General features: G+C 41.8%; 1 protein-coding gene and 1 pseudogene across 1 annotated transcript; one reads left to right on the plus strand and one right to left on the minus strand.

Moving 5' to 3' along the window:
• Positions 1 to 2,879: 2,879 nt before the first annotated feature.
• On the minus strand, positions 2,880 to 8,882 carry CCR2 (C-C motif chemokine receptor 2). The gene is made up of 2 exons (XM_088028686.1): positions 8,567 to 8,882; positions 2,880 to 4,952 (listed from the first exon to the last, which is right to left on the minus strand). The coding sequence occupies exon 2, from the start codon at positions 4,939 to 4,941 to the stop codon at positions 3,823 to 3,825; it is 1,119 nt and encodes a 372-aa protein (XP_087884812.1). The 5' UTR covers positions 4,942 to 4,952; positions 8,567 to 8,882; the 3' UTR covers positions 2,880 to 3,822.
• A 28,134-nt stretch (positions 8,883 to 37,016) lies between these two features.
• On the plus strand, positions 37,017 to 37,880 carry LOC114196495 (AN1-type zinc finger protein 6 pseudogene; annotated as a pseudogene).
• Positions 37,881 to 64,738: the final 26,858 nt, after the last annotated feature.

The following is a 64,738-nucleotide window of genomic DNA, read 5'->3' on the forward strand; positions in this document are numbered from 1 at the left end:
GGAGACAGCAGGGCCTTTGGGCGTCACGCATCATGGAGGACAGCACAGACTGTGCTCTGCCAAGGCCCCAACTCCACCGGAAGTCTTAAGACACCCATCCCTGGAAATGAGGATCTTCCCTGACAACTGCTTGATTCAAACAGCCCACTCAAACGTTTTCCTCGGGATAAAGGAGACAGGGTTTCCCCTTCTAGAACGGAAATAGCCAGCAGCTTTTAAGTAGTGGTTTCTTTGGTGGCCATAAATGCCTACCACAGCTATTACTACCGTGACGTGGGACTGTCAGTGAGTTAGTGACTCTCTCCTCTGGGCTCTCAGAACATTTCACATATGCCTCTACGTCAGTGCTTTGCGTGGTGCCTGGTGATCTACAAATACCCCGTTCTCTACCCATCTCCCCCTCGCCGGTCCCTGCACTTAGAGGGGTCTAGGAACATGGGAATTAACACACCCATCTTTATGTGCCTGACCCAGACTGGCACATGGTATATCCTCAGGGGTGTTGGCCGCATTGAACTCCCTGATGGAATAACAAATGGATACTTTTCCAAATTTTATTTTTGAAGCCACTATGTACCATATGTACCAATTAGCTTTTGTGCTTTTTGGCAAACAGCCCCCACGGTTCAGTGGTTTAAAGCAGCAAGTGTGGACTTCTTGATCCCGTGACGTGTGGCTGCCGTGTGTGGCTGGGGCTCTGGCTCTGTTCTCTGTGTCTTTTTGCTCGCTTGCCACGGCACCTGCTGTGGCCGGGGACGGACCTTCCCGTGGCTGAGCAGAGAAAGCCAGAGTCTCAGCCCAACCACCTCTATCACTCTGTGTGGATGAGGCAGATGGCACTTCTCACTCTTTAGTGGCTTGAGCTTCCTGTGGATAGAAGAGGACACCTGCAGGGCACACTCTAAGTCATAAGTCACACCGCAAGGACAGGCATGTGTCATCACACAGGAGAAGGAGTGAAAAGTGGTTAACAGTAAGACAACCCACCACACCAGAGAATAACAAAATAGGCAGGCTTATTATTATTATTATTATTATTATTATTATTATTATTATGGTTAGAACATTTAACAGGACATCTACCCTCTCAGCAGATTTTTAAATGTACAATACAGTATTGTATCAACAGGTACAATGTTGTAAGCAGACGTGTGGAACTTCTCATCTTGTATAACTGAAATTTTATGCACATTGATAAAGGTATAAAGAAAATGTGGCATATACATGCAATGGAGTACTTTATTTGCCCTTACACAGAAGGACGTCCTGCCATATGCAGCAACATGGGTGAGCCTTGCAACATTAGGCTGGGTGAAATAAACCAGTCATAGAAGGACAAATGCTACATGATTCCACTTACACAAGGTACCTAAAATAGTCCAAATCGTGGATGTAAAGAGTACAATGGTGGTTGCCAGAGGCTGGGTTGGGGGGTGGGTAGGAGAAAATGGGGAGTCGCTAATCAGGTAGTTTTGTAAACAACAGTATAGTTAGAGCCTTAACTCATTTCCCAAATCATAGCTTAAAAAAAAACCCCAATATTTACATCTCATCATCCAAACAAAATTTCATGCATTCCTGAGGATACTACAAATATAGGAAGGCAAAGCCTGCTCTCCCCACCCCAAACACACACACTTCTTTCTGAAACCTTCTCTAGCCATGAAGCAGGACCGGAAATCCATTGTTGCTTACAGCTCTGGAGCTGCCAGGTTCCAGCAGCCCTGTGTTTCCTGCTTGTGTCAGATCAGAAATGCACTGGGTCACCCATGTATACATTCTTAACTTGGCTCACCCAAGGTAAGAGTCTTTGCTGACGTACGTGAGCCAACTCCTCCCCTTTACAAATCGGGTTTAAAAGTTTGATTAGCGGTCAGTGTGATTTAGGAGTTCCCACTCCAAACTGGACAGTTTGAACATGAATGACATTGGCAGAGCACAGAATCATTTGAACACGATCAAACCCATGACCTCCTAGACTTCATGATACAGAAGGATTTGTGGCCACAAGGCTAGGAGAATAAAGACCCGGTCGAGATGCCACCTGTGCAGTGTGGGCTTTGATCCAAATGGTATGAGTTAGACGCCACATCACCATGAGCTAGTAAGCCCGTAGACCAGACCCTGGACTCCCTGATCAACAACTATTCATGTTGAATTGGTAGTCTCCCAAACATACCACAGGCTCCAACTTTCTAAGCTCAAAACCAGAATTCTCTCTGGGACTAATACGGTATTTTCAGGCTTGACATAATAGCAACTCTTAAAAGGATACTCTGCCCCATTTGCAAGTTACAGTTTCAGCTTTACTTTTGTCTTTACTTTACTATTATTATTTTTACGTAAGCAAACTCTATGCCTGGATCCAAAAACGAGGTGCTGGAAGGTAGTTTGGAAAACATTTTACCCCAACCACATCTAGAGCCTTCCTCGTGTAGGTCCGCCCCATCTGGCCCGTTAGACCCCAAGATTCACAGGCTAGGGTATGACTTCCAAGGTGGGGGCCTCTGTCATCTTTGCCGGCTCCTTCTCTGCCCCGGCGACACACCCCAGGGCCCCCACCGGTTTCTCCCCCTCTCCCGGGCCCACGGAGGGGTTCTGGCTGCACCGTTTTCTACTCCCCAAAGCTACTCTCCTGGACCTCCGCGAGCTGGCTCTGGGGCAGGGCAGTCCTTCGGGCAAGAGTGTTGTGATGAAATCTCAGGGGGTGGGGGGGGCAGATGGGGCCAGGGCAGCAGGGACAGGTAACAAGAAGATAAACACAGTCAGATTCAAAGACCTGAGGCCTCTACGGGTTCAGACGCATCCTTCCTGGCCTCTCCTCCTAGCCGATTCTGGAAACATTGCTGCTGGCGGGGGGGGGGGGGGGGGGGGGGGCGGGGATGGCGGGGCGTGTGCTCACACAGCCTCCAGAACTCTTGCTACAGCTCCCGCCTTCCTGATGCAGGAAGTCATCCGCCTTCACAACTTCTCCCCATCACTACCTGCAAACCACCCCTTTCCCTGCACAGCCCAAACTAGAGCTTTTATTTTTCATCTCATTATAGACTACACAGATTTTATAAACAAACACTTTCATACATTTTTACATAGGGGCATGTGGCTTATGACGCATGTGAAAAATGGGGCATGATATTTAATAGATTGCAAAAGTAGGCTGTGTCGTTGTCATAGATAAATGGCAACAAAGCAAAAATGCATCATGTACTCACACAGAAGAGGATGATCGGACCCAAACGAAGCTCTTGGAGGGTTCTTGCGGTTCCCAGGCTCTCCCTGAGCAGGTGGGGCCTTCCAGGTTAATATGGGTGGGAGGCAGGGCCTGGGGGCGGCACTGCTGTCTGGCTGGACCAACGAAGCCCTTCCCATCCTCCTCACCAAGGCTCAGCCATGCCCACACCTCCTGGCACTCAACCCTGCCCCCACGCGCCCTCACGCCATCAACCCACGTCCACTTGCCCCCCTCCCACCTCCAGCTGGGCCCCTGACTAAAGGGATAGCATTGCAGAGCCAGTGAAGAGAAGGTGAAGGCTGGGAGAAGCACATAAGCATTTTCCAGGTGTGGTGTTTTCCAGGAACTGGGAGGACCTCATTGGAGAAGTCACAGTCTCTACCCACAGTTGTTCTAGACTATCCCCTGAGCGCCCCTTGGTCATGCAGGGAGGGACAAAATCTGTCTTGGCGTGCACAACCCTGAGGTTCCTGAGCGTGTTCTTGCCTCAGAGGCTCACAGGCCTCCCTTCTGCAACAGACCCTTGAGGCTTTATTATCACATACAGATTGGTGTCCCCTCTTAAAAGTAAGAAGCAAACTGCTGCTCATTTACAAGCCAACCGAGACCTCCTGCTCCCCTGTGGAAGGTGTGTATGTGGAACTCACTCGGTCCGCGGTCTCCCCATAGAAGACTGGACACTGTTTGCAGAGGTGTTTGGTGATGTGCTTTCGGAAGAATGTGGAGAGATACCTTCTGAACTTCTCCCCGACGAAGGCGTAGATGATGGGGTTGACACAACAGTGCGTCATCCCAAGGGTCTCCGTCACCTGCATGATCTGGTCTAGCTGACTGGTGCTGTGACAGTTGCTCATGTTAAAGGACTCCTGGAAGGTGCTCAGGAGAAGCACGATGTTGTTGGGAGCCCAGAAAAGAAAGTAAACAATGATGATCACGAAAATGAGCCTCACGGCCTTGTGCTTCTTCTTTTCGTTTCGGCACCGGAGCAGGGTCTTGAGGATGGCCGAATAGCAGATGACCATGATGAGCAGGGGCAGGACCAGGCCCAAGATGCTCCTCATTATTGTATGGAAACTCATCCATGTTTTTGGAAAGTGAGAACTGCAGGACGTAAAATCTTCCTTTTCCACTCTCGCGAAGATGATCCCAGGGAGAGAGGGGAACACGGACACCACCCAGGTGACCCCGCTTGTCAACACCCCAAAGGTGACTGTCCTGGCCTTTAACGCAAACACGGCGTGGACGATCGCCAGGTACCTGTCAATGGTCAGGAGGATGGTGAAGAAGTTTCCACCAAAATACCCAATGTGATACAGCCCGGTGAATGACTTACACATCACCTCCCCCAAGAACCACCCATGTATGGCGTAGTGGGCCCAGAACGGGATGGTGAGAAGGAAGAGCAGGTCGGAGATGGCCAAATTGAGCAGGTAGATGTCCGTCATGCTCTTCAGCTTCTTGCAGTTGATGAGGATGAGGATGACCAGCATGTTGCCCACGAAACCGAAGATGAACACCAGCGAGTAGAGTGGAGGCAGGAGCCTGGCTGCGATCTGTCTCACGTTGGTCTTCTGACAGGGCTCGCTGTAATCATAGTCATAAATGGTGGTGGGTTCTTCATCGCTGCCCTGGCTATTGGTTGTAAACAGAGAAAGCGATGTGGACAGCATGTCGTGGCTGACCTGGGGAAACGTGCCATTGGCACCCATCTTTCTCCGTCCTGTAATCAGAGAACGAAATGATAACACGCCACATAACCGCTGCCATCCCCAAGCTTAAAAATATCCTCACTCCATGTCAGCGACGGCCTGGTCTTTGTCTCTGCTTCACGGCCGTGTCCTGGAAAGCTCTCATGTTGGCTGATCACTTCCCTTTATTCCTGGGAGCAGACGCTAGCTGTCTCCCCACCAGCCATTTCTCAACACCCCAGGCCTTCCCGGAGGACCCAACTCGCATGGTATAATTCCCCGCACAGCACACTTGCTGCTCTACCTCCTCTCCGGGGGGCACACGGGCCAGTGACCCATTCCCAGAGGACAATGAGGAAGGGCATTCTGTGAGGGGGGCCTCTGGGAATGCTCTTCTCCTACAGGAGAGATGCAGCAGAAACCCGGGCCTGCCCCGTCTGCTGTCGGAGCTTGTCTTGTGAGGGCTTGGTGTTTGGGACCCTGAACAAAAGACTCAGAGAACGGAGCAAAACGAGGCCGAGTCCCAGCGCCACCAAGTCGTAAGCCCAGCCTTGGACTGCTCATCCTCTGACGTCTTGTGATTGGAAAAAAATAAGCCCTTGTTTTTAAGCTACCGTGAGTTCCACGTTCTGTTACTTGCAGCCGAACGCCTTCTAACTAACTCTCAACTCTCAGCCTCCACCTCCCTGCCAAAGCTTCCTGGGCAAGGTTGCCATGGCAACCCAACTACTAAATGCCCTGGGTCTGCTTCAGCTTCATCCTCGATGAGCATTGGATCCTTCTGCTAAGTTCTTCCATTTAAAACTCATTTGCCTTCTGGGAGGTTAGTGCCTGCCTTGTGCCTCATTCATTTTCTTCGTTGGTGTCTCCTTCCCCTGCCCACCCCGTGAGAACCCCCAGGCACCATCCTTAGCTGCCGCCTCTTTACCTGCTACCTCTTTATTCTCACCCCCAGGTTCTTGCTGAGTCGTGCTGTCTAATCGCAGGGTTCTAGGCACCCTGAATGTCAATACATCTCAAGGCTTTGCCTTCCAGTCTCACCTTTCAACCCCTACATCTCAGAGTTGGATTTCCCATTGCCTCCTGCATAGCTCTCCGTGGGTTTACCCATTTAACCAGCATCCACTGAGCACCTACCGTGAGCCATACTCAGTTCTACTACTGCTGTCATTATCATTGTCATGTGGATTCTACCTCATAAACACCTCCCGGTTCAGCCCCTCTGCACCTCTGTCGGCTGCCACTGTCTTGCCTTAGACCCTCCCCACTTCCATCTTTGCTGTGGTCTTGCCTTGCTCACGGCTTATTCCTGACCATGTTCCTTTTCAACCTGTCTTCCCCAACACTGCAATGGGATCGTGCGCTTCTCAGCTGAAAACCACAGTGGTCCCACACCTTGTATGTGGCAGGACCTCAAAGGCAATGCCCAGACCACTCGTCAGTCTTTTCTACGCTCATGTCTTCCCAGCTTCGTCTCCAGTCACTTCTCAAACCCCAGGTCTTGTGCCCCCACCCCATCCGTCTTCCGTCCATTTTCCTGCAAACTCACCTGCTTCAGTGGTTTTGCATAAGCTTGCCCCTCTGCCTAAAATGCCTGGTGAGCTCCAAGTCATCCGCCAGTACCTCTTGTTCAAATTCCCCTTCTCTGTGAAGCCAAACCTGCCTCCTCTAATCAATCACTCCAATCATCTCATAACACCATGCATGCCTCTAAACAAGCCCTTATCACACGATCTCCAATACACTGTGTGCCCTTTGAAGTCCAATCATGTTTCTGTTTCCAGCTCTTATGATATAGCATCCGGCTAAAGGAGGCACCAATAAATGTTCATTAAGGGAATGCATGAAAAGTCTTTATCCTGAGTATAACATCTAACATCATTAGGCTTGAGTCTCAAGAATATTCTTTTTTTTTTCTTTCCTGGTAGTGACTGTGAATTGGTTTTTATCTTTGTACACACCTTATTCTTCAATTTCTCTTCTGATTGACACATCTCATAGATCTTTCATTTCACTAAGCCAGATTCTTGGAAATCTGCTGCAACTAAGAAAGACTTCTAATCAAGCTCTGGGGGAAAAATGTATCCACCTAAAGAATCACATCTATGATCATTAATTGAGTGCTCCTTAAGTTCCAGGTGCTGTGCTAAATACTTTGCATGCATTAGTTTAATATTTGCAAAAATTTTGTGAGCAAGTATTTATACATTATACAAGTGAAGAAATTCAAAATTTCAGCCTGGACAAGTTAAATGACTTTCCCAAATTTACAAAACAAGTAATAACTGAGCTGGATTTTGAACCTGGGGCTATTCCGTTACAAAAGACCTCAGGAGCTCCTGTCTCCAGGCTGGCAGAGCAGAGATGGATATAGAATAGGTAACAATTTTCTAGGTATGCTTCCATGCCTTGAACTTCTTTGGCATTTAGACTTAAAAGCCACACATTCACCAATATGAAAATGCCCCACCTATGCATGCAGAAGTGGGCACATGTGCGCACGTGCACACACATACACACACACACACACACGAAAATAAGCTCCACAAGGGCCAAGAACTTTGTCTTGCAATGAAGTATCTTGGTGCCCCAGAGCCTGATCTGGCACTTAGAGTCTGTTAAATAAATATCATTTCTGTAAGTGAATGACAGAGAACCAGGAGGCTGCAAGCTGCTGAGAAACACAATGCCCCACTGTGGACTAGCCTCCCAGGCAATCCCGTGGGAGACCGTATAAAAACTAAGATATTGGGGATCCTTGCACACAGCCCATTAAGTGCAGCACACCCTCTGAGCTGTTCTATAACCAACCACAGGGCTGGCCTCCTCATCTGGATGGGAAAGTGTGGACTCGATCCGTGGTTCTCAAATGCTGGGCTTCGGTATCACACAGGAAGTCTGTCAGTCAGACATGCACAGCCCGGACCCTCGGGTGATTCAGATCAAGGGAAAGGGTAGCGCTCGAGGGGGCCAATCGCCCTGACCACTTCCACCGTGTGTTCTCTCCACGTTGTTGTTTACCTGCGCTGGCTTCTCATCTACCAGCCACCTCCTCCTCCACGACTCCTCCCCAGTCACTCCAGCACACCTAGCTCCTGACACAACAGACTGGCAAGGTGTCACTTTCAAGTGTCAGGACGCATCCTGAGTCGATTAAAAGCTGACTCTCAGAAAAACAGGTTCCTCACTTCAGCCCCCATGGGCCTTCTGAATTGAGGAAAGAGACCAATTTTGGTTCAGGGCTTGGACCATCGCATAGATGGACTATGAAGGGGGGAGGGGGAATATTTGGGATGGAAAGTTCCAGCTCTTTAAAGCCCCAGGGGGCTGGGAGGGGCAGAGTGAGAGAAGCAGCAGCTGAGAAGCCTGAATGTCCTCACTTTTGTGGCTGCCCTCTTCAGCGCACTGTCCTCTCACCTGAGCCCCACGGGGTGGTCTCACCCTGCTCTGCACTTGTTCACTGTCATCCGGGCCTCTCCAACATTTCTGGTGCAGACACCACCCTCCAGCCTTTTCTCCCCCAACACCATCCCCCAAGGTCCTGAGCTATGCAACCTTCAGGGTGTTGCCAGTCCCTGCATCTCCAGTGTTGGGATGCTTTGAGCCTGTGATTCATAAAGTAATGGAAAAAGCACCCACAACTCACCAGTGGATGGCTTCTCCCAAGTGGCACTAGAGGGTCTGGCTTCTCAGCAACTGAACCAAAGAGATCTGAAGGTAGAAACTTGGTGTGCAGAAGTAGGAAATAATGTTTCCTGCAGAAGAAGGCGGAGATACAACGGCAAGTAATGGTACAGATTTGAAAAAAAAAAAAAAAAAGAATGATACAGTTCTTCTTTTCCAGCCAGGAACATTGTACACTAGGTTGAGGTCTCCAGAGTAATATTCATTTTGAAATCTTACTTATGCAACCGTGAGTGTGAGTCAGGCGTACCCTGTACATCGGCTCCTCTGTCTAACGACTCTGGGCTTCTTTATCTTGTGGGTCTCTATATCTGGAAATCTTCCTCTCTCTTCTGCCAGTGATAATTTGCATGAAATGAGCACAACAGAACTTAATTTTCCAGAGGCTAAATGCTAACAGTGGGGCTGTTGCTGATGGTGGAGAAAACAGAATGAGTTTTATGTGACCATGCACACCGGTGACATTGTGGATTTGGGATCTGGTTGGAAATTTTTTTTAGGTGGAGATTTTTATTGAAAAGGGAATGTAAAATGGTCTCTTGTATCAGAGATGTCCTTAGCGATAAGGGCCTCAGTTATTTTAGGTCCCACTCCTCAGAAAGAAGTTTTTCTTTTTTTTTTTTCTAAAGATTTTATTTATTTATTTGACAGAGAGAGAGACGGCGAGAGAGGGAACACAAGCAGGGGGAGTGGGAGAGGGAGAAGCAGGCTCCCTGCTGAGCAGGGAGCCCGATGCAGGGCTCGATCCCAGGACCCCGGGATCATGACCTGAGCCAAAGGCAGCTGCTTAAGGACTGAGCCACTCAGGCGCCCCAGAAAGAAGTTTTTCTAAAAGAAAACACCACAGACATTCTGGGAGGATGGTGGCATAGGAAGCACCAGAAGAAATCTCTCTCCCCACCCAGACAACAATTGCACTGACAGAATCTGTCTTATCTAACTATTCTGGAACTCTGGAATCTACTGAAGACCTGCAACTGTCAGGAGGAGGCTTGAATGATCAGTTGCAGTTAACTTTCGTCGATTTTAGCTTTTGGCACTGTAGCAGCTACCCATCCCCCACAGCCTCCTCTTGGCACATGATGTATAGAGGCATTTCTGTGACACCAGCAACCCAAAGGGGAGAGAACAGAGCCATAAAAGAGCAGAGTTTGTGTGTTTTTAAGCTGGGTGACATTAAGCTGGTATAAATTTAAATTAGAATGTTCTAACTATGCTATCACCATGGTAACCACAAAGAAAATAGCTTTAGAACACACACAAAAGGAAATAAAAGGGAATTTAAGCATTTTATTACAAAAAATAATAATAAAACACAAAAGAAGACAGTAGTGCAGGAAATGAGGGACAAAAAAGCCATAAGCATGCACATAGAAAAAAATGACAAAATGACAGAATTAAGTCCCTCCTTATCAGTAATTACTTTAAATGTAAATGCATTAAATATGGAGCACTGGGTGTTATACGAAAACAATGGATCCTGGCTCACCACATCAAAAACTAATGATGTATTGTATGGTGACTAACATAACATAGTAAAATTTAAAAAAATTTAAAAAATAAACAAAAGATAGAGAATGGTAGAACGAATAACAAAACAAAACAAACATGTTCTAATGTGTGTTATCAACAAGAGACTCATTTTTGATCCAAACACACAAATATACTGAAAGTGAAGGATGAAGAAAATATTAACTAAAAGATGTGAAACAAAAGAGAGCAGAGATGACTATACTAATATCAGACAGAATAGACTTTAAATTGAAAAAGATTACAAGAGACACAGACAGATATTATATATTAATAAAGGGTTTAATACAGCCAGAAAATACAATGACTACAAACATTTACACCTAATGACAAGATCATCCAAATATATGAAGCAAAAACTGACAGGAGTGAAGGGGGAAAAAAGACAGCTGCACAATAAGAGTTGGATATTTCAACACCCCGTTCTTGATAAGGGAATGCAAAATGGTGCATTTTGGACAACCAGATGAAAGATAAGTAGGGAAGCGGAGGGCTTGAACAGCACAATAAGCCACCTGGATCTGACAGAGAGATATGAGATACTCTACCCAAGAATAGCACACACATTCTTCTCAAATATATCTAGGACATTTTTCAGAAGATGCCGTATTGAAACTAGATAGATAAATTCGGAAACTCAACAACTAAACAAAACTCAATTCAAAACTAGGCAAAAGACTTGCCTTGAATAGACATTTCTTCAAAGAAGATATAAGCATGGCTAATAAGCACATGTTACGGTCAACACCAGTGATCATTAGGGAAATGAAAATCAACACTACAATGAGATACCACCGCACAGCCATTAAAATGGCTACTATCCAAAAAACAGAGACTAACAAGTGTTGGTAAGGATGTGGAGACACTGAAACTCTTGTGTGCTCTTGTGGAAATGTAAAATGGTACAGCCACTGTGCAAAACAGTATGGTGGTTCCCCAAAAACATAAAAATAGAATTCCTGTGTGATCCAACAATTCTACTCTGGTTGTATACTCGAAAGAACTGAAAGCAGAGTCTTAAAGAGATATTTATACACCCATGTTCATAGCCATCATATTATTCACAATAGCTTAAACATGGAAGAAATCCAGCTGTCCACCCATGGATGAATAGATGAGCAAACTGTGGTATATGCATACAATGGAATATTATTCAGTCTTATGAAGGAGATTCTGACACCTGCTACAACACAGAAGAACCTTGAGGACGTTATGCTGAGTGAAATAAGCCAGTCACAAAAGACTGGATGATTCCACTTACATGTGGAAGAGAAAGAAAATCATCGAGACAGGAAATAGAATGGTGGTTGCCAGGTGCTGGCGTGAGGGATTAATAAGTGCTAATAGGTACAGAGTTTCAGCTTTACAAGATGAAAGGAGTTCTGGAGATGGACGGTGGTAATGGTTGGCAACATTACAAATGCGTTTAACGCCATCGAAGTGTACACTTAAAAATGGTTAAAATGGTAAGATTTTATGTTATATAAACATAATACACATTATGTTTGTTTTACCACAAAAAAAAGAAAAGAAAAACATAAATCATCGTTAACAGCACAAATCCTGCAATTGAGGCAACTACACTTAGGAATATTCCTCAGGTTCCACAGGGAAAATTGAGTCACCTGAGTTGGCTCCAGGCACTTTCTAGAATTCAGCAGGTCTCGGGTCAGGAACCTTATGCTGTGGCCTTGGCAAATGTCTAAGCTTTGATTTCCCCAACTATAACATAGGAATAATAAGGCCTCTGGGGTCTGTGGGGTTTAAATGGATTCAAAGCAGCTAGTACAGCCTCAGGTATGAACTAGGCACTCAACAGATAGCTAATAGTAGCTAACAACAACAACAATAAAACACTCAGTGCAATCCAGGGGTCCTTTCTGGATTTCTATTTGTTGTAGCCAGGTATCCTGCATAAGACCTGGTTTTTGTGTGAAGCAAGAAGGGCCTCAGATTTTTCCTTAGAAGATAGCTTCTTGCTTGATCAGGAACATGAAAAGTTTCCCAGTTGTTTCCCCATGTGGTCTCTGAGTGAGGATCAGAAGGGTCTTTCTGAGATTTCAATAGTAAAACTGGTCTTACCCACCCAGGGATGCTGGGTCTGTGCCCACTTATGGAATGTCTTGACTCTGGCATCATGCTGCTGGTTCCTTTGAGTCAATCTGGGATGGGGAAGGTCAAGACCCTAGAATTTTGCCCTTGTTGATTTCTGTCTTCACACTAGACATCACTGACTCCAGCTCTGTGATTTTATAAACAGAGAGGCACAGAGATAAGGGGTGGCAGAGCCAGGATTTGAATGTTTGGCTTATCTCTGGCACAGGGAACAGATGGCACACCCGGCCATCTGTTTTGAAGACACAGTGTAAGGCTGAGTGTATGTATAGAAGGGTAGGCAGGGTTAAGAGAACCAACAGGTGGGTGAGGTGTCCAGAGACTAGTGGGCTGCTTGAAGGATCAAACCAATAAGTATCACCTGAGCCCTGTTGAGAGCTGAAGGTAGAAGGATACAGCTGCTGCTAGAACTTCTGCAGGGCAGGAGGAGAGCAGGAACAGAAGTCCTCCGACCTTCTGTCAGTGCCTGAACCCAACAGGAAGAGGGAACAGCGGGGGTACAGGGGATGTAGCCAGTAGAAGAATTTATCCTCTGGGATCCTGGAAATCAGAGTGGATCTGGGGGAGCATGACTAATCAGTCACTCAGCTATCAAGTCAAACTTTTTTTTTTGGTCACTATGTTCTCACCTGGTCCATGCAGATAGTCAGAAGAGTGGGAACCAGGGTACGTACACCTTAAGATTCTTTATGCACGTGGAGAGAGTTAGGAATGATGCTTTTCCAGCAATTTGAGAGCCTCATGTTCACCTGTTGGCACTGGGTTCATGGGTTCTGAAATTCTCAGTGGGGGAAGAAAGGTACGGCCTCTTGAGCAGACTTGGGGGAAAGTGTGTCACCAGCCTCCTATCTCAATAGTGGGCATGGCTGCGGTCACCTCAAGGTGACCTGGGGCAGGGATGAGGGGACACTTAGTTCTATAAGCAAATAAAACAAAAACGGATCACACTCCCTGAATGAAGAGGGAAGAACGAGACCAACACTGGCCATGAGAAGGTTAAGATTCTTGTTTATCTGTACTCTGAAGGTCAGCAGTGAGTTGAGGGTTAGATCGTTGATGCTGAAAGTTAGGTTTGTTCTAAGAACCGCTCTCCCCTTGCACGGATGCCAATATTCAGCTAAATGAAAACATGGGGAAACCTGTGGCTGGAAAGAATTTCTGCCAGGGCAAGAAGACAGGAAATGTTTATCAACAGCCTCAGGTTACATTGATGACTCTCCTTGTGACTAACTCCCTTACTTATCTGTGATGGATTTGTTCAGTTGACACCTTCAGAAGATACATTCTTGCCTTTTTTTCAACACAGATGCTTTGGTTGATTGTGGCTTCTATGGTTTGCATGCTTCCTGTGACCTACTAAAATAGATTAGTGAGTTCTAGGATTTTACATCTTCAGTTTTGGTTAAAAACATTGATCTGGACTAATATGGTACCCACAGAAAGAACCCAGTTATACATTCCTACATGCTCTGGTCATGTTTCCGTAATAAAAAGAATACAAATTATTTCCACTATTGTCCCAAGTGACAAAGTAACACAACAGCAAGAAAGCCCAGAAACTGCAAATAGTTTTTGGGAAGGGAAAGTGTCCAGTGACAGAAGATAAGCATGAACTTCTCTCTCCTCCTCCATGTTCACCACCATCTCCAGTGAACCAAGAGCAGACAAAGATATGTGATGAAAAAAATAAATAAATAAAAATGTCATTAAAAAACAGATAATTTAAGTCTCTATTAACTGAGAGTGTAAAGGTAGTAGGTGAGATGTTTCCGTTCTTTGAGACCAAATCAACTTTGGGAGATAAAGGTGAAGTCAAGATCTTTAATACATCCACGCGTTAAAAAACCCTCTCAAGTGACTTAAGAGGATGTTGTTTGAACCCTGTAGTAGGGAGATAATCTCGCGTTCTTCTACAGCCCAGATGTTTTGACCTACTCTGTGACTAGACTCAGACCTTCGCCTCAGAGGTGACCTGCTCTAGGGAGGAAGCCATGGCTGGGGATGGGTCAGGACACAGTACTTGAAAGACATTTTTAGAGACCCCTAAGACATGGCAGAAGTGGGTGGGGGGCTGGTTCTGGGGAATCAGAAGCTAGAATTTGCTGTCAACACTATCACCTGCCCTCCCCCAAGGCGTGGTGAATAGGAGGAGGATGGGGTGACCGCCTACAGGATGAGGTTTCAGACATGGCATTAGGGGCCATAGCTACTCTTCTTCCACCTCTGACATCATTTGAGTGTGGCTTCTGAGGTGTCTCAGGGAGAGGTACAATGCTGTAGCCACCTGAAAAGAACTCAAATAGTGGTCTTTGCAGATTCTGGTGGCATGAGAAGAAACCCACAAATCGGGATGTGGCAGAGATTCTGATTGGAAGGTATGACTGAGGCCTCACCTTGAGTGGGTGGTGGGTGATAGAAGATAGAGAAACCCTTCCCAAGTATGGGTAGTTGAAGATGTGCCCAATTGCTGTTGGCTTTGCAGGAAACATAAATACTTGGTGGTGGGGAAAGGACAAGTTTGGGGAGGACAAATAATTTGTAATGCAACTCAGATATATATACATTTAAAAATATAGTATGTATTATATACATAACATACCATATATATTATATATATATTTTTAAAGTAGTGCATGCTGAAAGCAAAAGTTGGTTCTTTGAAAAGATCAAGAAGGTTGACAAACCTCTATGCTGACTATGAAAAAAAGAAAAGACATAAATAACTAAAATCAGATGTAATTGATTACTAGTGAATTTACAGAAACAAAAAAGATTATAAGAGAATATTATATACAATGTCCACTAACAAATTCAATAACATGGACAAATGGAATGAAATAGACAAATTCCTAGAAACACATAAATTACCAAAAAGTGACTCAATAAGAAACAGAAAATCTTAAAAGTTCTATAAAAAATAAACAGATTAAATCAGAAATAAAAAAATCTCCCAACAGATAAATGCCCAGGACTGGGTGGCTTCACTGGTGACTCCTACCAAACATTAAAAGAAAAATTAACATCAGTCTTTCTCAAACTCTTCCCATAAATAGAAGAGGAGGGGACATTTCCTAACACATTCTATGAAGCAAGAATTGCCATGATAGCAAAGCTAGACAAAGACCAGTATCCTCTATGAAAATAGATGCAAAACTCTCAACAAAATACTAGTAAGCTGAATCCAATAGCACATTAAAAGAATTATACTCCATGGCCATGTAGGATTTATCCAAAGAATGCAAGGGCAGTTCAATACAGGAAAAATCAGCCAATGTCATACACAACAATAACAGAATGAAGAAGAAAAATACAATCATCTCAATTGACACAGAAAAAGCTTTTGACAAAATTCAACACCCTTCCATAATGAAAATGCTCAAAAAAGTAGGAATATGAGAAAATTGCCTCAACATGATAAAAGATTTGTGAAACCCCTCAGCTAGCATCAGACTCAACGGTAAGAGACTAAAAACCTCCCCTCTAAGATCAGGAACAAGACAAGGGTGCCCACTTTCACCACTGCTATTCAGCACTATACTGTAAGTTCTAGTCAAAGCAATCGGGAAAGAAAAGGAAATAAAAGGCACTCAAATTGGAATGGAAGAGGTAAAACTCTCTATTCACAGATGACATGATCCTATACATAGAAAATCCTAAGGGATCCACAAAAAACCTCCTAGAAACAATTAACAAATTCAGCAAAATTGCAGAAAATAAAATCAATGCACAAAAATCTGTTGTGTTTTTATATACCACCAGTGAACAATCTGAAAAGGAAATTAAGAAAACAATTCCATTTACAATAACATCAAAAAGAATAAAATACCTGGAAATAAATTTAACCAAGGAAGTGCAATACTTGTACACTGAAACCATAAAACATTGCAGAAAGAAATTAAAGAAGGCTTAAACAAATAGAAGGACAGTGCATGTTCATGGATTGTAACACTCAACATTGTTGAGATGGCAGTAGGTCCCAAAGCTATCTAAAAGATATAATGCAATTCCTATCAAAATTCCAGTGGCCTTTGCAAAAAGAGAAAAGCCGATCCTCAAATCCGTATGGAATTGCAAGGAGCCCTGAATAGCAAAAAAACAAAAACAAAAACAAAAAACAAAAAACAACTTTGGAGGACTACAGCTTCCCGATTTCAAAACATACTACAAAGCTACATTAACTAAAACAGTGTGGCACTGGCATAAGGATAGACCTATAGATCAGTGGAATACAACTGAGAGTCCAGAAATAAACTCCTACATCTACTGCAAATTAATTCTCAGTAAGGGTGCCAAGACCACTAATTGGAGAAAGAACATTCTCTTCAACCAATGATGTTGGAACAACTAGATATCCACATGCAAAAGACTGAAGTTAGATCCCTTCCTCACATCATATAAAAAAGTGAACTCAAAGTGGATCAACGATGTAAATATAAAAGCTTAAAACAATAAAATTCTTAGAAGACAATGTAGAGGTGAATCTTTATGTCCTCTGATTTTGAATGAATTCTTAGACAGCCAAAGCATGAGTGGCAACAACAAAAAATAGGTAAATTGAACTTCATCAAAATTAAAAATTTTTGTGCATTAAAGATATTACCAGTAAAGCGAAAAAACAACCTGTAAGATGAGAGGAAATATTTGCAAATCATGTATCTGCTAAGCGTCTAGTTTCTGGAAAGTATAAAGAATGCCTATAGCTCAAGAACAAAAAGGCAAACGACCCAATTTAAAAATGGGCAAAGCACTCAAAGACATGTTTTGCCAGAGAAGATGTACAAATGGCCAGTAAGCACATGAAAAGGTGCTCAACATCATTAGTCAGCAGAGAATTGAAAATCAAAACCACAATGAGACACCCGTTAGGTATAGAAGGGTTCCTACCTACTAAGAAGGGTATAGTTGTTTGTTTGTTTGTTTTTAAAAAAAGGAAATAACAAGCGTTGGTGAGGCTGTGGAGAAACTGGAACTCTCTTAAGTTGCTTGGTGGGACTGTATAATGGCGCATCAGATTTGGAAAACTGTGACAGTTCCTAAAAAGTATTAAACATAGAATTATCACATGATCTTGCAATTCTAGTCCTAGATGTATATCCCCCCAAAACTGAAAACCGGTAATCAAATACTGCTACACAAATGTTCAGAGCATTACTTGTTCTGAATAACCAAAAGACAGAAACAACCCAAATGTTCATCAACCGATGAACGGATAAATAAATGCATCTATACATACAGTTATCCATAAAAAGGAATGAAGTATTAATACATGGTATGATATGGATGAGCCTTAAGGACATCATGCTAAGGGAAGGCAACCAGACAGAAAAAGCCACATATGTGTGACTCTATTTAGAAGGAATATCCAGAATAGATATGGGTAAATAGGTAAATCCATAGAAACAGAAAGCAAATTGGTGGTTTTTGGTGCTGGGGAGGGGAGAATGAGGAGTAACAACCCAGTGAGTACAGGGTTTTATTTTGGGACGGTGAAATGTTTTGGAAGTAGATCGAGGTGGTTGTACAACATTGTGAATGTGCACCTCCCTTGTTGTCCCCCAGTGTATAGGTTTGTTTTTGGTGTTATTTATATGGTATTATAGTCACATCTTATATATACTTTTGTACCTTTTCATTTTTCCACTAAGCAAGCCAAAACTTTTTCCATATTGTAAATTCTTTACAAACATAATTTTAATGGCTGCATACTGTTCAAATGATAAAATAGTTCACCCATTCATTCAATAAATAAATACTCAGAATCTATATCATTTTATATTCCTTGTCCACCCTAGACTGGACCATGTACATAAAAAGATGAATCAAACATATCTCAAGAAATTTTGTGTCCATGTGTGGTAAGCAGATGTTAAGTAAATAAAAACATATAAATACAAAATACAGATTTTAATAAGTGTATGGACAAAAACAAACAGGTTCTTATGAAATCTAATTTATAATGGAGAGCCAGGGTAAACTTCTTTGAGAAGTAATATTTTAACTGATCTTTAAAATATGGAGGGTAAATAGGAGTTTACCGACAAAGAGATTTCGTAAAAATGGTGATATTGATGATGATGGTGGTAATGGTAGATTTTTATTAAGTGCTTATAGGCACTGTTCTAGTGCTCTCCACGTAGGGGTCACATTTAATCCTTGTAACAACCCTATGAGCTCAATGCTATTATTATACTCAATTTTCAGAAGAAAAACTGAAGCAATGAGATTAAGGCTATCTTCCTAAGTCAACTTAGCACTGGGACTCCAGCCCGGGCAGTGTGCCTCAACATCCTGCTCCTTTTTTTAATTTATTTTTTTTATTTTATTATGTTATGTTAGTCATCATATACATTACATTATTAGTTTTTGATGTAGCGTTCCATGATTCATTGTTTGCGTATAACACCCAGTGCTCCATTCAATATGTGCCCTCCTTAACACCCTCAAGATCCTGCTCTTAACCACTGCATGAAGAATCCAGGCAGAGGGAGCCATACCTCACCAGGTGAGCCATGTACCTCACCAGCCATACCCTCACCAGGCAGGTGAAGACCAGGAAGCAGAAAAGAGCCAGTTAAAAAATTACATGTGTGTTTTTATTTTTATTTCTTATTTTTTTAAAGAGTTTTTTTTTTACTTATTTATTTAGAGCGCAAGTAGGGGGAGGGGCAGAGAAAGAGGGACAGAGACTCTCAGGCAGACTTGAGGCGGGGCTTGATCTCATGACCCTGAGATCAGGACTTGAGCCAAAAATCAAGAGTCAGATGCTTAACTGACTGAGCCACCTCAGTGCCCCTGTAGTTTTGTTTTTAAAATGGAATATTCAGGGACTGCTGGGTGGCTCAGTTGATTAAGTATCTGCCTTTGGGTCGGGTCATGATCCCAGGGTCCTGGGATCGAATCCTGCATTGGTCTCCTTGCTCAGCGGGGAGCCTGCTTCTCCCTCTGCCTGCTGCTCCCCCTGCTTGTGCTCTCTCTCTCTCTCTGACAAATAAATAAATAAAATCTTTACAAAAAAATGGAATATTCAAATATACAGAAATATTTTTAAAATGAGAGCAGCCATGTACCTACCGCCCCAACTTTAACAAATCTTATTTTGCCATGTTTTATTTTGAAAAAGTAAAAATTTAGAGCTACAACTGAAGTTAACCTTGTATACTTACCTCTAGTCCCCATTTATCTTTCTCTCTCTTTCTCTTCTCAGTATTAACACTACTCTGAATTGGGTGTTTATCATCCTCATGCGTGATTCATTTCATTTTACTATAGACACAGTGTTGCTTTGTGTGTTTTAAAGTTTAAAGAATTTCTATCATCTGCATGTATCATCTGCCTCTTTATGACTTTAAGATTTATCTCACTAGTTATAAATGCCTCTTTTGGGAAAACTAGTAAAAGTGGGAGTCCTAGATCAAAGAATATGTTCACTTTAAATTTTTATGTATACTGGAGAAGCCCAGTAATCAGACCATGGTTGGAATGGTCCTGGTGCAAAAGGCTTCCATCTGGTGAAATGAAACATCTATTACTTCATGTGATATTCCATCAGATGAACAAACCACAATTTAAAAAAACTCCTGCTTGTGAATATATTAATCGATTCCAGGTTTTCACTATTTAAATAATGCAACAGTGAACACTCATTAGATATTTAGCAGTATTTCTGTCTGTGTCAATTTGTCTATTCTGGACACTTCACATGAAAGGAATCATATAATATATGGTCTTCCGTGACTGGCTTCTTTTACTTCGTATCATGTTTTCAAGCTTCATCCGTGTTGTAGCATGGATCAGTACTTTATTCCTTTTATGGTCAAATCATATTTTATAGATATACCACATTTTATTTATTCATTCATTTGTTGCTGAATATTTGGTTTGTTTCCCTTTTTCTGGCTTTTTATTCATTGCTAATATAATACTGCTAATAATAAATATAATGTGTATCATATTGTTTGTACTACATTATATAATATAGTAATTAATATAACATTGTATGTTATATCATTTATGTCAGATTTCTTAGATATATATCTAGAAGTTGAATTGCTCGTTCATATAGTAACCCTATGGCTCCCTTGTTGAGGAACTTCCACACTGTCAAAGATGCTGCTGTACACTTTACATTCCTACCAGCCCTGTATGAGGGTTCCTGTTTCTCCACATCCTTGCCCACAATAGCCGTTATCTGTGTTTTTGATTATAACCATCTGGGTAAGCGTGAGTTGGCATCTCATTGTGGTTTCCATTTGCATTTCCCCAACAATGATGTTGGGCATTTTTTCATGTGTTTATTGGCATTTTTGTATCTTCTTCGGAGAAATGCCTATTCATATCCTTGGCCCATGTTTCAGTTGGGTTACTTATCTTTTTAGTATTTAGTTGTAGGTGTTCTTTATGTATTCTGGATACATCTCTCTCTCTCTCTCTCTCTTTTAAGATTTATTATTTATTTATTTATTATTTGAGAAAGAGAAAGAGAGAGAGAGCAAGGGGAGGGGCAAAAGGAGAGAGAATCTGAAGCAGACTCCACACTGATCATGGAGCCCAAAATGGGGCTCGATCTCAGGACCCATGAGATCATGACCTGAGCTGAAACCAAGAGTCTGACGCTCAACCAACTGCACCACCTAGGCACCCCTGGATACATGTCTCTTATTAGATACATAATGTGCAAGTATTTTCTCCCATTCTGTGGGTTGTCTTTTCACTTTTTTGACGGTGTCCTTTGCAGCACAAAAGTCCTTTTAATTTTGATGTTGCTGTTTTTCATTTTAATTAATTAATTAATTTAATTAATTTAATTTTAATCTTGGTGTTTTTAGTGTCATATTTAAGAAAACATGGCCTGGCCCAAACTTTGTAACTTTGAGTCAGTAAGTGTAAGTCTTCCAAGTTTGTTCATTTTTCTTTTCAAGATTGTTTTGACTGTCCTGGGTCCCTGGCATTTCCATGTCAATTTTTGTGATCAGTGTGTCACTTTCTGCAAGAACATCAGCTGGAATTTCACAGAGGTTGAACTCTCTGAGTTGAATCTGTAGCTCAGTGTGGGGAACACTGCCATCTTAGCAATAGTGAGGTTTATTATCACTTCTCCTTTTTCTGCCCAACTCCCCCATTCTGGCACAAACCTTCTATCCTCAAGGTCACTTGGTGGCCTAAAGTGTGCCCAGCCAGCCACCATGCCCACATTTGAACAGCAGGAAAGAGCAAACGAGGAAGAAATAAACGGCACTCCTCCCTTTATTTTTAAGGAGAATTTGCAGAAGTCCTACATAAGGCTTCTGTTCACTTCTCAACGGCCAGACTTAGTGATTCCTAGTAACATGGGAAGCGAAAAGTCATCTTTTGCTTGGTTATAATTGCGTTGCCCGGAATTTTGTTACTAAGCAAGATGGAGCTCCCAAGGAAGGAGAGTCTTTAGAAGGCATACAGTAGTTTGTGTTAGAGTCAGACATTTGGGTGTGTTTCTATCCCTCAGGAGTCCTAGAACCTAGCCTCTGACTTTAACGATAAGCCTTGGCTGTCTTTATTACCACTTGATTTCTTCATGAATTGTGGGATTTTGACTTGTAATCTCATTTTGAATAAAAGAATATTTGTTCTTCCTCATTATGCTTGTCGTTCCCTGTCCAGCTACTTTGTAGTGGTCTTCCTCTAGTCCCTCAGGCCAGAACCAGGCCCTTTGTGGTGACTCAAAGCATTGGCCCTGAGAGGATATTGGGGGTATAACAGCAGGTGGCCTGGTTCTGTGCCTGGATTCCAGGTGATGTCTGGTCCTCCTGCCTTCTTAAGCCTGCAGCTCTGTACAACTGTAGCCCTAGGAAAGCCTGGGCAATGACTGTGAGCCTTTTGTCAGGAGCTATAGAGTCTCATTCCACCTTTGATTTTAAGACTCAGCCTGGGCTCCAATCCCTATCTCAAGCATACACTTTTAGTACCTATTACCTATTAGAAGCTACACTCCTGGCTGGCATTGCTTATTTCCAGATCTGGGCCCAACAAGCTTGTGGTTTAGCTCTACTCACCACACTGGGCTTGTGCTCCACTTCTGGTTCCCAGAGATGCTTGTTTTAGAGCCTGGATTTGTGTTTTTGGAGGTATATTCTGTATATTATATCTCTATCTATCTATCTGTATATATCTCCTGCCATATTGTTGTAGCAGAAAGGATACAACCAAAGAGTAAAGTGAAGTTTCTAAGCCATTTGGATCAGAAATAACCATTTTCAAGGAATTAAAAGAAGGACAGTGAATGCAGAACACAAAGTATAATGTGAAGATTTATGGGGTTGGAAGGGACTGGACTGTATAATGCCTTGTTCAGGAGTTTAAGTCTAACATAAAATTGTAAAGGCTTTTGAACAGGAGCATGTACAAAAGAGAAACAAGAGATTACATTTCCCAGAATCCTTCTCCTTGTATGGATTTTATGTGGCTTCCCTTTTCCATATGGTTAGAGGCAGCCAATTTGACTGTGATTTGGGAAGCAGAAGAGAAGAAAGACCATTGCTCTCAAAAGGTGTGGCAGCCAGATGCAAGGGCTCTGCAGACTTCTCTCTCAGCTCTTGCTTCGCTGTCAAGAAAACCAGGAATTTTAGTGTTCAAAAGTATTCTCATAGGGTCTTATTTATTATCCGGTTCTCAAGAGGATGCGGGGCTAGCTGGGCACTTTTCATTATATTTTACTGTCTTTTCCTTTTTTACTCATTAACATGGCCAATATTTAGCTGACTTTAAGGTCAGGTGGATGGACATTACAATATGTAATGATCAGCCTGTAGAATTTTTCAATAAATCATCCTTTACATTTGTTAATGATTTGCACTGGTCTTCATTATTTATTCTTTAGGTCCCTATCAGAAGAAATTAATGGTTCACTTGAAATATATGCAAATATGACTGGAAATAGAATCTATGCCTTCATTCATCAAATACTAGCTGAGCACCTAAAGTGTGTTGGATGCTGTGCTAATGAAATCCAAAGATGCATAAGTCATGATAAGGTGCTGTCCTTAAGGGGATGAAAATGTGGCGAGCTGGGGAAATTTTAATACAAGGCAACATAGGATAATGGCCACAAATGTAGATGATCTCCATGTTTTGCAGAGTTCAGAGGAGGGACAACCTCCTGATGGGGGTTTTCATGAAAGAAAGCGGGTCTGACATGAGTTCCGAAGAATTTAAATCTGGGGAGATGGTGAGGGAGGACGTTTCAGGTGGAGTAAATGGCATGAACAAAGTTATGGGTAGAGAAAGCGTGATAGCATGAAGTATGTGATGAAGACCTTGGGGATGAAACTAAAATGTTAAATTGACTCATGGAAGTTACGGAAGACTTTGAATGAAAAGTTCAGGAGTTTTAGGCAATGAGGAGGAAGAGATTTGTTCTCCCAAACCTGCCTTAAATGAATTGGAGTTTTGACAAGGTAAATTCTGAGAGAGGTGGGCAGTAGGGATTGAGGCCAAACAAACCTATGGGGTAGATGAGCTAGGAGGCCATTATAAGACTTACCTGGCATGAGGTAACTGGAGAGATGGATGTGGATGAGCAGCTAAGGGGAAAACGGCCGGGATTGTGTATATGTTATTGACTGCGAGTGGCAGTGAACATACCGGACTCAGAACTTCAGTCCTTATTCATTTGCCATATCAGCCTGATCAATCTTCAAATTAGAGCGTAGAGCCTCACGACTCAATGTGTGGTCCACAGACTGGCAGCATCAGCATCATCTGGGAGCATGTTTGAAATGCATGGGCCCCACTCCAGCTTGTGGAACCAGAAGCTCTTGGGGTGGGTTGATCTATGGTGAAACAAACCTTACAGGTGGTTCTGATGAACACTAATGTTTGAAAACCACTTGTCTAGAGAAAAGAGGTTTTCTGTGGCAGCTAGGGCACTAGATATATAGTCAAGAATATTGACTACAGGGTCCAGTGCTGCCCCTTCATGATATGGATGACTAAGGATGATCCATGCAGACTCTCTGAACAGACAGGCTCTGGAGGCGGATAGCTTACATTCTGATTCTGGCTTTTCCAGACACACCTGGTGACCCTGGGCAGGTAACTTTGTTTCTCTGAGACTCAGCTTCTGACCGGACAGTAAGTCCTCAGAAAATGGGAGATCTTAGTATTATTATTTCCTCTTCTGGACAATGACACAATTGACCCAGCATTATATGTTTCCAAGAATGCTCTAAAAGGATGCCCTAGTTGATAATGTTTTATCTAGAAGTGAAAAGTGGTAAGTTTTATCTGGGAGTGCCTTGGGGGTAACTCTGTAAGTCATTTGCAGTTTGGGCCCTGCCTTCTCCAGATCTGCTATCCCAGCAATTGGTTACCCTCCTTGTACCTCATTTCTGAGGTCATAAAATAGGTATATCAGTACTTGACTCTACTCTCACAGATATTTTAAGAGGGTTACCACCCTCCACCATCAAATAAGAAAGAATGCAGGTTAAAAGCTCTTCTGTAAGTTGTGAAACACATGCTGATTATTACTTATGCTATTGTAATGGATACAAGGAGTATTACTTCTTGGGCCAGTGGTTCTCAAACCTTAGTGCCATCAGAATTCCTCAGCGGGCTTGTTAAGACCAGCCCTCGTCCCCAGAGTTTCTGATTCCATGGGTCTGGGGTGGGGCTGAGAGTGTGCATTTCTGACAAGTTCCCAGGTGCTGCTGGTGCTATGGTGTGGGGGCCCCACTCTGCGAACCATGGTCTTTGGATATACACCTGTATATCCAAGGAAAGCTCAAGGGATGATGCTAATTCAATGCAATGACTACATCATGTTGATATGGGGGTCCGATGAAAAGAACACAGGACAGACATCTAAAAGTGACTTTCCAGCCTGTCTCTGACCCTCGTTAGCTTTGTGACCCTGGGAGAGCTTCAGAATCCCTTTTCCCTGAGATGGGAGGGATGGACATTTTCAAGACAAGCCCTTTCAGCTTAACACCCTTGTAGTTGGGAAATTGTCTGGCTCTTCAGGTCAGGTTGCCTGAATTCTCAACTGTAATGGTACAGAGACTTATTTTTCTCAGAGCTGTTTCCCATTGACTATTTTTTCCCCTTTTTTGATGGAGTCGTCAGGGAAAAGGGGGAAGCTTCTGGACTTTCTTTGTAAGAAAATTTAATTTCCATTCCTCTTTTTTTTTTGTGACTAGAATTTTACCTTCCTCTTTTTGTTTCTGGCTCTTGAGCCCTGCCTTCTCTGAAATCTTTCAGTTCCTTCTCATGTATTTTTAGACCAACTTTCCTTCTTTCAACAGATGTGGCAAGGGTACTTTTTGCACAGCTTTTCGGGGGCCAGGACCCCAGAGGGAGAGACCCATTCTAGAATAGACACAGCCTGAGTCCCTGAAGTCCTTCTTCATTCTTCCAAGGCTTCTGGCTTTAGATCCTAGGTTTTGTTGTTGTTGTTTTAGTTTAAAATCAAAGCTTGGGTCTCCTTGGGAAGTCACTCATGAGGGTAAAGGCAAAGCCACTTTACTCAGTGATATTCTCAGTCAACTTTTGTCCTCTTCCAGTACCTTGCTTTATTTTTCATTCTTTTGTGGTGTATTTAACACCTATAGAAAACTAGAAGTATACGCAGCACACGCAATGCTTTATATTCACCAGATGCTTTCCGTCTCTTTTCTTTCTTTTCTTATCGTTCCACATTATTGCTAATTAAGTTAATAAAATGGCCTCCTGCCTTGCAAACTTCTGAAATTCTTTAACCCCAAGAACAGATTAAAAACTCTCTCAGGCCATGAAAAACTGAGAGCTTTTTCTCTAAGATTAGGAAAAGACAAGGGTGCCTGATATCACCACTTTTATTCAACATAGTACTGACAGTTATGGCAAGAAAAAGAACAAAAGGCATCAAAAACAGAAGAAAAGAAGTAAAATTACCTCTGTTCCCAGATGATATGATTTTGTATATAGAAAACCCTAAAGATTCCATAAAAATACCTGTTAGAACTTATAAATGAATCCAGCAAAGTTGCAGGATACAAAATCTATACACAAAAACACGATGCATTTGTATATAGCAACAATGAACAGACTGAAAAGGAAATTAAGAAAACAATTTAATTTATAATAGCATCAAAGGGAATAAAATAGTTGTACACTGAAACCACAAGACACTGCTTAAAGAAATTAAAGAAGACAAAATAAACAGACATCCGTGTTCATGGATTAGAAGACTTACTATTGCTAAGATGTGAATACTAACTAAAACGATCTACAGATTCAATGCAATCCCCATCAAAACCCCAACAGCACTTTTTTTTGCAGAAATAGAAAAATCCATTCTAAAACTCATATGGAATTTCAAAGGACCCTAAATAGCCAAAACAATCTTGAAAGAGAACAAAATTAGACGTCTTACTCTACCTGATTTTAGACTTCTACGAAGCTACAATAATCAAAACAGTGGTAGTGGCATAAAGACAGACATAAAGATCAATGGAATAGAGTATGATATGCATGTATGGTCAAACGATTTTCAACAAGAGCACCAAGACCATTCAGTAAGGAAAGGACAGTATTCTCAGCATGGTGTTGGGAAAACTGAATCTCCATATACAAAAGAATACATCTGGACATTTACCTTACACCATATACAGAAGTTAACTCAAAATGGATCAAAGACCTAAGCATAGGAGCTAAAACTATAAAACTCTTAGAAGAAAACAGGGGGAAAACTTCCTGCAATTGGACTTGGCAGCAATTTCTTGGATCTGACACCAAAGACTCAGGCAACAAGAGAAAAAATAGATAAATTGGACTTCATCAAAATTAAAAACTTTGTTCATCAAAAGACACCATCAACAGAATGAAAAAAGACAACCCACTGAATGGGAGAAAATTTGTAAGTCACATATTTGGTAAGAGATTGGTATCCAAAATATGTGAAGAACTCCTACAATTCAACAACAGAAATCAAACAACCCGATTTAAAATCAGGCAAAGGACTTGCATAGACATTTCTCCAAAATAAAAAATGAGTAGTAAGTACTTGAAAAGATGTCCACATCACTAATAACTAGGGAAATGCAAATCAAAACCACAATGAAGTACAGAGGGTATAGAGTACAGGTGTAGGAACTTCACACCCATTAAGATTGTATTATTATTAAAGAACCAGAAAATAGTATGTGTCCATAAAGATGTAGAGAAGTTGGAACCCTTGTGCATTGCTGACGGGAATGTAAAATGCTGCAGCCACTGTGGAAAACGGCATGGTGGTTCCTCAAAAAGTTAAATATAGAATTACCATACGATCCAGTAATTCCACTTCTAGATATATACTCAAAAGAATTGAGAGTAGGACTTGCCCCAAACCGATGTTTGTATACCCATGTTCATAGTGGTATTATTCACAATAGACAAAGGTGGAAGCAACCTAAGTGTCCATCAACAGACGAATGGATAAGCAAAATGTGGTATATACATACAGTGGAATATAATTTGGCTTTAATGAGGAAGGAAATTCTACAAGATGGATGAATCTTGAAGACTTTACACTGATGAAATAAGCCAGTCACGGAAGGACAAATACTGTATGAATCTGCTTAATGTGAGGGTCCTAGAGTAGTCAAATTCATAGAGACAGAAAGTAGAATGGTGGGTGCCAGGGGCAGGGGGGTGAGGGAATGGCGACTTAGTGCCTAATGGGGAAAGGGTTTCAGTTTGGAAAGATGAAAAAGTTCTGGAGATGGATGGTGGTGATGACCGCACAACGGCGTGAATGTGCTTAATGCCACTGAACTGTGCACTTAAAAATGGCTAAGGTGGTAAATTTTATGTTATGTGTATTTTACCACAATAAAAAAAAAATGTCTCTCAGACTTAATTTCACCACATTGTGGGCCAGTAGAGCAGGAGTGACCTTTCTGGTTACCTGATGTAACCTGCACATGTTATAGAGCCAAGTCCTGACGGCTTTCATTCTATTACACTGCACTGCACACCCATGTGGCTTCTCCAAATAGCCTTCTCCAGTTTGACTCCCTTGCCCCCAGCACCCATCTTATCTCACGTGCTCTGTAAAACCTCCAGACTGCTCATTTGATACTACAGTTCAGATCCATATTCCCATTCCCCAGATTAAGATCTTCCATGCTGCTCTCCCATGCCCCATTATGGTTTAGAAAAACATATTCTCTAGTGTGGCAGAACAGACCTTCTGAGATCTGGCCCTCTGCCTCCCCACCCCCTCTTCCTGCCACTACGCCACATGAACCTCAGCCACACCAAACCTATTCCAGGTCCCTGAAGTCATTACGTAGCCCACACCATGTGTCCTGCCTGAATGCCTTTCCTCCTCTCATCTACCTACACAACACCATTTTGGGTGTCCTGCCCTCCGGGCAGCCTCTGGGACGACCTGTCTAGGGTCAGCCCCACCCATGCTGATGTCAACACTGTGCTGAGTAACACATCTTCCAACTTCCTGTATCATTGCTGGACCATGAGTATCTAAAAGACAAGGGTCAAGTCTCTGATCTTGTTAACAAGCAAGTCTCAGCCCCAGGCAAGGAATTGTACAGAAATAACAGATGCTCAGGCCTCTCCTTAGACCCAACTCAATCAGATTGTAGCAGCAGAGTGCTAGGCACGCTTGGGGGACCGTGAATGACCAACTGCGGGGATTGATAGGTTTATGTAGGAATATGCTAGAGGAATGACACAATGAAATACGCACTTTAAGATGGTTAGGGTGGTGCAGTATGTGATATGAATGGGGAGGATGAGACCTTATGGGCAGAGGGTTGAGTGAGCATCCGAAGCGTTGTTTCACATTTGTATTTCTGGTGCCTGGTATCCATTTTGCCTGGTACAAAATAGATGCTCAGGAAATGAATGAGTGAATGAATGAACTGAAGTCATGATAGCAGGAATGGAGCAGAAAATTTTGTCCTGAGTGTCATTTCAACTGCACACAGAGAGCTTAAGGGTCAGTGTGAAATTTTCTTCAGCATATTTTAGCATTTTGACTTTTTTTAAACATCCAAGACTATACTGATTACACTCTCGCTCAATAGTGCCCTGACAAGAATGGAACATATGCACGTGTGTGGACACACACACACACACACACACACAACCTCAAGTGTGACTAGTGGTTGTAGCTGAGCTCAGCAGATTTCTGCCCCACTTCCCCTGTGTCTGTGAGTCAACTACAGGGAGGAAGGAGTCATGCCTTTTCCTGGACATATATAATTTTTTTTTTTTTTTTTTTTTAGGTCAGAGAGGAGTTGGAGTGTTAAGGAGTTAGGGGTGTTAAGGCGAGTGCTTCTTGATCTTGGATATGCCCATGAATCCACAGGAGATCTTGTTAGAAGGCTGTTTCTGCTTCAGCACATCTGGGGAGAGCATGAGATCCACATTTGAAAGAAGCTTTTGGCTGAAGCTGCTGGTCCCCAACCACTGTTTGATTATCAAGGTCAGGCAGAGCTTTCCAACCGGTATTCCCAGTAAACAAAAGGATCCTGGGCGGATCAAGAGGCCGAGTGTCCTGGCTGCAAGTAGCTTCACCTTGTTTACTATGCTGAACAAGTATCATCTTCTGTGACGGTACAGCATGGAAAAGGTTGAAAAAAGCATGACACAAAATCATTGGTCCTCTAGTTCGGGTAGATACTAGAATCACCTGGGGAACTTGGTAAAACTACAAAGGCCTAGGCCCTATCCGACTTCAAAGAACCTGGGCCTCTAGATGATTCTGATAACACACTGAAGTTTGAGAGTCACTGTACTAATAGATCACTTCAGATGCCCCAGGTGCTGAGCTCTAGCCTATAAGAAAATAGCAAAACAACTAATCTGCTGGTCAGAAACAAGGAGGCTTATTCCCCCCCCCCCCAGCTTTATTGAGGTATAATTGACAAATCAGATTTAGGGAGGCTCCTTATGGTTCATTCATTCACTCATGCATTCAGCCATTCAACAAACACATACTGAGTACTTACTATTATGCATGATTTTGAATAAGGGAGCATGGGTGTACATAGATTCTGCCCTCAGGAAGTTCACGGTTTAGTAGGGGAGACAGAGGCTAAACAGATCATTGGAGTACTGTTAACAGTACTGGGAGCTCATACTGTGGAACAAATGAGATAAGACATGCATGTTTATCATTCACCAAACCTTCAGGGAACAGCTATTCTGGGTCAATTGCTAAGGTGACAAAAGATGAGCAGGACAGATTCCTGCCCCCTTGAAACCCTTAAGCTATTGGCAAAAAAAAAAAAAAAAAAAAGGAATATGAAAGGTTAGCATGTTGGGCTTCCCTGGAGTCCTGGGTGATAGAGAACCCATGGATTCTTGGAACTGATGCCTAGCAGGTCACTGTGGAAATAGGATGGGTTCTCATTCAAAGAGGCTAGCTTTCACAAATATTTTGAAGTGCCTTCTTAACACTTTCTCCAACTCCATCCCAGTTACGCCCATCTATGACCATAATCCACCTCCCACAGGAAACTGGAGGGGAGGGTTTTGATGTTTAATCTTTACAGGATTTCACTTTCTTGTGACGTTCTATGGCCCATGATGCCACCAGGGTTGTCCCCAGCCACTCAAGCTCCAATGCTTGATTATGGATTTCAAATCCAGATAAGTCCTAAGTCCTAAATTACATAGACTTTACACACCAGAGCAAGGAGATGTGCATCTTGCCTTTCCTCATTAGAAGGCTGCAACCTACTTGAAGCAGAAATGAGTCACTTCCTCTGGCTTTCCTCTGCACTGATGTTAAGGACCAGAGCTACATGGCCAAAGTCAGGGTTATAAGAAAAGTTCTGTTGGTGGGACTCTTGGTGTGTGTTCAGCAGCAATCCCTCTTGCGATGAGCCCAGTTGTAAGGTCGTGCACCTGAAAAAGAATGTGTTTAAATCTCAGCCTTTGAATTTTTCACCAAATACAATCAGATGAAAAGAGGAAGTTATCTCCAACCTCAGGAATGAGGAACCAGTGTATATTACACATTCAATAAAGATTTAACACCAAACACTGGTGTATTTGTCATTTTCAAAAAAGAATGAAATCATTTTATATGTGAGACACCACGCACACCATTTCACGCATTCTTTCTTGTCACAGCTTTAATTTTCCCTTGGCTCTATCTGTACAAAATCTCTATCTTCCTCCCTCTTCTCTCATACAAAATTCTCTTTCTCCTCTTACTTTTTCTCTAAAATAGTTCATGAAATTATTCTATGTTTTGTCTATGTAGTGATGGGTCAGCAAGTGCTGAAGACAGAGGGAGAAGCTCTGAGGAGGGAAATATTGCTATGTGTCCTTAAGAAGGATGCCTGCCAGTGGAAGAGGCAGGACTTAACACAACTGGAAGGACCCTCAACAATGCTGGACTGCTTGTATTTGTAGAAGAATAAAGTCCCAGTTTATGCATGGGGTTATAATGCTTTTTATTTACATTCATGAGAAAATATTAACGTGTTGTTTTCTTGTATTGTTTTTATATGGTTTTGGTATAAGGGTAATGCTAGTCTCATAGAATAAGTTGGGAAGTGTTCTCCCTCTTCAATTTTATGAAGGAGTTTGCTAAGAATTGCTGTGATTTTTTCCTTTAAATATCTAGTGGAATTGAAGCTGTCTGGGGCTAGAGTTATCTTTACGGGGTAGGGGTTAACTACAGTTTCATAGCTATGGGGCTGTTAATTTTATCTGTTTCTTCTTAGGTGATCTTGGTTTGTGTCTTGCAGATAATTTGTTTTATTAAGTGTTTAATTTATTTGTATAAAATTGTTCATAATATTCCCTTATTATCTGTGGGGTCTGTAGCGATATTACCTCTCTCATTCTTGATATTGGTAATTTGTGTCTTCTTTCTTTTTTTCTCTATCAGTCTGGCTAGAGTTTTATTAATCTTACTGATCTTCTCAAAGAACTAGCTTGTCATTGAATTTTTCTCTATATTTTTTGTTTGTTTTCTAGTGCATTGATTTATGCTCTTATCTTACTTATTTTCTTTCCTCTGTTTACTTTGGGTTCAGTTTGTTCAACTTTTTCTAGTTTCTTGAGGTGTAGGCTGAGGTCATTGATTGGAAACCTTTTTTCTTTTCTATTATTGGAGTTTCATGTTATCCATTTCCCTCTAAGCACTCTTTTCGCTGCATCCCACAGATAGATTGCAGTGTAAAGTAAAACAAAAACTAAACAGAAACAAAGAATTGTTATCTTTGAAAATCCTCAGGAAAGGGGCGCCTGGGTGGCTCAGTCGTTAAGCCTCTGCCTTCGGCTCAGGTCATGATCCCAGGGTCCTGGGATCGAGCCCCGCATTGAGCCCCGCATCGGGCTCCCTGCTCGGCAGGAAGCCTGCTTCTCCCTCTCCCACTCCCCCTGCTTGTGTTCCCTCTCTCGCTGTGTCTCTCTCTCTGTCAAATAAATAAATAAAATCTTAAAAAAAAAAAGAAAAGAAAATCCTCAGGAAGACTAAAAGAAAAACTTTTTTTGTACTCTGCTCACAACACTTCAAATAAAGGAAATCCCTGTTTCCTTTTCTCACAGAATACTTCTCATACCAAATGTGTGGGAGTTTTCCCCACACCAACCAATTCTCCGGTACTCTCCGGACATGAGCTTGGTGTCCTACACCCCAATTCTGACACTACCTGGAGTTAGAGCAGACGCCACAGGTTAAGGGCTCAGTCCATTAGACTGTTTACCCTTCAGATAGATACTAACTGCAAGTTGGGTTCAATAATTTGCTAAAACAGCTCATAAAACTTTGGAAAATGAATTCTTACTAGATTACTGGTTAATTATAAAAGGATACAACTCAGGAACAGCCAGATGAAAGAGATGCATGGGGCAAGGTATGGGGGAAGGGATGTGAAGATTCCATGTCCTCTAGGGATGTGCCACCCTTCCAGCAGCTCAATGTGTTCACCAACTTGGAAGCCCTCTGAACCCCTTTGGTTAGGGTTTTTCAGGAGACTTTCTTAAAAGGCATGATTGATTAGATCATTGGCTATGGGTGACTGAACTCAATCTCTAGCCCCTCTCCCCTCCTAGGAATTAAGGTGTGAAGAGAGGGTAGGTGGAGGGTTGGACAAAAAGTTACAACCTTCTAATCCAGGGAATCATGGTTGGTTCCCTAGCAGTCATCACCCCATCCTTAGAGGCTTCCCAAAAGTCACCTCATTACCATGAACTTGTGTGTGGTTGAAAGGGGTTTGTTATGAATAACAAAAAATGTTCCTTTCAGCTTTATCATTCCTGTGCTATTTCAGGAATTGGGAACAAAAACCAAATGTTAGAACAAGAGATACTTTCTTATCTTTCTTATCACTTAGGAAATTACGAGGGGTTTAAGATCTCTGGCCAGAAGCCAGGAGGAAGACCAAATATCTACATTCTTACTATATCACAATATTGCAGAAGACAAACTGAACAATATGTTGGTAAATGCAACATAGTCATTCAGGACCTTTGAGAATGATTGTGTGGTTGGCGTTCTGCTGGAAGCTGAGACACAGCTCAGCCTCTGTTCATCAAGCTGAATGCCAACTGTGTCTCCTTAGAAACAGTTTTTTCTTATTTGCCCAAAGGTGCCTCATAGCCGCTCCACCAATATTTTCCTTCACTATTGGAACAGATCTTTTTGATTTTATTTTTTTCAGTTTTGCTTAAAATGAAGTAGTTGGTTTGCTTTGAGGATCTATGTGGGACAAATTAAAGAGGCATCTTTATGTTGAGGTATTCTTATATGAGGCTGGATAATCTTTGGTCTGTTAAATGTAAAAATTTTCTTCTGCTCAGTTGCCTTTTAAATCGGTTTATTGTGTCTGATGGTCTTCCTTTATTCCCTGATTTTATATTTTAGTTAGTAAGGCCTTCCCTACCCCAAAGGAATAAAAATCTTCTTCTATATTTTTTTCTAGTACTTACAGAGTTTTATTTTATACCTTTCTATATTTAAACCATCTGGAAGTTGTTTCTTATATATGGTATGGACAGGTGAACTTTCTTTCTTTCCAATGTATAACCAATTTTCCCAACACCATTTATTGAATAACTCATCCTTTCCTTTCTCAACTGATTTGAAATACCCCTCTGATGATATACTAAGTCCCTATATGCACATGAGTTTGTTCTGACTATTTCTTTTCATTTGCTTGCCTACTTCTGCACCAGTATCCCCATTTTCATTATTTGTCACGAGCACGGTATAAAGACATAAGTTGTGTCTTTCCACAATGTCAGCTTTATTCAGTCATAAAGTGAGGTTAACATAACTGTAAAGTAGTTTCGGGATTTTGAGCTCCATGACATTTCACTATGCATTTAACTTGGCTTCATACACGTCACACAAAACAAAGCACACTACAAAGTCAAACAAGAACAAAACACAACAAGGGGTAAGAAATTAATGAATAAATATGAAGTCAGCCCATGAAGGAACCATTTAGGTGAGGCCTTGGCCTAGTCTAGGTTGGCTCTAGGTGCCTACAGCTTATGATGTTCAAGCAGTGGAGGGTCTCTGTTATGTTTGGAGATTAGTCAGACAGAGCCTTTGCTTCAGTTGCCTTTTTAATTTTTTTTTTTTTTAATTTGAGAGAGAGCATAAGGCGGGGAGGGGCAAAGGGAGAGGGAGAAGCAGACTCCTCACCGTGCAGGGAGCCTGACGTGGGGCTCAATCCCAGGACCCTGGAATCACGACCTGAACCGAAGGCAGACACGTAACCAACTAAGCCACCCAGGCGCCCCAGCATTCTCATTTTAAACATGAGGAACTTAAGGTTCAGATAGTTTATATAATTTGTCTGAGACCAAATACTATCAGAAGTAAGCTCTATCAGATACCAATACCTTTTCCATTATACCTCATTATCAGTCTTGTGTTCTTCATTTTAAAAATATTACTCAGATACTTTCCTGAATACTGGCTTTGATCTGGGGAGAGAGAAGAGAATGTGACCTCATCAGAGACTTCAGGAAGGGAGATACATAATTGATGGGGTACAATGAACATTTATTATTTTGGCTTCTTGGTAGGCAACTCTTTGTATTTTTCAGAAATAACTCAGATCCTACTTGAGAAGCCAAAGCAGGGAGAAATGTCCTTTTCTCACTGTCTGACACCTTCTGGATAAGCATGTGATCTAGGCTGAACCATATACTGCCATCTGGACATTTTCATCTGGAGGGAGTGGTGCTTAGGGGGAGCTCAGTGAGCAACGAGTGTTGGGCAGCAGCTGAAGTATTCGTGGCACCAGAATAAGGGATGTGCCTTGGTTTCTGCCCAAGCCTGGATTCTTGTCCCTTCATCGATTATGGCAGCCACTGATGCCCTTTCAATAAAATTCTTTGTTCCTATATCAATTACAGTTGTTACAACTAAGAACCCTGACTAGTGTAGAAATTAAAGTCTGGAGGGGCACAGGCCAGAGACCCCTTGGGGAAATGGAGAGACTGGGATTGACTTCCTGGCCCGGTTGGGGCCAAAGCTGGTGAAAATCCAGCAGGCATTAAGGTATGGGCATTTGACACAGCTAACAAAAGTATTGCCTGTGGTCACTGGTAATAAAGTGCTGTTATGTTGTCTGGGATTTATAACACTTTGGTTTTAGACATGTAATGTAGTGGTGTGTTATTTAGCTTTAATCCTTACCCTAGGGGCATCAGTTAACATTTGAAATACCCCAATCAGGAATACACCCTCCTGGGGTTAGTTAACTTTGGAAGAATTTAGTTAAGAGCCTTACCCCCAAAAATTATCCATTTTTCCCCGATGCCACATTTATCATGTATTAAATGATCTTATATTTATGAATCTATTGCTATATTTTGTATTCTATTCTATTGATATATTTGTCTACTTTTGTACCAATACTACAGTTTTTAAAAAATGACTGGTGTTTTGATATGTAGTAGAAAAATATCCTTGTATTGTTTTAATTTAGGGTGGACTGAACTGGTCCTGGCAATCAGATTCTGGTTCCAGAGTGGGCAGAAGAGAGAAACCACGCCTCTTATAAAATATCATCAAAGATTAGTCCTGCAGAGATGTGCTCTATCTAACGATGGCCCCTGGCTTGCATACAGTATTCCAGACATGACCAAGGCAAAGTAGGAGATTTTTAACTCCCATGCCCAGAGTTCTATTGTGTAAATTTCTCTCAGTGTAACTCCTGTCTTTAGGGACCGACTCTTCCTCCATTTAAACATGCACTTTGCAGCCGATGAAGAGTATTGGGTATTTTATGAGCATAAACTGATATAAGGTTAGATCTCCCCCAGCCTGTCTTGTGCAGTTAAAAATCATTAATTTATACTTTATTATAATAACAGATATTAGATGAGAAAAATCACACAACAGCCTAACACAGAGATTACTTTCATTTTTCTGTTTTTGTGCAATTCTTATTAATTCTTGTTCAAAATATTCATAAGCACATCTAACTTTACAACTGTACTCATAGAATAGGAAATAATTAGAACACAGCTTCAAGTGAAGTTAATCTGAGGGGAAGCAAACAGAAAATTGTGGAGGTTTTGGTGGAATGAATCTGAAGCCTGCTGCAGTAAAACACTGAAGGCTTTACAATGTTTTCCTGCATAAAACTCAAACTTTAAGTAGCTGCTTATGAGGCTAGGGAAGGCAGGAGTCTAATGTGTGTCTCAGGATACAGGACAGCTGTTTGCCCATCAACCTCAACTGTAATTACCAAAGTAGCCCATACAGAGAGCAGAGCAGCCAAGATTGGATTCTGAAGTGATTTGCCGTCATGGAATAAGAAAGAGGTGAGCAACAGAGGAACATGGCTCAAGAAACTAATCAGAGCCAAGTGCCTATGCTTTGTTCCACTGGCTGCGGATTTTATGGAAACCCTCGTACAAATGGCATGTGTTCAGTGTGCTAGAAAGAACATCTTCAAAGACAGAATAGTAGTAATGGTAGAATAAGCCCACCTGCAGCTTCTGTCGGTAGTCTGTCTGAAATCTTTACCCGTCCAGTGCACAGACGACAGTGTCCCGGATGCCCAGTCACCGCTATACTCCACGTCTGCATCTGTGCAGCCAAGCCCTGTATCAAATCAGTCACTTTTATCAGAATCTGTAGCATCTTCCCAAGTGGACAGTACATCTGTGGACAAAGCAGTACCTGAAACAGAAGACCTGCAAGCTTCAGTATCAGATATGGCACAACAGCCATCTGAAGAGCAAAGCAAGTCTCTTGAAAAACCAAAACAAAAAAAGAATCTCTGTTTCATGTGCAGGAAGAAAGTGGGACTTACGGGGTTTGAATGCCGGTGTGGAAATGTTTACTGTGGTGTACACCGTTACTCAGATGTACACAATTGCTCTTACAATTACAAAGCTGATGCTGCTGAGAAAATCAGAAAAGAAAATCCAGCAGTTGTTGGTGAAAAGATCCAGAAGATTTGAACTCCTGCTGGAATACAAAATCCTTTGACCATCTGCAAACTAAAAATTGACTTGAGGTTTTTTTTCCTAGTCATTGGGAATGTAGAGCAATGTATCTTGCATAGACCTTTTAATCATGCATGTCATCAGAAGAATAGATTTTTGTTTTTGTTTTGAAAATGACTCTGAACATTTATTTCCATTGCAGTTTCTGTGGCTGAAAAGACTTAAGTAAACTTTACAAGGATCATCCTTTTAAGATCATTTTAATTTTAGTTGAGTGCAGAGGGCTTTTATAACAAACGTAGAGAAATTTTGGAGGCCCGTGATTTTTCCAGTATTAAACATGCATGCATTGATCTTGCAGTTTATTTTCTCATTGTGTGTGTACATAGCTTTTCTCTGCAGCACGATCTCTGTCGATGGAGCCCCTCAGGGCACAACTAGTTACCAGTCACTGAATGTATCTTCATCCTTACGGCTGCTTCTGGGTTTTCACTAACAAAGGTTCTACATATGTTAGCATATAGTTTCTTTGCACCCACTATTTATGTCTGAATCATTTGTCACAAGAGAGTGTGTGCTGATGAGATTCTAAGTTTGTGTGTTTTTAAATTTTTTTGAGCGAGGGAAGGAAAAGCTGTAAGCATTTCATTGCCGACTGCAGGTTTCTTTTCAGATTACGTTCATCGGTCTGTGTGTATACAATATGAAGAATGATCTGAAGTAATTATGCTGTATTTATGTTTACCCACCAGTCTTTGATTAAATAAAAAGGAAAACCATAAAAAAAAAGAATAGGAAATAATTAATCTTGTGTTTTCATCTCATACTGCAAGGTCTTTTCCTGTTGCTCTATTGTCTTTAGAATAACACCCCTTCCTTTGAAAACTTCCTCCCTTTTAAAAGCTGCACAATGTGGTTGATATACATATCAAATTACTAAATATTATTGTTGTTGCACCTTTGTCTCCAGGTTTTTGCTATTATAAGTAGTGCTGTCATGAGCCTCTTTTTGCATTTCGCATTTTCCTCTTTTTTAGATTTTTTTTTTCCAGGATAAAGCCCTAGGAATGGAGTTACTGTGTCAAAGAGGAAAAATAGTTTGAGTGTTGAAACATTTGTCCAGTAATTTTCCAACATTATGCAATTTATGAAATACAAATGGGTCTTGTTTACTGCAAACTTATAAACATTAGCTATTATTATCATTTGACATTTTTGAAAGGTTAGTTCTTACCCCTCTGAAATCTAGGCTATGTATTTATTCCTATTACATTTTATCCTCTTAGTTTTAGCTAGTTATTTCAGGCTGTCAAGGTGTTTTTGAAATCAATCTGTTTCTGTTATTTAATTCATTAGCTCTCATTCCCAACTTTGTGCCAATTGCCATTCCAGTTAAGGTACAGCTTTAATATCTTCATTCAAGTAACTGACAAATCATTGACTGGAACATAGTTCAATGTGATACATTTTAACTTACCCCTAAGGACCTTCTTCAAGGGTAAGATTACCCACTAATCAACTCTTGTTAGAGACCAGTGTTGAACCAGTCTTCATTTCTCCTTTAGGCTATCCCATAGGCTATACTCAATCCAGTCCAATGCAATTAAATCTATTTCTTGTGATTTAAGCTCTAAATGCCAAAATGCGTACTAGGCAGCAGTAAGTCTGCCCAATAACTTGTTGTCTCTGAGGTTCATCAGGCATTCCTGGTTTTACCAATTGAGTAACTTTGTTAAAAAAGGGAAATGTGGTCGGCGTGGCATGAATTGTTGTTAGTGGATTTATGTTGTCTTATAGTGGAAGAGCTGGTTGCTCTGCTAGAGGAGGGGGGTGGCAATAGGCCAAAGGGTTAAGCAAGAACAAAACCAGGGGTGGGCAAGTGGGGTGGAACTGAGAAGCTATTGCTTAAGCACACACAAGAGGGGCTAAACCAGAAGTAGTTCATAAGCATCGTGGACTCATTGCGAGGAAACTTAGGTCAGAGGTTCGGGTGGAAATGAAAAAATAATATTCAAGAAGTTCACAGACTTACAGTCTAATCTTACAGTCTAGCTGTGGGAAAAAGACATAAAAGTAAACAACCAAAAACTTCCAAGAAGATGAAGCAAAAGTATTTTTCCCTATTCCTCCCCCTAAGTATGACCAAAATCCCGATCATCATATATGAAATATAAGATATGATATAAACATAAGGAAACTCTCAGAGGTGAAGAGAAGGCAGGCAAGCTTGAGACTTCAGGACTTGCAAGGAACAATACGGTGGTGAGTACTCTGGCTTTTCTTTGTGTCTCATATATACCTGGGTTCTGGAGAAGCTAGAAACCTGGAAATGACAACAGACAGAGACAAAAAATAACTCCAACAAAAGCTGGCTCTCTCTAGCCAGAGGACTAGAAAGACGAAAAACTTTTAGGACTTTAAATGCTCTACTCCAGCCAAACACCACAGAAAAAGGTGTGGCCCCGACCCCCCCCCTTGCTATCAAAGGTTAGTGGGGACCACAGATTTTCACCTTCCACGGGGTTTAATGAGACTGCCCAAACCTCTCCCCTCCTCCCATGGTGGTATTGTGTCAGAGAAGGGCAGCTAGAAAGCAGGGACTATGAAAGCAATAGTTTCTCAGTTCCACCCCACTTGCCCACCCCTGGTTTTGTACCCCACCAGGTGGTAATGAGGCTCATCCCCTCGTTCCTGCAGGGTCAGTGGAGACTATATGAGGAGCCTGGACTTCAACTTCCACTCAGCAGTAAAAAAAAAAAAAAAAAAAACATCCCTCCCACTCCCCACTGGGGTGGTGTCAGAGGAGAGCTAGTGGGAAGGCAGGACTTTTGTCACCACCCATCAGTAACAAGGTCCCGTGGTAATGTGGTGTCAGTGGAGACTGCATGGGAGAACAGTAATGAGGCACACCCACCCCTCCCATCCAGAATGGTATTAACTGAAACCTGGTAGGAACTCCCAGTTCCACTTAGCAGTATAAGAGCCCCTCTTCCCCCTTCGGTGTCAGTGGAGACCAGGAAAATCTGTACTTCTAGCCCTACCTGACAGTAACAAGGCAGCACTCTTTTCTACCAGAACAGTGTCAAAGGAAGACAGCTAAAACAGCGGGTTTAAATAAGACCCAGAGTCTTGTATTATGCTACTTAAAATGTCCAACTTTCATTAGACGGTCACTTGTCATACCACAAACCAGTAAAATCTCAACCTGAAAGAAAAAAATATGATCAATAACTTCCAACACCAAAATGGCAGTGGTGTTAGAGATACAAATATTTATAAGCAGCCATCATATAAAGGCTTCAAGGAGCAATTATGAACACACCTGAAGAGTATCAATAAATCACACATCTAAGCAAAGACATAGAAAGTCTCAGCAAAGAAAGGTGCCTGGGTGGCTCAGTTGGTTAAGCATCTGTCTTTGGCTCAGGTCGTGATCTCGGGGTCCTGGAATCAAGCCCCGCATGGGGCTCCCTGCTCAGCGGGGAGTCTGCTTCTCCCTCTCCCTCTGCCCCTCTGCCCCGCTCATGCTCTCTCTCTTTCTCAAATAAATAAATAAATAAAGTCTTTAAAAAGAAAGTCTCAGCAGAGAAATAGAAGATATAGAGAAGAACCACATGACAATTCCAGAACCCAAAAATAAAACAACCACAAAATCTTGTTGGAGGGGCTCAACAGCATAATGGAAGGAATGGAGAAAAAGAAAATCAGTGAACCTGAAGAATGAACAACAGAAATGACCTTTGCTGAACAAAAAAGAGAAAAAAGATTGAGAAAAAAGGATAAAAGAACAGGTCTTCAGGAATTGTGGGGCAAAAAAAAAAAAAAAAAAAAAAATCTAACATTCACAGCATCAGAGTCCCAAAATGTAGGATAGAGGATGAGGCTTAAAACATACTCAAAGAAATGGTGAATAATGGGTGAAAGCTTTATAAATTTGGCAAAAGACCTAGTTAGAAACCCACAGATTCAAGAAGCTGAGAAAATTGCAAACAAGATAAACCCCCCAAAATCCACACCAAGGCAGATCATTGTCAAACTTCTGAAATTTAAAGACAAAATATCTTGAAAGCAGTTTTGCTTATGAAGGCAAACAATTAGAATGATAGTGAATTTCTCATCAGAAATCATGAAGGCCCCAGTGAGTGGCACGTTTTCAAGTGCTAAAAACAAAAACAAATAAACAAACAACCCCCTATTAATCCAGAATCCTATATCCAGTGGAAATATCCTTCAGGAGTGAAGGAAAAATCAAGACGTATGATGAGAGGAAAGAGAGAGAATTTGTTACCAGCAGACCACAATAAGAGAATGACTAAAGGAAATTCCCTAAACAGAAAGGAAATAATAAAATAAGAAATCTTAGAACATTGAAAAGAGGGCAAGAACAATGAAAAGAATAAAAATATGGGTAAGAACAATACATTTTCCTTCTGATCTTGAGTTTCCTAAATGATGTTTGATGCTCACAGCAGAAACTGTAACACTGTCTGATGTGGTTTGAAATAATATGTAGAGGAAATATTTAAGACAATTTAAATATAAATGGGGAAGGATCAAGGGAAGTAAAAGGAAGTTTCTACACGTCATTTGAACTGGTGAAATGTCAGTACCAGTAAACTGTGCTGTTATGCATATATCATGTAGTAATTAGAATGACCCCCCCCACACACACACACAAAACCTACACAAAAAAAGATACCGTCAAAAGCACTATGGCCAAATCAAAGTGGAATTCTAGAAAAATGTACAAATGTCTCACAGAAAGGCAGGATAAGAAAATAGAGAAATGAGAAACAGAAAAGAAAAACAGAAAATAAAAATAAATTGCAGGCATAATGCATTAATAATTATATTAAATGTAAATGGTGCAAATATACCTATTAAAACACAAAGGTAGCCAAGATGGATTAAAAAATATGACCCAGCTATCTGCTCTCCTAAGAATCTCACTTCAAATATAACAATACATGTAGATTGAAAGTAAAAGGATGGAAAAATATACATCATCCAAACATCAGTCAAAAGAAGCAATAATGGCTATCTTGATACCAGTCAAAGCCGAGTTCAGAGAAAGAAAATTAACAAGGACAGAGAGGGACATTAACAGGGACAGAGAGGATGGAACGACAAAAGGGACACTCCACCAAGAAGACACAGAAATTGTAAATGTGTATGTACCAAATCAGAGCCACAAAATAAGTGAAGCAAAGACCAAAAGAACTGAAGGAGAAACAGATCTATCCACAGTTATAACTGCAGACTTCAACATCCTTCTCTCAACAATTAATAGAATAACCAGACAAAAAAACAGCAAGGTTATAGATGAACTTAATGACACTATTCACTTACCAGGATCTAACTTATATTTAAAGAACACTCCACTGAACACCTATAGAATTCACATCATTTTTTTTAAGCATCCACAGGGCAAATATGAAGGTAGATAGGTCCTACGCCATAAAACAAACCTCAACAAATGTAAAAGAGTTGAAATAATACAGGATGGGTTCTCAGACCACAGTGAAATCAAAATAGGAAGATAACAGGAAAATCAACAAATATTTGGAAACCAAGCAATACACTTTCACAAAAATCCATGCATCAAAAAGGAAGTCTCAAGGAAAATTAAAAAATACATTAAACTAAAAGAAAAAGTGAACACAACATCTCAAAATCTGTGGGACACTGCTAAAGGAGTGCCAAGAGGGAAATCTATAGCACTAAATGTTTATATTAGAAAAGAGGAGAAATCTCATATCAATTATCTAAGCTCCCACCACAAGAAGCTAGAAAAAGAAGAGCTAAATAAACCCAAAGCAAGAAGAAATAAATAAAAATAAGAGTGGATAGCAAAGAAATTTAAAAGAGAAAAACAATAAAGAAAATCGTTGAGACAAAAGCTAGTTCTTCTAAAAGATCAATACCATTGACAACCTCCAGTAAGACTAACAAAGAGCAAACATAGCACAAACAATTCTACAAACATCAGTTTCATCACTCAGATAAAATTGACCAATTCCTTCAAAAGCAGAAACTATCACAATTCACCCACTATGAAATTGATAATTTGAATATCCATATAACTATTAAGGAAATTGAATTAATAATTTAAAAAGTTCCCCTCAAAAGAAATTTCCAGGTCCATATGATTTCCGTGGAGAATTAAAACCGATTCTATGCACTCTGTCAAAAAATAGAAAAGGGGGGAACACTTATAATGTTATATTGCTCGAATTACCTTTATACAAAACCAGAAAAACTCACTACAGTAAAAGGTAACTATAGACCAATATCTCTAAGGATTATAGACTTAAAAACTCTTAATAAAGTATTAAAAATAGAATTCAACAATATTTGAAAACAATTATACATCATGACTAAGTGGGGTTTATTGCAGGGATGCAAATTTGGCTTCATATTTGACAATCAATGTAACCCACTATATTAACAGACTAAAAAAAGGAAAAATTATATGACCACATCAATAGATTCAGAAAAGCATTTAACAAAATTCAACATGCATACATGGAAAAAAATCTCAGAAAATCGGGAATAGGGCAAAACTTCCTCAAATGATGAAGAGCTACTACAAAAAACCTACAGTTCGTATCATACTTAGTGGTAAATGGCTTAATGCTTTTCCAGTAAAGTCAGGGACAAAGGCAAGAATGCCCACTTTAACCACTCTTACTCAGAATTGCACTGGATCTTTTGCCCAGTGCAATAAGGCAAGAAAAGGAAATTAAAAATATAAAATATATGGATCCAAAAATAAGAAATAAACTGTCCCTATTTGCTGATGATTTGATTGTCTACATAGGAAATCTCAAGGAACCTACAAAAAAACGCCTAGAAGTAATAATAGTTCAACAAGTTTTCAGGATACCAGATAAGGAAATAAAATGCAATTATGTTTCTATATACTAACAATTGAACGTGTAGACACAAAAATTAAGAGTACAATGCAATTTTACAATTGTTCAAAAATAAAGTATTTAGGCATACATAACAAAACATACACAGGATGCATATGCCAAAAACTATAAAATGCTGATGAAAGAGATTGAAAAAGATCTTCATAAATGAAGAGACTTACTGGGTTCATGGATTAGAAGGCTCAACATAGTAATGACCTCAATTATCCCCAAAATGATACACAGGCTTAATGAAATTCCTTTCAAAATCCCAGTCGGGTTTTTTGTAGATACGAACAAGATTATCCTATACTTTATATGGAAAGATAAAGGAACTAGAAAAGCTATAACGATTTTGAAAATGAAGAATAAAGTGGGAGAAATTAGTCTACTAGATTTCAAGACTTACATCACTATAGTATCAATATTACATGGAATTTACAGAGATATACTCACATAGATAAATGACACAGAATAGAGAATCCAGAAATAGACCCACATAAATCTAGCCAGCTGAATGTTGACAAAGGCACAAAAGCAATTCAATGGAGGAAGAACAAACTTCTCAAAGGAATAATGCTCAAATAGTCCCCCCACAAAAGACCTTTATACCTTATACAAAAATCAACTCAAAATGGATCGTAGACTTAAATGTTAAACACAAAACAATATAGCTTTTATAAAAAAAAAATCTTCGGGATCTAGGGTTAGGCAGAGTTCTTAGACTTGATACCAAAAGCATGATCCATAGAGGTAAAAAATTGATAAACTGAACTTTATATAAATTAAAAACTTTTGGTCTGCAAAAGACTTTCTTAAAAGGGTGAAAAGACAAGTTACAGAGTGGAGAAAATATTTGCAAATCTTATACCCCACAAAGGACTAACATTAGAATATACAAAGAATTCTCAAAACTTGGCAGTAGAAAACCAAACAATCCAACTTTTAAAAGAACAAAAAACATTAACAGACATTTCAGCAAAGAGGATATACAGATGGCAAAAAAGCACATGTTGCTTCCTGTTAAGCCATGATGAGCTATCACTAAATACCTATCAGATTGGCCAAAATCAAACACTGGTGACAACGTAGAAACAGTGCTCATGCCTCACATTGCTGGTGAAAATGTAAAATTTCATGGCCATCCTAAAAAAATATTCTGGCAGTTTCTCAAAAAATTAAACATTAAAATACTATGTGATGCAAGTATTGAATTTCTAGGCATTTACTCCCAGACAAATGAAAACTTACGGTCATACAAAAGCCTGTACATGAATATTCATAGTGGTTTTACTCGTGATAACAAAAAACTGGAAACCACTCAGAACCTTCAGGGGTTGAATGTAGAAGCACACTGTGGCATATCCATACCGTAGAATACTACTTAGCAGTAAACAGGAATAAACTCCGCTACCACAATATGGATGAATCTCAAGGACATTATGCTGAGTAAAAGAAGCCATTTCAAAAGGTTCCATTCTGATTGACTTCATTTACATAGCATTCTTTAAATCACAAAATTTTAGAAATGGAGTCCTTAGCCTTGGCAAAGGACCATGAGTGAGGGTGGGATAAGGAGGGAAGTAGGTGGGGGTCTAAAAGAGCAACACCAGACCCTTGTGGAGATGGAATTGTCATGTATCTTGACTGTATCTATGTCAATATCCTGGCTGTGAGATTGTATTTGACTCTTCCTTGATGTTACCGTAAAGGAAACAGGGTAAGGGATACGTAAGATCTTTCTGCATCATTTCTTATAACTAACTGCCCGTGAATCTACAATTATCTGAAAATAAAAAACTTTAACTTAAAAGAACACAGAAGTAAATGGATGATCGCAATATGTGATTGGGGGCCTGAAAGTAAAGAAGTGCGCCTTATTAGGATAGCAACTGACACAAAGTTGGGGATGATAGTGATTCAAAAAACAGGATTAAAATTAAAAAACCTGTAATAGGCTGGTATAATGGATCAAAATGAATGGGATAAAATATATTGGATTTTAAGGAAAAGCCCTGTTTTTATACACATAAACACTATCTGCTCAAAAGTTGAAGTAACGAAAGTCCTGTTCTCAACCTTGAGAATTTAGGTTTTTAAGTTATCAATTTTAAGTTATCGATTCTAATGAAAATTGTCTAAGAAAAATCAAAATTCAGAAAGTTTCCCTTTCTCTTTCTCTATCAACGCCGCCTCTCAGCAGCTGTAAAAGGCAAAGTTCTGAACCATAAATGTAGTTCAAGAGTCAGTTCTAATAATGTATTAAGTTACAAACATTCACAAGAGTATTGATCCTACCCCTTCATCTGTTAAGAAACAGGGTGAGAAAATTCATTAACTGTGATGACCTTTTACTTGTATCATAAAACGTCATTCTTGCTTTACATTTCTAACTGATTTTCAAGACATCTAGACTTTAGACATTACTATAATTGCTATGAAATGCAGCTTTAAATATCTAAATGTCTGGTTTGTGAAATTGGTTCTCTCGCTTGATCATCTGTTGCCCTTGGTAATAATATTCAAACTGGCTTTTCTGATTTCGGAAGGTATGAATACTTGTAATGAAAAGGGCACATATAATTTCTTTACGAGCTAGAGGAATGTAGAGGCTAAAAGAAATTAATGACGCAGGTAGATTTATCTTAAAACATTGCACATGGTCGGTTACTGTCATGTCATTATCTTACCTCTGGACCTCTAGTTTCATGAAATAATAACCCTCCTTATTGTGAACCTCTTATTTTTTTAAAAGATTTTATTTATTTATTTGAGAGAGAGAGATTGAGAGAACGAGTGGGAGGAGGGGCAGAGGGAGAAGCAGACTCCCTGTGGAGCAGAGAGCCAGATATGGGGCTCGATCCCATGACCCTGGGATCATGACCTGAGCCGAAGGCAGACGTTTAATTGACTGAGCCACCCAGGCACCAAAAGCTGTTATTTTGGTTGGCTTTTCTGTTAGTTGTGTCTAAAATTATGCTGCTTCAAATATACTCCTGATGAAATTAATTAATAATTAACTGAAGAAGGCTTTAAAATAACTATATTTAATAGTTCACAACAATATGTCTAGGCATATCTTGAATGGAACCAAAGTATGCCCGACCATATTATTATGAGAACATAGCACATCAACGGTCCAGAGAAACTCTTCCAAGGTGTCAGAGAGAAAAGATGGGTTTTAAGCCAGATGACAAAGGAATAATAGCATCCAAATGTTTACAGAAAATAACTGTCAACCTAGAGTTTTGATACCCAGCTAATTTATCATTCAAGAGTGAAGACAAATTTAAGAGATCTTAAGACATACAAGGATTAAGGAATTTTACTACCTAAAAACAGTAAAAGGACTATCCAATAAAAATCTATTGGTAAATTTAAATGCTGATGGAAGAAAATTTGGTTGTTGTTGATTACAAGTGTAAAACAACATAAAAACAACCCTCAATGAGTGATTACATAATAAGGAGGCAATGCTCGAAGAGTGAAAAAAATTGTACAAAAATCTACATTGTGTTTAGGAAGAAAATAAAAATGTTTAATAATTTTAGAATCTGTTGGAAAAATCTGTACTTAAATATGCACATTTAAGGGCACATGGTGGCTCGGTTGGTTGGGCATCTGCCTTCAGCTCAGGTTGTGATCTCGGGGTCCTGGGATCAAGCCTGGCTTCAGGCTCCCTGCTCAGTGGGGAGTCTGCTTCTCCCTCTCCTTCTGGCCCCCCCGTTCATGCTCTCTCTGTCTCTCTCTCAAATAAATACATAAAAATCTTTTAAAAAATATGCACATTTGAAAACATAAGAGGAATTGCAAAGAGAATTAAGTACAATATCTAGCTTCCAAAATAACACAGGAGAAACAAACAAACACTAAAGACAGGGAAAGAGATTTCAGGATGAGCTAAAGGGGAAAAGCTGGTAAACAGAAACAAAATAGGATGGCTAGAGTCAGTCTGATTATATCGGTAATCACAAAAAAAGCTAAAAAGTAAATGGATTGACTTCATTTGTCAAAAGACATAAATTATTGGGCACCGCTTACACAGAACTGTAAGAAAACCACATAGGCTGAAAATAAAGGGTGGGAAAGAGATATTCTGGGAAAAAATGAACCAAAAAAAATGCTGAAGTAGAATATCAAAATAGAACTTAAAGCAAAACCCCTAAGAAAAGAAGAAAATTATATAATTTTAAAGGAATGATCTATTAGGAAAGTAATACTCATTTTGTTAGTATCATAGTTATAATAAATGTAAAATTCACAATATTATATCATTAATTAGAAATTATTGTAATTTTATAATTTTATTATTTGACTTTTAAATTTATTTTTTTAATTGTATTATATTTATTACAAAATATTAAATATTGGCTTTTTATCAGTTTTACAAATAAGGTATTTTCCCATTTTTTAAATGAGAAATGAGGTTGCCCCTACAGACATAAGCTTTTATGGTATTTTATGCTAGAGACTGCTGGACCCCTTGCAGATCAAGACTTTTGATGACAATAATTTCAAATTCTTGATCATCACCCTCAATGAGAGACTTTATTCATTTGAGCAGGTGATAAAAATTAAAGCCAAACGTTTACAACCATACAAACTTTTGCAACAGTTGACATTATATTCGAGAAATCTAGCAGTTCTTTCGCTTTCATCAACACATGTAATGTTGAAATTTCTTGTCATACTGAAATACGAATGACTATCAGAGGCCACCAAATGTTTTATACTAGAGTTTAAAAAATGCTGCTGCTCTCTTTTACAAGTCATACACACATGATCATAACAGTCACCCTTGTGGTTGGTTTGGATGCCAGTAAAAGGGCACATCAGCCACATATTGGCAGAAGTGACCAAAAATGGAAAAGCAGAGAGTCGGTGCTGTTGCCTAAACCTGTGTCTGCCAGGAGGCCCAGCAGAGCCTCCCTGCCCCCGCCAACCTCTACCAACCAGATGCCTCAGTTATGCTCTACCTCCTGGGCCCCTGGCGTATGAACGAACTCTCCTATAATTTCGTAGACCCCTTGTCTTTGATGGGCAGCCATGAGCTCTGCAACGGGCTAGTGACGTGGATGTCCACGGAGGGACGCCTCCTTGCTCAGGCTCAGCCCATGACCCTAAGCACAAAGGCTGCAGGGAGGGCACGTGCTTGCTATGCATGCAGGTTACCCAGTGAGCTTCCTGGATGAGGGGCTGCCTGCCAGGAACCCCAGATGAGGTTGCTTAGGATAAGGCCTCACCCATCTGTCCCGAAGGCTGAAGAAATCCATCTGTTGCGACACACCCACAGCCCATTCATGGCTACTGGCTGGGAAGTTCTGAAACTGAGAATATATAGGGAACTTTGATAAAAGCTGACTGTGTGCAAGATCATAATAGACTTATTAGCAAATATGAATGAAATGGTATCACACAGACCACATTCCCTGACTTCAACTTATTAAATTAAAAACCACCCTTATATAAATTCTAAAAAACACAAAAAACATGTTTTTGGAAATGGAAAAATACATTTCTAAATGCATTATGAGGGATGCCTGGGTGGCTCAGTTGGTTAAGCATCTGCCTTCAGCTCAGGTCATGATCCCAGGGTCCTGGAATTGAGTCCCATATGGGGCTCCCTGCTCAGCAGGGAGACTGCTTCTCCCTCTGCCTGCCGCTCCCCCTGCTTGTGTGTCCCCCCCCGACAAATAAATAAATCTTAAAAAAAATGTATTATGAGTTAAAAATAAAAGCAGAACAAAAATCACCAAGTAATGAGAGCTGAATGAAAATGAAAGCATTGATCTGTAATCCATGTGGTCTGCAATTCTGAAATCCAAAAGATTCTGAAAACTGAAACTTTAGTTCATAACTCACTTGATGTCAAAATCTGACTTGAGACTATTTGGTCTTCATTTTCCCACCTCTAGCAAGACAACGAAGGAAACAAACAAACAAACAAACAAACAAACAAGAACAGGCACAAATAAGCAATATTAGCAACCACAACCACAAAATATACAGCTACACAGAACAGAGAATAACCATCCTAAGACAGTAGCTGGCATGAATTTATGCCAATACATTTGGAAATTTGGACAAAATGGATAATTTTCTAGAAAAATACATATTGCCAGAATTAACTCCTGAAAATTATAAAAAAAAAAAAAAACCAGAGTAAACCTTTTAAGAAACTGAATTTCCTCTCTACCCCAGCAGATTTCCAGACTAGGAGCTCTAAATGGTCAATAAACATGCAAATATGCTTAATTTCCATCATAATTAAGAAAATATAAACTGAAATGGTATTGGGCCAACATGTCCCACCTGGCTGATTAGTAAAGATGACAAATCTTTCATAAGCAAGTGCTGCAGACGATGTGGAGAGCCAGCCCTCTTCCGTAAGGTGGGCAGGAGTGTAAATGGACAAATCCATTTGTAGAGCAATTTGGTAATATCTAGAAAATGTTCAGATGCTCTGATTCAGCACTTCCATTTTTACGTATATATCTGGCCTGGAGAAATGCAACAGTGGTGCCCCAGGAGGGGCCAGGTAGACCAGAGAAGCTGGCGCAGAGGGGAGCGAGGGGGCGGGTGGCGGGATCCACACTCGGCAGAGGGGCAGTTGGGAGGCTTGTCAAGTGGGGGCTGGCGGTCCTTAGGTGGGGCTGGGGAGCTATTGGAGACTCTGGGTAGTAGAGGGACCAATGTTTTAACGTGACTGCTCTGGCAGCTGCACTGGACACAGAACGGGAAGAAACAAGTCCCACCCATGGTGGCTTGGCAACCATAGCGACACAGGTGCCAGGAAGAGCTCAGACCCTGGGTGCAGCCCGGCGCCTGCATGACTGATGCTGAGCAGCATAGCCCTGGCCTCACTCCCACACACTGTCCAGTTGCGTGGGTGAGACATTTTCGAATGTCCTCGTGGGACTCCTGTTTCTCCCGGGGTGAGCAGCTTTCCTTTCCTGGCCCCTGTGGAAGCGAGGAGGCCACTACGGTTTCTGTTTGCTTGATTTTGACCGTGTAAGGAGTGGGCGTTTGAGAAGGGTTTCTACGAGTGAAGTGGTCTGACAATTCCTAGTCCCATAAAGCATGGAAGTGTCTTGGAATGACGTAAAAAAGCAAATCCCGAAATGGATCATCAAAATCCGTGAGATTTTGAGAATATTAGTGGCAGAAATAAACAAGATGAAATTTAAAATAATAATAATAGTAGTAGTAAGGAGAGTTTTGACTCCAGCTCTAGAAGCAGAAAGGTGCCGCACCCTAGTTGGTGCTCCTTCCTTAGAGCAGATGTGGTCACTCACAGTGTTCTATCACTTTGTTCAGGCACCACGATATTGACTCAAAATGGTTGGTTGTATCTCCTGAGTTTGGAACTTTATAAAGGAAATACAGGAATTATTCGAAAAGAGCCCAAGTCATGTTTTTGTTTTTGTTTTTGTTTTAAGTGAATGGGTAGCCAGATAGTTACTTTCCACATACAGACATCAAATTACAAATCTCAAAAGGCAACCCGGCAGTGTTCAGGGCACAACCTGCACAACCGTCCTTGCCCACCCCTCCCCCAATCTACTTCTTGGTAAAACCCTAGGGCTGACAGCCTCCAAAGATTCCTTGGCTTGGGTTCAGTCCGCTTCCTCTTTTATCCTTGTTAATTTTTTTTTTTTTTTCTGTTTGTCTGCTCACCTCTTTCTGCATCCCACATATGCCACGCTGATCTACCCTAATTCAGACTGGACTTGCCACTTCCTTTTATTAAGGCTGACACATTAACTGCCAAGAGTATTTTCTTTTTGTAGTTTCGCAAAGGTCAGACTTTAAAGTAGATCATTTCCACTGTACTGTCCGCAGTGTTCTAGCTACTTTCCCCTGTGGGATATTTCACAGATCCTTTTAAATCTGAGAACTTAGAAGCTTAGTTTTCTTTTGCTGTGGCTCTGCAAAATACCTGTTCCTTCTCTTCTTCCTCTCATCCTTCCTTTCTTATGAAAGCCTTATGAATATTCTAATTTTGAGGTAGCCATGGGTTTAGGCTTGCTGGGCTTATGAAAAGCTCTTAAATACAATGGTGACATCTGAAGCTTGATAGTGGATGTCGGTTGATGATTTTGATGGGGGATTCCACAAAATGACACTGTAGATGCAACCCTTACACCAAATCCACTGGCTGGTTCTGCGTGGCTCTTAATTACTCACACCGGTCTCACAGGGCTCTGCTCTGATCTACCTTCTCAGTGACTTTTCTCTTTGACCGAGAAAAGTTCCATTTTTCATCATGATGGGTTGAAGCCAGGAGGCCTGAGCTTTGGTCTTGCTTCTGCCAATGAATGCAAGACATAGGCTGTGGCATGTGACCCCTTAGGACCTCAGTTTCCCCAACTGTGCAGAGGGCAAGATCAGTCTCCATTCCAGCTCTGCTGGTCCTTGGCATTGGGAAGTCGGCTCTTGCTATGCACACTGCATTAAAGCAAGAAAAATAAAGGTGAGCCACCCCACTGGATTGTTTTTCTTCTGGTGTCTTTTCTGCCTATTTCACTATGACTTTAAGGAAGTGGGGTGAGAGACAGATGAGGTTATAGAGATGATTCGTCTCTCTGATCAATGGGTTTTCGCACCTTCCCCGAGCCTGCCCTGAGAGCTTCTGGTTCCGTAGGTCTGTGGTGATGGGGCCCCAGACTGCTTTTCTAACAACATGTGGCCGATACCACTGCTCTGTAGGACTGCGCCCAAAGCTTGTGACTCCTAAATTTCACTCCCTCACCTTGACCTCCCGTGCACCTGATTGGCATTCCAAGCAAAGGAGACTCACACTCACTTCCATCCACTTTGGGGGGTTACGGGGGTGAAGGAAGAAAGGCACCTGTGCTCCGATCAAGTGAGCCGCTTCCAGAGTGACTTGTGTGAGAGTTGAGCCTCCGGGTCAGGCCACTCTCTGTGGCAGACACACCCACCCCCTGCCCCCGCCTGTGGAAGGAGACTCAGAGGAAGCTCCTTTGCAGCTGCAGGAGTGGGGGCAGAGGGGGAGGGGGGAGAGAGGAGAGAGGAGGCTCCTGTTGTCTTGAGCTCCCGTCTTGGCTGCCCGTCTTTGAGGTCCTGTTGCTCTTCTGTCCTTGGATCCTCTGAGGAGCCCCTGTATCCTTCAAATATATTCCTCTGTTGGCTGAAACCAGCAGTTTCGAGCTTTAACGCACCTTGGCTTCCCCAGAGGGCTGGTTAAAATGGACTGCGGGGCGCTGTCTCCAGAATTTCTGATTGAGTGGGTCTAGGGTGGGACCCTGAGAATCTGCCTCCCTAACAAGCTCCCAGTTAATAGGGTGCTGCTGGTCTGGGAACCTAACTTTGAGAACGCCTGGCTTAAATAGCCATGTCCTCAGTATTTCTGCTTGTGTGAGAATTAGTTAAGCCTCACGCCATTCCAGGCATCTCTGTGGTGCTTTACATACTGTAACTACTCGATCCCCCTAAGAGCCCCTTGGGAAAAGGGGACATGTCACTGCTATTTTACGGATGACCAAGTCCTGGTTGTGAGAGGTTAGTCACCCGCCTGAGGTTCCTCTCTCCGAGGATGCTCGGAAGCTCGTGTTCTTAACTAGGGCTTAATTTCACTTCCCACTCTGGCCAAACTTGAGTCTGTTGCCACCCTCTGGGCACAGCCCCATCTGGAGTGCTACTCTGCCCTATCATCCTCAGAGCCTGTTCCAAAGTCTCCCTCTCCCATGAAGCGCCTCTGGATTTCCTCATCTCTGCCCACTCACAGTCCAAACCCTGGATAACATCGTCCTCAGAGGATCCCTTACACTTTTGCAAAATTTAAATTCAATTAATTAACATATAGTGTATTGTTAGTTGCAGGGGTGGAATTCAGTGATTCATCAGTTGCCTATGACACCCAGTGCGCATTACACCACATGCCCTCCTTCATGCCCATCAACCGGTTACCCCATCCCCCCACCCACCTCCCCTCCAGCAACCCTATTTGTTTCCTAGAGTTAAGAGTCTCTTATGGTTTGTCTCCCTCTCTGATTTTGTCTTCCTCTCTGATTTCATCTTATTTCATTTTTCCCTCCCTTCCCCACCACCTCACACCAGTCAGAATGGCTAAAATTAACAAGTCAGGAAACGACAGATGTTGGCGAGGATGCAGAGAAAGGAGAACCCTCCTACGCTGCTGGTGGGAATGCAAGCTGGTGCAACCACTCTGGAAAACAGTATGGAGATTCCTCAAAAAGCTAAAAATAGAGCTACCCTATGACCCAGCATTTGTACTACTGGGTATTTACCCAAAGGATACAAAGCTAGTGATCCAAAGGAGCACCTGCACCCCAATGTTTATAGCAGCAATGTCCACAATAGCCAAACTATGGAAAGAGCCCAGATGTCCATCAACAGAGGAATGAATAAAGAAGATGTGATACACACACACACACACACACACACACACACACACACACACACACAAAAGCACACACTGGAATATTACGCAGCCATCAAAAAGGACGAACTCTTACCATTTGCAATGACATGGATGGAGCTAGAGGGTATTATGCTAAGTGAAATAAGTCAGTCAGAGAAATACAATTATATGATCTCATCCCTTGCACCCTACATTTATCTTACAGTATTTCGTCTTGTATCTTAGCTGCTTGTTTTCCCAGCTCCATTGCATGAGCTTGAGCCCGTGAGCTCCTTGAAGGGTGCTGGTGGTGATGCTGCTTCGTGTTTGTATACAGCACCCACCCCACACTCTCAGCACTGGCTCCAGGCCTCAGATATAACCTGCCTTTGGCAGATGCCTTTTAGGTTGAACTAGAGAAAGAAAGAAGGGGTTTGTTCTTGGTGCAGGCTGTACCCCTGGCAGCCTGCAGGGTGTTTATCAGGAGTGGATGACCCTGGGGGGGGGGGTGCGGGGAGGAAGGACAGGAAGCAGGACTGGGAAGAGGGAGTTGCTGGGCTGCCACAGAGTCTCAGCCTTGCAGATCCACGAAGGGCCAAGACAGTAGAGGTGTGCTGTCCCGGAAGGGGGTGGGACTCTTTTCAGCTAAGGATGTGCCAAGAAGTCTGACAGCTGAGGCTGTGTTGGCAGAACTCCCCACACCAGGGGGCATAAACCCTTCAGCCCTGCAGGGAGCTTGGCGTGCAGCATCCCTGGCTGTGTCTCAGCCACCCTCTGGGCCCTGGTGCTCCCCTTCTAGTCCCTGCCATCTGCTTTCTGCATCTTGGACTCATTTGGGCACTTGAGGTGGGTTCCCAGTGTGGCAGAGCACCCCAGCTGACTACCCCAACCCACCTCTCCTTCTTCCTTGCCAACTGTGATGATGTTCAGGACAGCCTCCCTGGCAGCTAGAGGTGGCCCTGGGGTGGCATCCTGGCCCATGAGGACAAAGTGGAGTCCGTTGGGGACCCCCCCGGGAAACTCGTCTCTCTTCCTGTTGTCACCGCCCCATCTACCTCTCGTAGTTGATTCCTTCTTCTTCCTTCCTGCTCAGAATGCAGACATGAGGCTGGCAGTGGGCTGGCCCTCTGCAGCCTACGTGGCAGCCAGGACATGAAAACTTTACTCCAGGGCTGCAGGGCAGAGAGCTGACTGCTGCCAGCAGCTAGGGTGCCTGTATGAGCAAGACAAGGCCATAACTAGTCAAGCCTCCCCCCGCCCCCCGCCTGCCATGGCTGGGATTCTGTTGTGCGCAGGTGGAGAGGCTTGGTGGAATACACTGGAATGCTCTCCCCTGTTGTTCTGGCCTGAGTCTGTGCTGACCACTCAGGACATTGTCCTGGTGCATCCGGTTATCTAGAAACACATGGGCTGCAGCTGTGGGTCACAGATTATGGGTCTTGAACATGGGGAGCTGATGAAAAGTCTTGGAAGATAGGGAAGGGGTTCTACAAGGTGGGTGTGCAGGGGGCTAGGCAGCATTAAACAAGCATAGGGAGAGGGAAAGATTAAGTTCAATCATTGTGGTTTAATCGTGGTCATTTCCACGGGCTCCACACAGGACTAGGGAGGGGGCACGGGAGACAGTGGGCCTCAAAGATTTAAGGTGACTTGCAAACAGAGGTAACACCCAGAAAAACATCTCAAGTAAATGAATGAGGAAATGGAGGAGAACAAGCAGACACCAGCGAGTCAGGCCCCAGAGGCTGTGCTCTGAGGCTCCACACACTTGCTGGAGACCCTCCGACAACCTGGGTCCCAGTCCAGCAGCCAATAAAAAGAACCAAACACATCTGGTTTCAGATTCTCGGGACTCACAAAATCAGGCAAGGTGGTACTGGATTCAAGGAGAGAAATGTCTCCACGCATCTTCTTGGAGAAGACATGGGCAATGGGGAAGCCTGTTCTGAAGTATTTTACACAAGAACATCTTTCACAAAGTGGCTAAGTTTGGAAAGCCCCGTCTATCAGAGCTTCTCCTTGGAGAGTCCCACATCAATGCATTAAAGGCTCGGTAAATCTCACAGCAAACAAACTTCCAGAGCTTCTCGAGCAAGGGAGGGGGTACCTCTGGCTTCTTCCTCCTGTCCTTGTTTCTCTGTAGCACCTGCTAATTAGTGCATCATGTCGCACACCTCAGCAACTACTGGGGCAATGTAATCAACGTCCTTAACAAAATCTACGGAGTCCACAGGGCATTGCGCTGGAAGGAGCCATTTTAAAACGAAATGCTCCTCAATATAAGTCAGTGATGACACACGGAAACACAGTTCAGGACAGGGCGTTCCAAGTCGGGGAGGCAGGGATGGAGGGCATCACCTGCCTCACACCTGCCTCATTAAAATGTGTGCAGATTAATTTCCCCTTTCTGGACCCAGAGGACAGTCCCCTGCTAAGGGATTAGGGCCATTCTTAGTGTATGAGCTCTTCCTTTCTTTCTGGATTACGTGAGTTGAAATTTGTCATTTGTTGGTTTCCTCAAAGCAAAAGTAACTATCTGAAACACCTTAGTGGAGTGGAAGTATACACTTAGAACCACACACACATTTTTCCCTACAGGAAGGTCCCATGAGTAGGAGAAAGAGAGGCCTCGTGTGGCGGGGTCATTCCCCAGGGCCTCCGGCAGAAACCCTGGGCCCCCTTCTGGAGCGCAGTCAGCAAGGAATGGCAGTCTACAGCCTTGACCTTGGCAGCCCAGCCCGGGTTCTTTGGGTGGGTCAGGTTGGGAGCTTCCACAGAAGCAAGAGGCTTCCTCTCAAAGTTGCCCCACTCTCCAGCTCATTATCTTCCCAGGCTTGGGCTATGACTCTTCTTCCATCCTCAGAGGGTGAGGATGCGGTGGAAGTCATGTGGCCCTCAGGTGGGAGAGAAGCCTGACACGAATCTCCTGGGCGGGGCTCAGTGACCTGTCTCATCCAAGGAATGAACTGCAGATCTCAAACTGTGAAGTATGAAACTCCTGGGGCTCCTGATAAAAAGTCAGATGTCCAGGCTGCACACCAAACCTCTCTGAATCTGAATTTTCAGGGGGAAGATCCTGGGTATCTGTATTTTAACAAGTACCAGGCGGTTCTTGCATCTTTGCCCTCTCTCGAAGCCTCTTTGCCCCTCTCTCAGCCCTGGGCTGCCTCAACTTTGATTCCTGTCTCTAAATCCCCTTACCCCACTTGTTCTTTGCCTTTCTGTCTTAACTTCTATAGAAGGCTTGAAACTAACAACCTTCGATTTTCGGTGCTTCAAGTAATTTCCTTCTTGCAGGTTTTAAATTATCTGTATGACTCATCTCTCCCTCTGCTTTTTGAAAGTCTACCTCTCCCTGTCCCCTGCCCATCCCCACACCCACTCACTCCCGGGATGTGTCACCTTGCTTTGTCATGGCAACCTCTTTTCCAGGGCACAGAGCCTGCTGATGCTTGCCCCATCCACACCTTGTTAACCGCCCCTCTTGGTTGTTTCCACACCCGGCCTCAGCTGTCACTCTCTTCTGTCACTTGGCTGTGCTTTCTGCAGAAGACCACACAACCTCCAGGAGGAAGGGGACAATTCACGGGTCATGGAGTCTCCCCATATGGGCTGGGACCAGAGTGCAGCTTAGAAACTCATGGATTCTTACCATTTCATTGCTGTTCACCTCAGCCCATGTCACCGGGCAGTGTCCAGGTTGTCCTAACTGGCATCTGTGGATCAACCCATAATGGGAGGAAGTGGGGACTGACTTGGAGCAGGGGTCAGGGAAGTGGCTGGGCTGCCCAGTTACACTGGAAGGAATGTGATATGGAGCATCCTACCCAGTGTCCACATGGGTGTCCTGACCCAAGTCCCGGATTCCACCCAAACTCAGTGCAGTGGTTGGTACCTGGTGGCTAAAGTTACAGACACCACCGAAATGTGGAACCCAAACCCACACGATCTGTCCTTTAGGGCCACACTGTGGATCGGGAGTATCAGGAGGGCTGGGGACATCCAGGGCATGGGGAGAGCGTCCTCCATAGCTCAGCAGGATTTCACGGCCCCACATGGATGAACTAGGATTCACAGGGTGTACTCTCAAGCCAAGCCAGAAAACACTGCTCCCGAGAATTAAGGGGTGGGTGCCAGTGTTTCTCTTTTCTCCGCAGTGAGGACAGTCTGGTACAAGAGAAGAGACTAGCATTTGAAGGCATACTATTTCAAGTGTTGTTGGTGGAGTTTGAAAGGAGATACATATGCTTTCCCCTTTATATTATTATTTTCAGTGTTATTTACTATTTGTTATATTACTATTTATTCTTACGTTATTATTATTTTTTAAGTGTGTTGAAAGAGGAGTTGTAATCTGATTGATGATCTAGCACAGTTTGCTTTGCTAGAAGCCACCATTTTGGGGGAAACCTGCTCTCTGTGGTAGAAAGACAAGCTCTTTATCTCATCAAGGTGTGACTTTCGACATGTGTTTTTGTTGGGTTGTTTATACTTTTCTCAAACATGTTTTAGAACTCTCTACGTTGTGGATTTCAACACTTTATTGGACGTGCTAGCTCAAGTGTTTTTTTCTCAAACAATTATGTTTACACTGAGTTTGCGAAGGCCTATTGTATTCTGCAAAAATTTGAAAAATTTATATCATCAGACATATTTATCTTTCTTTTATAACTTCTGAATTCCTGGTCCACTATGGGTAGTCTAAGGAAAGCTATTGATTTTTGGATGTTCCAGAAGTTTCTTTCTCTTGGGTTTTCTAGGTCCTGGACATGCAAAGTTTTACCAATATTTTTTCTTTTTGTACTCATCGTATTTGTTAGACCCTCTAAGATAATATTATATTATAATGATGGTGGCAGGCATCTATATGTGGTTTCTGAACCTCATTGAATTAGTTTTAATATTTTACCATTTGGGGGGATATTTTTTGAGGATTTTTGGTAACATATTTCATCACAAATAGTTCCATGATTTCCCTTATTTTGGAACTAACTGCTGCACTTTTACCAAATAGTTCCTCAATTATTGCAATCATTTGGGTATTGTTCTTTAACTTTTTTAAAGTTTTTACTTATTTATTCATTTAAGCAATCTCTCCACCCAATGTAGGTCTTGAATTCACAACCCTGTGATCAAGAGTCACATGTTCTCCCAGCTAAGCCAGCCACGTGCCCCTGGTTTCTGTTCTTTAATTTGTCAATCAAATGTATTAAGAGAATGGAGCTTCTAATTTGTTCCACCTTTTCATGTTTACATAATATCACTTGACCATAGATTATTATTCTTTTGATGCACTGCTGAATTTTATTCAGTCGTGTTTGGATTTTTATGAACTTATATAAGTAAGATCCACATATAGTTGATTCTGTCTTTACAACAGGCTGACCTCAAAAAATTAAATAGGAAGTTTTCCATCTTTTTCTGTGAGCTGCAAACATTGAAATATCATAAGAAAAATCTACTCTTAAAAGGTTAGGTAGCACTTAGCTGTGAAAACATCTGGTTCTAGTGGGTTTTTTCGAAGTAGATATTACTTTACCTTCTAATTTTCTATTATTAATTGATCTCTTCATATTTCCCTCTTCTTGGCTGAATTTTGATAATTTAAAATTTTCCAGGTAGTCTTCTGCATCTTCAAGATTTTCAAATGTGTTGCTGTGATGCTGTATGTAGAATTCACCTGTAATTATACAATCCCTTCCACATTTATGAGTATGTCTCCTTTCTTATCCCTGATGAATGGCCAGTTCAGAGAAGGGCAAATCAAAATGGCAAACCCCCCCCCACACACACACACAAGCACGTGTAAACACACACAGGCATTACATTCAAGGCAAAATACCACTTTATGCCCATCAGACTAACCACAATGGGAAGAGAGGGAATGCCTGGGTAAGGAGTTTGTGAAGCCCAGGCAGAAAGGGGGATCTTTCCTCATACACAGTCTGAGAAAAATGTAAATTATTGTAATGTTTCAGAAAATAATGGGGCAGGGTCCTTCTCTTTTTTTAAAGATTTTATTTATTTATTTGAAAGAGAGAGAATGAGTGAGAGAGAGCACAAGAGGGGGAAGGGTCAGAGGGAGAGGGAGAAGCAGGGAGCCCGATGTGGGGCTCGATCCCAGGACTGCAGGATCATGACCTGAGCCGAAGGCAGCTGCCTGACCAACTGAGCCACCCAGGCGCCCCAGGAAGGGTCTTTCAAACTGAGAACACATATTCTGTGTCCGCCCCAGCCCCACTCCTGGCATTGATACCATAGAGATAAAAGTATCAGTGACTGGTGTGTAAGGATATTTAAGTGGGGGAGGGGAGGGAAAAACACCTGGAAAGTGATTAATTCTAAATACTAGAAAGGTTTAATCAATTAGGGCCCATCCACACCCTAGAAGTATTATTATGCCATTAGAAAGAAGGAATTCGAGCTAAACCAGCTGATTTGGGAAAATTTTCTGCAAGGTAGCATTGTTGGGTGAGGAAGTCAGTTGCAAAGAGCTATGTATTATGGGTTGTAAACAATGGCAAAAAAAAGCAAAAACAAAACAAACAACACTGTGTATGGATGTGGCACATTGGGACAGAGAACGTGGTCCTCCATGAGAAAGGGGACTCGTAGGCAGGATGACAGGGGATGGAGAGACTGGTAGTAAAAAGAGAGAAACAAAAACTATGCTAAAAAGAAAAACATATCCTCACCCGTGCGTGTATAATGTAATACCATAAATGTGTGCAAATGTGTATTTTTTATGAAGAAACTAGGGGAAAGATGGAGAGTTAAGTATCTATCCATTGAATGGTGGGATGCCCATCATTTACAATAAAGTGAAAAACTAGCAAGTTGAAGGGAGTAAGTACCATACAGTTATATATCCATAAAAGCAAGACAAGAGAACTCTGTTTGCGTGGATATGCTCACGTTTCTGTTTGTATGAGCAAGGGCAGGGCGGAAGGAAGAGATGATCACCATTGCTATTAGCATCTTTATCCATCTTTACATTAAGATTTCATTTGCTACAACTTGTATGTATTATTTTGGCGATCTGAAAACCATCAAAAAAGGAAAAGAAAGCACAAAAAGAGAAAGGAAAACTAATCTGTAATTATTATTAACATTTTAAAATATAAGCTTCTGGTTCTGTCTTTATTATAAAAGGCTGTCAGGTACTTACTGGTAAGAGTAGGTTGTCCCCCTTCTTGTGATGTTATCAGCCACCGAAGACTGTTGCCTGCATGTACTGATTGATTATGGGTTACAAAGTGGTGATATTATCATCCTGTTGTTTCTTCTTGATTTATTAGCTGGACTCCTTCTATAAAGAGAAACATCCTCTCCTCTACTATTTGATTGCGATAGTAATTTTTCTTATTTTTGATTTTTTATTATGTTCAGTTAGCCACTGTATAGTACAGTACATAATTAGTTTTTGATGTAGTGCTTATGCTAAGTGAAGTAAGTCAAGCAGAGAAAGACAATTATCATATGGTTTCACTCATATGTGGAACATATGCAATAGTAATTTTAAGGACTCTACTGGTTAGATCATCTTGCTGTGGCAGAAGTCAGTATTTAGTTTTTACACACACACACACACACACACACACACACACACACACATACACACAAGCACCCCATTCAACACTTGTTCCTCAGAACGTACACTTCCAAAAATCACTCTAGTCTGAGCACCATGTTGACCATGACCTCGTTTCTTATTCCACAATGATTCTACACTTTCTCTGAATTCACCGTCTCTAATCCAATCCAGTGTCCTCCGCAACCAGATCAAACTTCCTGAAATAACCCACCCTTCATGTCCACATCAGTTACGTTTCTTGCTGACACTTAAGCTTCAGATGGACTTGTTGGAAGGATGCACAGCAAGGTTATGGAATGGAAGCATGAGCTGGGCAGCCTGGCGAAGGGAAGGACAGCGACTGAAAACTCTGGGGGTCTCGGCCGCTGGAATTCATGGACATGCTCTCCAGAGCCTTGAGATAACTCACTTCTACCCACCTTTGGCCCCAGAATGGTTTCATTCAAAGGTTCAAAATGATTTTGTTTGAAATTTTCAAATCTGATCATGTAGCATGGGTCAGCTCCACAGCCAGGGAGCAGAGTTGGGTGACACATCCATGGTCACTGCGGGAATTTCTGGGAGCCGCCCAACACCTTTCTGGAAATTCATCATAGTCCACCTGTTGGCTACATGCAAACATACACTTGACCTTTCTTCCTGATTATCCAGAGGTGACCCTGGATAATAGGTTAACTGCAAAAGCACTCAGCCCCTCCATGGGGGTGGTGGGGAACCGCCTGAAGTTGTCACCCACTGCTGCACCCAGAAATATGTTCTTGAGTTCTCTGCCCATGCTCTCCCAGGGATGCCAATTTCTACTGGAGTTTCACTGTGAGCCTGTTGATAATCTGCAGCCTGGGAACCAAGTGTTAAGTGTAACCATAACCAACATTACTGATACACAATACTGTGAGAAGTAAAGAGGGAAGAGAAGCACAGGCAGAAACAAGACTTATTTTTGCAACTGGTATTTAAGACCCTCCTCCACAACTGTTTCATGTTCCCCTTTCCTTTGGCCACCACCTCCATGGGTGGAGTCCTTTGGAGTGGCCCAATCTGTCATTCCTCAGCCATCTGAGATATCCCCGGAGGGTCTACATAGTACTACAATAGTTTTGGTTAACTCTTATTTTGGGATATAATAATACAAGATGCATAAAATGTTCCCCTAGATTTCACATATGTAATCTTCCAGAATATATATCTTTTGGGGGTGGGGCATTTCTCTAGTTGTGCAAGGAAATGACAGCAAGGTCAGGTGGCATTCTCAGTTTCCAACGAAGGGGAACTTTTTGGGGTCACTTGGGCACTAACACCCTGATACCAGTGGAGCATGGAGGTGTGAGGACAGGAAGTCACATTTATGAGTGGATCATTAGGTAAAAACATGAGATATGTCATCATCTCCTGCTCTGTCCACCCATTTCCACCTGTGGTTCTTGGACCTATGCCTTCTGGCTCTGGTTCAGAGGCTAGGTCATCTCAATCTTCAAGATCCTGTCTCAGCTGCTAAGTCAGCTGAATGTTTATACAAGTTAAAAAAAAAAAATCCAGTGATTTTTCAGGCATGGTAAGAAAAAGAAGAGCATTCTACCAATGCATCTTTAGGAGTCTCTTAAGACTTCCCGATATATCTATAGTTCTTGAAATAACCACACAGATGTTGCTCTCCTTTTTTCTATTTTAACTCCTTCTGAGTCACAAGAAACAAAACAACACATAGAGATTTTGATGAGTACCCAGGATGGATATAGTTTATGTGAGAATGCAATGCCATTAAAAAATGTGGCTGAGGGGGTGGGTAAAAAGCATGGTTACAAGCATCTAATTTTTACTTCAACTTTGGCCTTAGTCACTGGAAGGGCAAAAATCTAGATGCCTGCCTCAGTGTCATTTTGGGAATTCTGAACCTATGGCTGCCTGGCGGTCATGTGATCCTGCTGGTTCCCACTGGAGGAATGCATGCAAGAGAAGCACAAGCTCATTGTAAATAATCGGATACTCACTTCCAATATAAGGAAGCATTTAGGTGTCACTGAGAGTGAAAAATCTCCTTAACCTGCTTTATGTGTTGAAGTCCTATCAACCAATTGAAATATGAATGTATGTTGACTATTGCAAGAGCAAAATGTGGCCAAAACTAATAATAATACCAGCTGTCCCTTTTAGGCACAAAAATTAAGATGTTTCAAATGGTTAAACAAATAGACAAAATAG

Source organism: Eumetopias jubatus, unplaced genomic scaffold (assembly GCF_037043125.1).
Source record: "Eumetopias jubatus isolate StellerSeaLion01/CBP00866 unplaced genomic scaffold, mEumJub1_p1.0 scaffold_1, whole genome shotgun sequence".
In the NCBI taxonomy this organism is placed as follows: Eukaryota; Metazoa; Chordata; class Mammalia; order Carnivora; family Otariidae; genus Eumetopias; species Eumetopias jubatus.

Bases quoted from the DNA above. Each gene is read 5' to 3' on its own strand.
- CCR2 (XM_088028686.1), bottom strand. From the start codon at position 4,941: ATGGGTGCCAATGGCACGTTTCCCCAGGTCAGCCACGACATGCTGTCC.